The following is a 71169-nucleotide window of genomic DNA, read 5'->3' as shown; positions in this document are numbered from 1 at the left end:
CATGTGGATGAGAAATGCCATCATGCCCTGTGACAAACAGCATGCAATCTAAACGCTTCACTTTGGCTGGAGTGATTCATGGTTACTGAAGGCCTAGAGAGCTTGCGTGTAGTTATAGCAAGTAAACATTGAGTATTCAAGCGTGACATTTAAGTTCTGCTTGTTTGGTAACACAGACTTCAGACTGTGCTTACAACTTTGGCACTACAGAGATGCCATACCTCAGGGACTACTCTGGACACTGAAGTGGTGCGCTGGCCAACTGTTTGAGGAAATGTGAATATGAGCTGACATGTCAGTAGTAAGACGGTGGTAAATGTGTGTTAGCTCAGTTCTGCAAATACAAACTTTACATAACAGCTTTTCAGATATATTTTAAATGTGGGACTGCTATAGGTATCGCTAACGGCAATAAATCCAATTCTGAAATAATCCACAGACCCTACTTTATGTACAAATCCCTACTGTAAAAGTCCATTATAAAATTGCTGAGAGAACACAAAGCTCATTGACTTCAAGCTTTCAGGACAATCCAAAGAGCCATCTTAGTTCCCATCAGTGCTCCTGTCTCACCTGTTTGACCTTTTCCTCAAAATCAGCATCATTGTGGTGCGAGATCATCTGCGCGAGTCGGATCTGCTCAGCAGTGGCCTGCAAAGACAAAACAACCACCATTTAAACCCACAGCAGAAAACGGCAAGCACCACGAAAGGGCTTGGTGCTGGATTGAGATTGACAAGAGAACCGTGACTCTAGGAAGCCGTTAAGTGCTTGACAGCAGGCTGGGAGTATGAGGAGGGGCAGAAGTCTGAATCAAGACAGAAAGCACTTAGGAATGCAAAAAGTGAGGTTCTGGGCAGACAGAGGGAGAATAAATAGAATTGAACTGTACTGGGTGGAAACCTAAGAGGCTGCACTGTATCCATAATGGAACCAGTGCAATAGGAATGACTGGGTATATTTGTTGCCCTTGTCCTAAAATCACTCAGTGGAGCTGCTTTTACAAATAACTAAAACTACTGTGGTCTGTGAATTGCACTTCCAGTTCTCATTACACGTGGATCAGTCATGCAAAAAAAAAAAAAAAAAAAAGATGTGTCGCCAAAACAGGCCAGCTCTAAATCAGCCTGCACACAATGGGTGCATGCTTGCATCTTCCTCCGTGACCTGATATAACTAAGAGTTTTTGGAATCAGCTGAAAAAACGTCTCAGGGATGAAACTCCTCTGAAGCACTGAATGGGAGACCAATTCCCAACATGGAGACACACCCTCACAAGACCCCAACTATGTACAGAGCTCTGCACTCAAAACCCACTGACAGTTTCCTAACAGTCAGACAATAATCTGCCCTCAATACTCATACACATCAAGATCACTTGAGATTCCATCTCCTTACTAAGGAGCTGACTGCCCCCTCCATAGATTAAAACAGGGGTTAGAAAACATAGAAAGAGAGAAGTTATCGGCCTTTATTCCTCAGATCAATTCCTATTTTGAATTACATCATGTTAGAGGGTTACCTGGGGCCTCTGCTTGTGCTGTGATTGGCTCTGTGTCTGGCCTTGTGTCTGCTCCCAGTTGCTCCGGGCTCGGCTTCCACCCACCGAAGTCATCATTTACAGTATATACAAATAACAGTATTTACAAAGGAATAACACCTGCAGAGGGGAAAAAACACACTAAGATTAGAATTCATCTTGGCTATAGTCAGGAATTTGCCTGAATGCTAAAATAGTTCTAAAAATAACATGCACCATAAACAGGTCAGCTTTTTCCCTAAACTAAACGTGCAATGCGCCTGTAGAGGTACCTATTCAATCTAAAAACACCAGTCACCAGTGGCCTTGGCGATGCCATCTTGCATAAACAGCCTATCAAGACTCACATGGCCGACCTACTCACAACTGTACATCATTCGATCATCAAATCTAGACATTATTGCATGGTACTTATAAATATCCAATTGACCTGGTTAGACAATAGCAAAGTCACCGACTTGAAACACCGAAGATATGAAGGAAAACAGAAGCCGAAGTTAAACCAGGTTAAGCTTCACTTCCGCCCACTGCTTGTTGTTAGCGAGCATGTGCTAGCCGCGCGGAGAAACAAGAGCATCCGATCTGCTATTTCCTCACATCAACAAAACCAGATGAAGGGATATGCTGCTTCGTGTTCTCCAATGGCCGTGACTCATACCATGTTTTTTGTCGGGAAATATCTTGACTAGACGGTGCAAAGCACATAGTTACATTCGAAAGGAAGAAATTCGACGCAGCCATCGAATCTCCCTCATTTTTACGCCCCTGGTCAACAAAAAAAGCCCCCATTTGCTATCGAGTCTCAGCAACACGCGGGTTAACCGCGGGAACAACTTGGAAAGATGGACGCTGTGGTGACGGCGTGCTACCTAGCTACAACACATACAACACAAACCTAGTTAATATGGATTAACATGTCAGAGGCAAGTGGCAAGCCTCAAAATCAAATTTTCCGGTGGGCCTCTCTGGCCTTGTAAACTTTCAACACCACGGCCTGAATTTTTTTTTTTTTAAAGCTTTCGAGATTTAACCATCTCGCTAATGGTAGCTAGGCAGGGCTTTCAAAGTGTACGTGAAGACGACGGATAGATAGACTGATATCACAGACATTCATATTTAGGTGGCATTTACGTAACCCCAATCATAGGAATTAACGTAGGCAAACTAAATGGTTAACCGAAGCAGTTTACTAAAGCTCAGTTAAGTTATTAGCTAATACTAAACTAAGCTAACGTTCCCTAGCTGCATTTAGAACAGGATGTTATATGACTTCATTAAGAAGCTTCATTTACTCGCTTAGCTTTTGCAGCTATACCATTTTAGTTAACAGAATTAGTCTGGGCTCTACTATACATTAACGTTAGCTTGTTAAACAATGCGATATAACGATAGAGTCTTTTGAACACTCATCTTAACGGATCAGGACATTTAACAAACTAGATCACTAGATATCTTACCTAGCCAAGATTGACGTGACAGTGTCCAGTTAGACTAACTACTGCTAGCTAACTCTTAAAAAGTTAGCACAGGCTAGTGTTAACAATGATAGCGAACTTAACGTCATCTTAACACATCAGCCGTTTAGTTAGCCAGCCATCTAAATCATTGCAAAAGGTAAGGTTTGTAGCTTCAATTACAGATAGAAATGTAAAAGTAGATTGAGTTGAGTGACAGCCCAGGGACTGCATAAATCAATATAACGTTACCTACATTTAGGTTGCCACCGTATTATGTAATGCTACATTTTGAGATCCCTGTGCTACCTTGCTCGCTAGCGCATAGACATAGTATACATAGTATACTAGTCTATGCGCTAGCGTGCTATGATGCTAGTTAGCCAGCTACCATTGGGAGTCTGCGTTCGTCGTCGCATCAGCCTCATGGCCGAGATAGCTTGGCATACTCAAATAAATCTAACGTTAGCTAGCGGGCTAGTTAGCTTGCACTCCCACGCTAGTCCCTTTGAAGTTGTCCACTAGTCTCAATTTATCAGTGCTTTTACTTAAAAAAACCGAAGCTAAAGTGATTCAGTATCCACAGGCATGATTAAAATAACGTTAGCTTTCAACCCGTGAGAAGTTTCGCCAGTCGACATTCTGCGGCACAAGATCAGAATGTACCCATCCCTGTGACCGTAACACTCCGTACACTAACACACTTGATTTCGAGGCTTCATCGAGGCCCCTAGGCCCTAAATAATGAAAATAAATAACAAGTAGCATACTGACCAGAAACCCGGCTGGATGAAATTTCTACTGCCTTTACAACTGACCAAGCGGTCTAAAGATCGACCTCCTAGTCAGATATGCACAAAATCAAAATCCTCTAATCTTTACTTGATACACCTAGCCGATGATAAGGCCGAACCGACTCGCGCAGACAATAAGCGAGACTCAGAATTTACCTGTTTCTCTTCCACACTGACAAGCCAAAGCGCCGCGTCACGTGGTTGCCGGAGCGCACTGCAGCCTTCAGGAAGCAGACCCTGACCACGTGATACCTACCAAACGATCCAAGTGTAAACGATCACATCGATTGACAGGTAGGCGCATCCACAACAGCGGGAGTTACTGATATCTGCTTACTATGGTATCTTACCAGTTTCATGTAAGATATCAGTCTATGATATGTACTTACTATAGACATTGAATTCTGTACACTTAATAACCTACAAATATTCTCTATCATTAGATATAAACCACATGTCCAGAATAATATTCTAATTGAAACCACAACTCTATCATATATATATATTATATTTATATATAGTGGGTTGAGTTATCGTATATCCCCCGTTCGGGTTTTGCCAGCTTTTGGTCATCTTGTGGTCTTAAATTGACCACAAGATGGCAGTAGGCACGTTCGATACCTTCATGAATTGGAAGTGATGGATGTTGATCTATGCGCCATATAAAGCAATGAACTTGAATTTTTATAGACTCTCAGATTTTCAGTGTAATTTGGAAGATGCTTTAGAAACGTGATTGTGCACACATAATATCTGGGACACAATAATCAATTGTCAGCAACAGCCCATCTGTTTTCCAACATATTTTATTTCCTTCAGACTGGAAGAAATGATAACACCACAAGATACATAAAAAGTCAAAAACACCCAAAGAAAATAATCACTGTACAACAGCTTTCACAGTAAATCGTATGGAACTTGCTATCTTTACAGGGCGGCATTTTCTTACAACAATAAATAAGTTCTGTCAATGTCATTTCTACATAAGCTGAAGTCACTATGTATATCTCAGCAGTAAATTCTACTATAACACAGAACATAGAGATAAATAATCTATGTATGACCCAATGTCTCATAGTATGATATTAATATGGTAACAGGACAATGGAAGGAAAAAGGACATTTTTGTTGAAGTCATTTAGTACACTTCAAACTCCCCAAACAGGATATCTTTAGAAAATCCCCCACAGCAATCTCATATTTCACAAAAGGATGTGGTTTCGTTAAGATCTTCTATACTATCCAACCACACCAGAACAGAATTTATGAATAAAACAAGGCAAAGATAGATGAATAATGTTCAGACGATTGTATCTATCTATACATTTATACGGCATCTCATGCAATCCTAAAGCCTATTTTTAAACACTATACATGTGATCCTCTCTTTAGATGTTATTTGGTCACCAGATCAAAATCAGAATAACAGCTTCATAGGGAGCCTCTTCCATTTGACTGTCATGCATAAAGGTCTTTACTATGGGGAAAACCTTTGCCATGAAACTCAGATGCCAGTGTGGAACCTGACCATGGAACTGGAGTCGAATCCTTTGTGAGTTTAGGGTTCATAATGTGGGTTGTGCCGTCATCGTCTCTCCTGCACTCTGGGAGGGTTAGGGTTAACCATTAACATTAACCTCGGAGACATTAACCTCGGAGAGAGCTTCCTGAGCTCAACCACAGGTTTGTTTTGAGAGGCCCGCTCTAAAATAGTTGTGTGTGTGTGTGTGTGTGTCAGCTTATGTGTTGTTATGTGATGGCCTTCATCATGTTTACATTCCAGCCATACAATTAGATGCAACCTCTGTCTGACTCCCCACTTCAGATATCAGGTTGTGAACATTGCAGTCTCTTTTTGTTGATGCATGTATTTGTTTTTCCTGTCGCATGAGATTGGTGAATCTTCACTGCCTTCGAAGTAACACTTTATCTCTTTCCAGTTGCCGTCACAGTTGTGGATCCAACCCTTTATCATATCATATTGTGTTCTCTGATAAGAAACCAGTGGTATAGTGCTGCTACTTTGCGGTAGATTTGCTGATAAGCTATGCTTGATTGGCAGGTCATAAGAGTGCTTCAGTGCCGTTGCTGGGCACTTCAATGCTGATGGAGTCTCTGCTCAGGACTTGATCTCGATGACTTTGATGAAGGGCAGAGACTTGTTTGCAAGTCTGGTAGGCGTGAGAGGTTTGCTGTAAAGAGACAGAGGAGAGGATATATGAGAAACAAATGATGTAGGCTTCTGATGTTTGTCATAACATTTGTGTAAATACCTCACAGGCATGGTCGTGGATCATCATCATCATCATCATCATTATTTATTCAGGGAGAATTGACTGGGCACAGGGTACATAATACAGATGAACAATAAATAAACAAACCATAACAAAACAAAACAGACAAACTAAATAAACAAAACACATTATACAACTCAGAAATTAAGTAGTAAAAAAATAAAATAAAAGTTGTGAGTGTGGATTCATGACTTTTATGTGATCTCTGTTTTCTGAAATTGAGTCACACTCAAAGAAATAAACTGCAAACTGAAATAAAGGGTTACTTGGGGGAAATGTATTTATCTTTCTCTCCCTCTCTCTCTGTTATTTTATTCACATTCACATTTTATTTTGCACTGACAACTGTCTGCCTTGCTCCCTTGCTCTGTGTGGTTGCCAGGCAACAAAATAAAATGGCTGCCCAAGTAAGATGGCTGCCTATGTTTGTAAGTGAACAATTATTTCTCTTTTCAAATTCCCAAAAGGTTACATTTTTGTCTCTCACATCAGTTATTGACACGTATTACATATAAGACCTTCCAAAATACTTTCACTTTTTTCAAAAACAGAGAAAGACATCTTCCCAGTGTATAATCAGGTCACTGACATTGGCAGTAGTTTGTGTTTTTAAACATCATTATAAACGTCATTATAACGCAAATCCTTCAGTTTCTCAATCATTGGTTGAATATATGAAAGTCTTAATGGAAGGCGACAAGAATAAATAGAATATACATAGGCCTATATGCCCCTGTTTAAAGCTGATGGATAGCATACGTCAGTAGCTCAGATCAATGCAAATCTTGATGAGATCTACTGTGTACCATCCTGGCCAAGTAGCGATTTGTTTAACCAGTATTATGTCCTTTCTATTCTAAAATTACGATTGGACAGACACTCTGAGGCAAAATGGTTATCCGTGGGGTAGGGGGTTTATACCCCCCTAGAGATAGCATAGCCCTGCCCTTGACGTCCCTGCTGTGCACACTGTTCTGGTGTTTTCACTGTACCTGTAGACAACCTGTGGACTCTGCGGAGATATTTGCTGGGGCTTCTGGTCGCCCAGCAAGAACTCCATCTGATCATGCATCTCACGGTTCTGTAAGAAAAGCCAAGAAACATGAGGGGGACAAGATTACAATCCGATAAAAACAACATAGTTAAGTACGCACACGCACACGCACACGCACACGCACACGCACACGCACACACACACGCACGCACACACACGGCTGGAGGAAAGCTGTACAGACCTCTGCCTCCAGGAAGGCCACTTTCTCTTCCAGATCTCTGATGTGACGATCTCTCTCCTGGATCACAGTCCTAGAGTTCTGCAGCTGTTAACACAAACACATCACACCAATTATATTACATTCACACACAATTACAGTATTAGGTCCACAAATTACAACTTGTTTCCACAAACAACTAAATCTGTGCAAAAGCTGCACAAAACTGAGACCACATGGAACCATCACAGGCACCTGCAGTGGACAGGCTCTATCGGAAATGTAAAGAATCCCCCAACATGCACACTCCACGATAAGTGGCCACAGGGGAGGAATGAGATGCGGAAGCCACATTTATTAATCATTTATTCATGACTGGTGTTGCTTTACACCACTTATATCTGCCCTGCGTGGCACTCAAACCCCATCACATCCACAACTGCGCTCTCTCCCTTAAACATTATCTCATCCCTCTGTCACACACACACACACTCTCTCTCTCTCTCTCCCCTCTGTCACACACATCTTCCATCTCTTCCATCCTCTCTCTCTCTCTCTCTCTCACACACACACACACACACACACACACACACACACACACACACACACACACACACACACACACACACACACACACACACACACACACACACACACACACACACACACACACACACACACACACACACACACACACACACACACACACACACACACAGACGCTCTAGTTTTTTTATGACATGTATCATACATTTAAACACACAAAGTAAAAATGGCTGATTTAAATGTCTAGTTATACACATATGTCCTGAGGTGTGAGTTTGTGTGTATTTGTTTGTGAGAGAGTATGTATATAATGTCTGTGTGTGTGTCTGTGTCTGTGCATATACACATGTACAGCATCCTGACCTGTTCAATCATGTGTCTGACTTTTCTCTGCTGGCTCTTGAGCATGTCATCCAGCTGATGGACCTTCTCTTTGAGCCCGGCCAGGTCCTTCTCCAGCTGCTCCGACCTACCGGGGGCAACATGTGTCCGTTACCTCGGTAACCACACTCACTCTCTGTGACACACTGCTGTGCATGACCAGCTGCTTTTTAAGGCATTTAAGGTTTTTAAAAGTGATTTATACTACACTGTATATTTGGAATTCGCAACATGAACAGAACACAGTATGCAGTATATCAGGCCTGCATGTAGTGTAATTGGGATATGATCCAGTACATAGAATGAATAAAAGGCTTGAATTTGTATCAGTTCTCCTGTCCTCTAAGAATGGAACCAATGACCTTGGCTTTGCCAATGCTATGCAGTTTAACTACCAAAATGTTCCATTTTGTTACCATGGTAACATCCACTCTTGGTGCACCGCCACTTAAATGAAAAAAAATAATTTGAATGAACGAGTATGTATCCATGGCGACAGGACGCTCACCTCTGCTGCTCCGCTTGACCCCCCTCCTTCTGCTTTCTCAGCTCCTCCAGCTCTGCCTCTCTGGCAGCCATCTTGTCACGCAGGGAGCCATTCTCCGTCTCCATGCATCCCAGCAGCCTCTGCTGCTCTTGCACCTGTTGTCTGCGGGTATTGGCCTCCACCTCGGCCTCCTGCAAACGCTCCGCCTGCTCCTCCACACGCTGGCGACATGCCTCTCCGCTGGCCTGCAGGGGGTGCCATCATACAACATCGGAGTGAGCTCAGTGGAAAGGGGCTGATGTACAGGAATAGTAGCCAGCTGGTGCAGGTGTTTGTGTATGTGAGTGTGAGCAGCTGGAAGTCTTCTACCTAATGTTAAATCGAGGTACTCTATGTAACTCTTATTTTTGTTCATGTTTTTAAATTCTATGACCACTAGATTTGGGCAACTGTTATATACCGGTACCCAAAAATACCACATAGCAGACAGCAGGATCCATTCCATGTTGTTTTCCAGTGGAAATTACAAACAGATCTGGAAAGCACCAGATCACAGAGGTCACTAAACCGGACTAAACCGCAGACCAGGCCTCGGGTAGGATTTCATTGTTGGACAGAGAAACACAAACAGAGAAAAGGAAACTAGGAGACGGAAGATGCCAGAAAAGGACAGCATGAATTAAAGATTAAAGGGGATTCAGGAGACAATTCAAAACAAATGACTGGCATTAACTAAACAAAACAGTGAGAACAACAAGAGAAAGAGAAAGAAACAAACAGAAAGAAAGAGGCTAAGAGAACCACAATAAGAAAAGTGAAAAAAGAAAAGCGAGGGATTTGTGTCTCTGACCTGCATTTTGTCTCTCTCCTCCTGGTGGCGTCTCTCAGCCTTCTGCAGCTGAGCATACAGACGCCGTGTCACCTCCCTTAGCCTCACACACTCATCTTCCTCATCATCTTCCTCCTGAGACACACACACACAGGAAAGGGGCATTACATACAAATAGATTATATTATATATTATATGTATATATATATTATAACATAGTATATATTTTTCAATATGGGAAGATTCTTCCCATAGACATTTCAACCTACTGACGTAGGCAGACAGGTGAAAGACAGAACGCCATGCTCCAAGAGACAAAACAAAAGCAGAGGAAGGAGAGAGAGAGGAATAGAGGAGTAGGGCAGATAGTGAGTGAGCCAGAGAATGTGTCCACGATTGTGTGTGAAGAGAGTGAAGGAGGGTTAGAGAGGGAGAGAGGGTGAGAGAGGGTTAGAGAGTGAGAGAGGGTGAGAGAGGGTTAGATAACACTCTTCCGGCTAAAGAGGTGAGACTTTTCAGTGTGTTTGTGCAGAAGGGTGTTTGCATGTAAAGAGGTAAAACGGTTGTCTATCTCATGCGTTTGGAATGGAGAGGAATGTGTTAAAGCTTCCTCCACTCCCAGAGAGAGCAGAGCAGCCTGAGGTCAGGCAGTTAATGGCTGCAGAGTCTACAGTTACACAAACAGATTAGACGCTGATGGAGCCCGATGAACCTCACCGTTACTCAGCAGAAACGGGATATAATATAATATACTAAGTGCCTGTGTGAACCATGGCAAGAGAGGCTGCCGTTTCACAGTGCATTAAGTGTTTGTGTGTGTGTGTGTGTGTGTGTGTGTTAGTGTGTGTGTGTGTGTGTGTGTGTGTGTGTGTACGTGCGTTCTGCCACGTGTCTGTGTGTAAATCCTTTGAAAAACCAAGTAAATGCTTCCTTTTTCAGCAGGCAACCTGCTCGGATAAGATGTAATCTATGATATTCACAAAATGCAGTTACAGTACTCAGTGGCATGTAGAGGTTTAACTGGTTAAAAGTGAAAGTAACACTTAAGGAACACACCTGGAAAAACTAAAAAGGGCGAACGCTCCGATAGCCCTGTGTATTCCAAGCATCCTGATTCTTTGTTTCAGGTGTGGGAGTAAGTTGACTGACCGAGAGTGAGAACGCAAGAAGTCGACTTACCCTTGTCAGAGGTGGGTCAACATTGCCATTGAGGATCACTGATTGGCTGCTGAGCTCAGTAACTCCGTAGCCATTGGTTGGAAACTGAGGGACAGATCGTCATATAGAGGTTTCAAGATGAAGATGATGAATAAAGCAAGCAATGCTGTTGTGAAGTCTCCAAAACAAGACTGAAGACTGAAGACTGAACTTCTATAATCACCTTATTGTTATTATTGTTGTTATGTCTTGATGCCATTTGCTGCCGAAGGCTCTTCAAACAGTACCGGACCTGATTGGAAAATACCAGGGTGATTAGACAACACATACACATATACATACACCCACACAAACCAGTATACAGTATATGGTTTACACACACACACACAATTCAAAGGTCTGCTTATCCGGTGTTGAACACATACATTATTTGTACAGAGACACAGATACACACAGTATAAATACACACACACACAAAGACTTGGTCTGACCTCTTGTATCTGAGACACCTCGTCTGTTAGCATCTTGACACTTTGCCGATGTTTCTGATCTTTTTGTGACCGCTTCTCCAAGTAGACCTTTAATGCACAGAACAGGTTTTAGAAATACACAGTGTGGTGTATAGACCCAGGCTAGATGACATTCCATTCACAATGGTATTTATACACAATGAAAACAGCCAGGAAGGTACACACACACACACACACACACACAACCACAAAACACATACCCACTTGCACACTCAAAATCACACATGCAATCACACTCTTCAACTCACAACTTCTAATTTAGACACATTGGCACAGAGAACAGAAAGTTACCTTGATGACCTCTGTCTGTTCTTGTGGTGGTGGTGGTAGTGACTCAGGCTTCCGCTGCTGGCTCTCAGAGGATGGCTGTGATAATGGAGGAGAGAGGAGAAGTCCTTGAGAGAGCGCTAGTCTAATTTCATCACAGCCAAAGATAATCTCATTTCAGACGACATCAGCAGAGACCTGCTCCACAGCCACTGCTGCTCTCAGTCGGGCAAACACTCTTATTCTCACATCCAAAAGGAAACTGCTTCCAATGTCACACCATTTCAGTTGCACACAACAATAAAAAAATACACAAGCCTTTTTTTAAAAAAAAGTCTAAAACATATTAATTGTGTTGGGAGTCTAATTGTACACACTTTTGAGTTGGTGTCCTGCAGAGTGATTTTCAGTCGTCCGCACCTCTCCTGAAAGAAGAAAAATGAGAGAGGGATGAGAAAAATATCACGAAGGTGTGGTGACAGGAGGGAGGGATTTAGACAAGTAGAGGGCAGGTGCTGTAGATATTTCGCCTCAGACATACAGTATCAAATGCTCAAGACATTTCCAGTATAGAAAAATGTCAAGTCATCCAGGTCATGTCTCTGACGCAAAGGCCAACTCAAAGCAGGCCTGGCCTAGTGACATTAAACACTTGCTTAGGCAAATATCCAGACTATGCACTCATTCATAACGTTTATTGACACAGCAATTCACCGAATAACCCCCAATTAAGAGCTATCAACACCCATAGCAAGTGACTGTTTGCACACTTTTACTTGCACACAGCGGTAAGTCAAACACACTTATCGTCTCTGCCGTCATGTTTCTACCATACTGATACCAGCCAGTTTCTCCCCAGCAATCTGCAGGGTCAGTACAACTTAACATTAAATGTCCCTGTTGCAACCAACGTGCCTAAGAAATGACTTAATGTATAATCCTGTTCAGTTTGGATGAAAATGCATCAAATTCTAGTACATTATTAAAAAAGACCATGAACCTAACCCCCACCGTCAGTTCCAGTACATCATGTAACAGTATGTACTGACATCAGAAGTATAATGTTCTTATAAATTACTCTAGGGGGAATGAAGGGTCAAGTGTGTAGAGCCTAAGGACATACAGTGGGGAAAATAAGTATTTGAACCCCTGCCGATTTCGCAAGTTTGGCCACTTGCAAAGAAATGTGTGATCTATAATTGTAATAGTAGTGGAGTCGTCCTGTACCCTTGGCAGAGAAACAGCCCCAAAGCATAATATTTCCACCTCCATGCTTGACGGTGGGGATGGTGTTCTTGGGGTCATATTCAGCATTCTTCCCCCTCCAAACGCGGCAAGTCGAGTTGATGCCAAAGAGCTTGATTTTGGTCTCATCTGACCACATTCTGTCTCCCAATCCTCCTTAGAATCATTCAAGTGTTCATTGGCAAACTTCAGACGGCCCTGTACATGTGCTTCCTTGAGCAGGGGGACCTTGCGAGTGCTGCAGTACTTCAAACCATTACGGCGTAGTGTGTTGCCAATGGTTTTCTTGGTGACTGTGGTCCCAGCTGCCTTGAGATCATTCACAAGCTCCCCCTATGTAGTTCTGGGGTTATTCTGCACCTTTCGGATGATCACCGCACGAGGGGATATCTTGCATGGAGCCCCAGACCTATAGTGATTGACAGTTGTTTGGTGTTGCTTCCATTTACGAATAATCACACCAATAGTTGTCTGCTTCTCACCAAGCTGCTTGCCGATGGTTTTGTAACCCATTCCAGCCTTGCGCAGGTCTACAATTGGTCTTGCCCATGGTGGTGAGGTTGAAGGTGTGAAGTATGATTCTTTGGACAGGTTTCTTTTATACAAGTCACTAGTTGAGATCAGGTGTACCTTGTTAGGCCTAATGAGGACTAATCTGTGTGCTTCTTGGGCACATAACTGGTCATTGGGAGCCAGAATTCTTGCTGTTTGCTTGGGGGTTCAAATACTTATTTTCTGCATCAAATACAAATAAAGTCATAAATGTTATAAAATGCAGTTTTCTGGATTTGTTTGTTGATATTCTATTTCTTACTGTTAAAACACACCTACCATTACAATTATAGATCACACATTTCTTTGCAAGTGGCCAAACTTGCGAAATCGGCAGGGGTTCAAATACTTATTTTCCCCACTGTATAAGGTATATAAAATATATAAAGTGAAGCCACTTATAGAAGTGTATGCTTTGTTACGTCATTCTTCACTCTTGCCCAAACTTGGCTATGCAAGCCAATGCCATAGGTGAATTTGCATTTTGGATTATGTAACGTCGTTGTTTCCAAAACAAACATGCCTTTTCAGCCAATGCAAACACCTTCTGAACAGGAAGAGTAATCATTAGACATGCCAAGGTCTGTTCGCATGAGAAGAAAACCTCAAATGGTTGGAGGTGAAAGAGAGAGGAATGGAGGGGGTCGAAAAGCTTTCTTTTCATGAAGAACACTAAAGCTGAGAGCCAAGCTTATGTAACTCTGTTATCGTTGCAGAGTACATACATCCTCATCAGATTTTAATGTATTTGCCTGTGTGTGTTTAGGCAAGAATGTGTACAGCTTTGTTGTCTATCATAACAAACCTCCACCCACGACTGTCAGCACCTGATCTAAATAAAGCACTCGCATCATATATGCTCAAAGAGTAAGTATGCACAATAAGGACAATTGTTCTATATTGTAATGTTTTAAGAAACAGTCTTGCATTCTGTAACACGATAACACCATAACACAACTAGAGGTCACCTCTTTGTCTCACTCTCTAAAAAGCTTTTAACTGGCTCCTTGCAGGTTACTTTCTGCTACGACTATCCCATGGGTCCATTTCAAATTAAGTTCACGCCTACTGAATGTTCCAAAAAGATAATGAGGAAAAAGTATCCTAAAGCAAGTTAGTGCAAAATCATTTGGGTTTCCTGGAAGAAGTATTTTATACAGCAAATGCAATAACACATCAGATAATCTAACTTCTCCTAGGTACTTGATTCCTATTATGTCTTGTCCCTCAGGCTAAGCTTAAGGAGCCTGTAATGCCTTTTGTGTGTGTGTGTGTGTGTGTGTGTGTGTGTCTTCCTTTGCAACAAGTAACTTCTAATCTTATCCATCTTGTTCTTCTGAAAAAACACAACACATGATGAAATTAAGCACAAATCAAAACAAAGAACTGGACAGGATCTTCCTGTTTCCATCAGGATCTGCTCAACACAACAAACACTGTGCACACTGAACAATCACAATCTTTCATCCAAACCTCGGAGCAGCGAGTCTGAACAGAAGCACCTGAAGGAGAGTTCTTGAATAGAAGCCACTACTGAATTGTCCTTTCTGAATTGTCACTTTGACACAGAAGATGTGGAAGACGTCCTTCACTGCATTTCATCTTGGACAGTCTTTATAAAACATGTCTGACTCCTGGCTCCTAGGCAACACTGCCAGGCTTACACTGTATTCATCAAATGGACTTGCATTCGTATGTGTGTGAATGCACATGGTCATAAATACGGTAAGCTGTGCACACGCACACGCACACGCACGCGCACACAGGTATGTATTTGTTTGCCAGGTACTCTTGAGGTGTCAGTTCGTCTTTTGGCACCGATTAATTTTTTTCATTCCAAGTAACTGATCATTTGTCAAACATCATTTGTGACAACTCTAAAACAAACACCCCTTTTCAGCCAATGCAAACACCTTCTTCACAGGAAGAGCAATCATTTAACATGCCAAAGTCTGTTTGCAGGAGAAGAAAGCCTCAAATGGTTGGAGGTGAAAGAGAGAGGAATGGGGGGGTTCAAGCCAAGCTTAAGTAACTCTGTTATCGTTGCAGAGCACATATGTCCTCATCAGATAAAACTCACAATTATGTCCACTCTGCAACAATACATTTAATGTCTCCTCTTCAAAGCTGTAACAGTGTCTGTCCCTGTTTTTTTGGCAGCTTACCATTTGACAGGGGAACCATTTTATACACTATTTTCAATATATGTCCCCCCACACACACCACACACACACACAAACACATCCACGTTGCGTGTGAACAAAATTGTAGCACTGTTTTGACAGAAAGGAGTTACCGCATTCCTGCCATAACTGTTGCGCTTCAGTCTTGAAGTTACTCATTCCACTACAACCGCAACAGTAATATGAACAGCACAAGCAGGCTATGCCTCGAGGCCTGGGGAGAGGCCAGAGTTGGGTCGTCCCCTCAGGCGCACACACACTCATGGCACAGGGCTGCGATCCTCACGTCCATGCAGCATTCAAATGGTCAGCGCTTGCCCAGACCCTCATACCTACATGACGACAGGCCAGAGACGGGGCTAAGGACTAAGAAAGCTATGAGCGCGCTAAAAGGAATCCAGGCCCTGGGTAGGGACTAAGCAGACAGAAAGTGATTTTGATGTCACCACGTCAATATAGATGAAGGTGAAGTGCCAAGGCATGGGTGACCACAATGCGGTGCATACCCGTCCTCCCCAACCGTCACACATCACAACCTCAGGCAATAACTTCACGGTGAGTAAATATTTTAGTGGCCATTTAACTTTTAACAGTTACACATTTAACAAATTATGAGAAAAAAAATTAAACTAAATGACTCATGAATAATGATCTACCATTTTGAAACCTGTCCATGGCATCTACCTAGCTATACAAGATAAAGATGACCTCGTGCCCAGGCATAGCAGTAACACGTCACCTGAACCATGTGTCACTTTCACGTAGACATAGCTAGACATGGAAAAAAAACAGGATAAAGGCTCCATATTGCCTCGTAGCCAGACAGGGAGGTAGGGCGCAGGGATAAGGATAAAGCCCGGGCCATCAAAGGGAAACTCTGAGCTGAAGGAACTGACTCAGACCTCCGCCTGGCATTGTGGGTGGGGTGGGGGCCGGCTGAGGGAGAACAAACACACCCATAGGGAAACACGCCGAAGCACCTGGCAGAGGGAAGAGGGGGTTGTCTGAGCAGGTACTGCAACCACAGCTGTTACCATGGTGAGGTGAGGAGCACTGGGGCACCACCCCGGGTTAGTCGCTGTACAAACTCTCAGGTGAGGGAAGATGAGAGACGAACAGGGAATGATGGCAATTAATGGTGAAATTAAATGTTTACAGCACAGTGGGAAAGGGATGTGTGTGTGTGTGTGTGTGTGTGTGTGTTCACCGTGAGGGATGATTACAGCACAGCGAGAAAGGGCTGTGTGTGAGCTCGCCATGAGGGATGATTCAGGTGAGTCTCAGGACGTCAGTGTCCATGACTCACCTGTGGGGCTTGGGAGAGGCATGCCTTACAAGGGCAGGAGACCAGACCAGACTGTGTGAGGATCAACGCATGGGTCAAGACGCCCTTACATGACAGGAGCGTTATTGGGGGATGAATGTGTTTTCTGTCTGTTTCAGGCTTACATTCGTCTCCGTTATCGCAGACAAAATACCAGACACTTGTGAAAATGTGTCTAATATAGGGGTGCTGTGTGCTCAATAGACACACATGGTCAGTTTGGTGAAAACACACTGAAGAAAAAAATATTTTCATGTGAGCGCTAAATAAAAAGGTAGAACCGCTATACTTTGTGGAAATATACATCAATAGTTTTTATCTTTGTGTGTGTGTGCATGTGCATACTTGTGTGTGTTTATGTGTGTGTGTGTGTGTGTTTATATGTGTGTGTGTTTCTCCTGTCGCTCCCTGTGAGGTGGGAGAATGAGGTCAGTCTCTGGGACTAGGCCAAGTCTTAAAGGACCTGGTTGAGGAATGCAGACTAATGCTTTTCAGATGAGATAAGAGCTGTTGGCTTTCACGTCTGTTCTGAGTAGACATGACACATGCCATCCATTGCCCATTTACCGCACACTTAAACCCCCTTCCAGACATCATTGTTTCCAGCCTATGACCTTTGGTCGAATGTTGTCTCGCATAGGTATGAACACACACACACACACACACACACACACACACACACACACACACACACACACAGACATACAAAAAATGTGTGTGCAAAGGACCCCACTCGCCATAGCTACACCTTGCCTTTAAAGACCCAATCTGTTCCTCAAAACACACAAATGTACACAAACACACCCTCTCAACACCCCCTTGATCCTCTCTCTCACACACTGAACCTGAAGTCATTAAGGCTCATCAGTGCCAGAAATGGATAGTCAAAACGCTGTGCTATTGTGGCTCGAGCAGGATGAGTGAGTTGCGTTCTAACATGCTAATGTGTGTCCCAGCATGAGGGAACGCTGGCGAATGCATAAGCACATTCCTACACTAAACACACTCATTAACAACCCAACCCGCACCATATCTCTCCTCTCCTCTCATTATAGTTCACTTGGTTTGAACATCATGTGCTGATTAACTCCTATATTCTTTTAACTGTAGCTTACAGTGGTTTACATCGTATATCTAGTAAACATACGTATATATATATATAAAAAAACACACATACAGTATATGTATATAATGTAGCTATCCTATATAATGTGCAATGACTGATCCATAAACTAACCTAAATCTAAGAGTGTCTGTGTGTGTGTGTGTGTCCTGTCCCTTCCATCCTTCCATACGTGGGAGAATGAGGTCAGTCTCTGGGACTAGGCCAAGTCTTAAAGGACCTGGTTGAGGAATGCAGACTAATGCTTTTCAAATGAGATAAGAGCTGTTGGCTTTCACGTCTGTTCTGAGTAGACATGACACATGCCATCCATCGCACATTTACCGCATACTTAAACCCCTTCTAGACATCATTGTGCCTAGCCTATGGCTTTAAGTCGAATGTTGTCTCACATAGGTATGAACACACACATACACAGGCACACACACATACACAGGCACACACACACACACACACACACACACACAAAATGGTCCGCAAGCCATCTCTCTCCCCGTAGCCACACCTTGCATTTGAAGACACAATGTTCTGTTCCTTCTCAACACCCATTACACACTCCCCCTTGATCCTCTCTCTCACACACTGAACTTAAAGTCATTAAGGCTAATCAGTGCCAGAAATGGATGTCAAAATGCTGTGCTATTGTGGCTGGAGCAGGATGAGTGAGTTGCGTTCTGACATGCTAATATGTGTCCCAGCATGAGGGAACGCTAGCAAACGCGTAAGCACATTCCTACACTTACTCCATTACTCTCCTCTCCTTTTCATATATATATGTGTGTGTGTATATATATATATATATATATATATAAAATGTAGCTATCCTATATAACATAGCCCTCCTACAAAAGTATTTTGACGCGGGTAAAGAACATACTATAATCTACTACACTATATTCTGCTAACTGACTGTATTTGATTGAAGAGGTTTACATTATGGCCATACATTACGTATATGTTGCCTCATTTTATTGACTCTATCGACAGTGAAGTGCAGTGAACTCTCCTGTCCGTCCCTGACCAAGACGGACATGATCACTTGACTTGGTCCCCGGGCGCCATAAAAGGCTGCCCACTGCTCCTGGCTGCCCTGGAGGAAGGACAGCCCAGGATTGGATAAATGCAAAGGACAAATTTCACTGCGACCTTTTCGGCATGCGTGTGTGTCCTGTGTCACCACCCAAAAAATGCACGTGTGTGATGATAATAAAAACTGACTTTGACTGACTGACTGTCTTTGTGGGATACACTCTTCTGAAGAACTGCTCAATGTCTGATCAATGAACTAATCTAAATCTAAGAGCACAGTGGTTGCTAATTCATTGCTTAGAACAAGGTTCTGTTGTGCCCAATAGCAGATTGCTTTAATTGCTACTGTAAATAACATCTCAGATCATTAAGAATATAATACGTACACATACATTAATCCCAAAACTGTGCATACTGGGAAAAAAACTGTAGAAATTAACAGTGGGGAATGCCACATATGAAGATAGCTTAAGGGCGATTTATCCCAACTTGCCCATCTAACTGCTTTTTATTAATATTAATATCAATATTTATTCAAATTAAAGATTGTATTATTAATAGTGCTGTCAAACGATTAAAATATTTAATCGCGATTAATCGCATTTATGTCATAGTTAACTCAAAATGAATCGCGATTAATCGCAATTTTTTATCTATTCTAAATGTCCCTTCGTTTATTTATTTTTTCCATCTTTTTATTTAAATTGTAATGCCCTTATCAACATGGAAAAGTGGATTGGCTTGCTTTATGCAAATGTTTTATTTTATTGAAAACCAACATTGCCAAACAGGGCGGTACAAAATAAAATTATAAAGTGCACATTTCAGGTAAACAAGGACTCAGCCTATAGTGCAGTTAAACCATGGCTTAATGTTTTTTTTTTAGAAACAATGAACCGTAACAGTTAGGTTACCAATAAAAGGTAAGCCTACTACTTCTTTGCTTTCAGCCAGCTGCCTGTTGACATTTTCAGACAACAGTGAAGCTTGCTTCTTTTGCACAACACAACTTTTAAAAGTAAACTTTCCATTCAGAAGCTTTTTATCATCCATTTCGCCGTATCGCGCTCACCATTCACTCAAACCGTAATGTTAGCCTACTGCACAGTTTGCGAGGCCAAAAAGAATGTAAATCTAAAAAATAAATAAATAAATAAATAAATAATAAAAAATAATAATTAAATCGCGTTAATCTCGCGATAACAAAATTAACGGCGTTAAAATGGGTTTGCGTCAACGCCGTTAATAACGCGTTAAACTGACAGCACTAATTATTAAGTTCTTTTTTTTTAGATACAGGTAGTTAAAACCTCAGTATGGATTGGCATATTTTCTGATATATTTTCTGGGCCTCAATTTTGCTTGTAAACACCACAGCAGAGAGAACTGCATAGATAATGATAGTGAACTCCATTGGAAGAACTGCATAGATAATGATGGTGAACTCCACAGGAAGAACTGCATAGATAATGATAGTAAACTTCCCTGGAAGAACTGCATAGATAATGATAGTGAACTTCCCTGGAAGAGCTGCATAACTGCGGTCACCTTTGATGATAATTCAAAATTCCAATTAACTGATGGTAGAACTGAAGAAGGGAATGTGTTTTGGCAGAATGGCAAAAGGACATGGCATCTGTCATCGCAAATGTTACATAATGCAGTGGGGAAGTTTGTGTGCTGAGGAATGAGGGATATCTCAGGCCTTCTATGGCATGAACTCTTCTTACAAGGGTTCGATATTTCGGAACGAGGCTAGGAAATATTTGTTATGTGTTATGCCTTACTGCTGAGATGATGGATCCTATTCTAATAGGAAACATGTTGCAGATCCAATATATCAAGTGGTTGTGTGTGAGTGTGTGAGACTGAGAATGCAACCCCTACTATGAGATAATAGGCCCTGAGGAGCTGACGTCCACAAAGCACCTCCATACCTCGCCTGTGTCTTCAGGCTCGCTCTCTCAACACAACTGGCCCTTCCGCTGAAGCTATATTACAAACACTCACCGCTGAGTTAAACAACTGACCCTTCCGCTGAAGCTATATTACAAACACTCACCGCTGAGTTAAACAACTGACCCTTCCGCTGAAGCTATATTACAAACACTCACCGCTGAGTTAAACAACTGACCCTTCCGCTGAAGCTATATTACAAGCACTCACCGCTGAGTTAAACAACTGGCCCTTCTGCAGAAGCTAAATTACAAACACACTCCGTTGAGTTAAAGAAATGGGATGGCCGACAAGGACATTATTAGAAGCTGTGACTTCAATTCAGCTTCTCACTCATACTCTGGACCCTAGCAGTCATCCCTGAGCGCAAATAACCCCTGACCACTTCACTGTCCTCTCTTTCATTTAATCGGACACCCCAACGAGCCAGTGACTAAATAGTAAGTGGGAGTAGGTGACTTCTGATCTCACCTACTTCATCCCCATACAATTACATGCATATAACACATTTTAGGACCACAGCATCAAAAGACATTAATTAATTTTAATGTAAATAGTAGGTAGGTATCATAGAGAAAAGGCATATTCGATACTGGCATCTGGAATGCATGTGTCAATCAAATTCTGGCTCTGGCTCGGCTTGATGTAAAGTGATCAATGATGTTTTGCAATCTGATTTAAGTGCACCATAATGATCTTGATAATGAGACAAAAAAATGTTTTGCCACTTTAAAAAAACGAATCTAGACAAGAGGCTTTCTAATGGGGTTTAACCTCCCCTGAAGTAGGACAGAGATCAAATCTGGAAATCCCAGGAGGAACTTGAGATAACCGCCAACTCATTGACACATACTGTAACCAATTACGGAATTATAAAAGATTTTAGAAGGACCAAAAAGTCCTACAACACATACAGCACAAATACATGATATTAATGTATTTATTCATCAAACAATAATGAGCACTTGTTTGTTTTACGGGAACTGTTGATTACATTTATCACAGGCTCACTGACACATTATTACCGTAACCCATAACACGCGGCCATACGAGAACATAACATCTTATTTAGTCAAAAACTAAAACAATCTTACCTGTAGCTCAGAAGAACTTCACACGCTCTTCAGCTGCTCAGCAACAGAGACGAAAAACAAAGCCTCATAAAACTAGACACACACACACACACAATTCCCCTAAACACTTTCTCTCCATCGCTCTCTCTCTCTTTCTGTCTGTCTCTTACACACACACACACACATATAGATATGTCAGCAGGGGACCTACCCGGCTATTCTGTTTAGCTCACTGGTACTGCCTTGCGTTTGTGAGTCAGAGAGGGAGGGGCTGAGTGCGACTTGAGACACCCCAGCACCCACATCCCTCTCATTCTCATTGTCCCCCCCTGCAGGCGACTTGGAGATTGCCTGACAGGACCGTATTTATAGAAAATGGAAGCATGATTCTTGTTCATGTGTTTGAAGAGTGGACATGTGTGCACTAAAAGTTTATATTCACAAAATAAATTGTGAAATTGTTTTCAAATGTCCACCGACCATGACAGCAAGAGTTTATTTTTCAAGTACTAAATACAACTTTGTTGCACTACGCATGAAACTGTAAATTGTCAAATACATGTAAATAAAGAAAATAATGCGAATACATAATTATTTTGGATAAATAATATAATGTGCTATTGAACCATATCTTGCCAAAAAGGCTGCTATCAGCTATTCTTAACAAGTCAACACCCTAGTTCACTGCTATTGTAAGTACAGACTGATGCACAGACTCTTCCCAAAAAAGTATCCAACCGATAGGATCTATTTAAACATGCTTAAAACACTTCAGACTTTGAGCGGTGGGTTTTAGGGTATGGCGATGATTCAAAATCAATGGGAGAGACAGAGAAGAGGAGAAATCATTAGGGGGTCAGTTTCACTCTTTCAACAAAGACCCTCTGTCTGAGAGGGATAGGTAGCCCAAACATGAGACCCAGTCAATCCTCTCTCTGGGTGGCGTGTTGCGCTGAAGGAATTCAAATGTTTTTGTACGGTTGTGGGGCCTTTCTTAATGGCTTTCCCAAGGGTTATTTGGATTTAGTTTGCACAAAAAAATGTGTACTCTTGGCATAGTGGAAAGATTGTTGTGTGAAAGTACTGTGTGGTATCTGTGTCTGTGCTGGGGCAGGCTGTGAGGATGTGTGGTATCTGTACCGGGGCAGGTTGTGAGGATGTGTGGTATCTGTGCCTGTACTGGGGCAGGTTGTGTGGTAGCTGTGTCTGTGCCGGGGCAGGCTGTGTGGTAGCTGTGTCTGTGCAGGGGCAGGCTGTGTTGTATCTGTGTCTGTACTGGGGCAGGCTGTGTGGTATCTGTGTCTGTGCTGGGGCAGGCTGTTTGGTAGCTGTGTCTGTGCTGGGGCAGGCTGTGAGGCTGTGTGGTATCTTTATCTGTACTGTGTCTGTACTGGGGAAGGCTGTGTGATATCTGTGTCTGTGTTGGGTCAGGCTGTGAGGATGTGTGGTAGCTGTGTCTGTACTGGGGCAGGCTGTGAGGCTGTGTGGTATCTTTATCTGTACTGTGTCTGTACTGGGGAAGGCTGTGTGATATCTGTGTCTGTGCTGTGAGGCTGTGTGGTATCTGTGTCTGTGCTGTGAGGCTGTGTGGTATCTGTGTCTGTGCTGTGAGGCTGTGTGGTATCTGTGTTTGTGCTGTGAGGCTGTGTGGTATCTGTGTCTGTGCTGTGAGGCTGTGAGGCTGTGTGGTATCTGTGTCTGTGAGGCTGTGAGGCTGTGTGCTATCTGTGTCTGTGCTGTGAGGCTGTGAGGCTGTGTGGTATCTGTGTCTGTGCTGTGAGGCTGTGTGCTATCTGTGTCTGTGCTGTGAGGCTGTGTGGTATCTGTGTCTGCGTTTCACACTTGAATCCTCCCTTAGCGCTCTTGCATTATTAAACAACAGCATTCACAAAGTGTCAGATTCTGGGATTGTGTTTCACTGAAGTAGACAAAAGGTTGTGAAGGGCTGTGCGTGCATGTATGTGTATGTGCGTGTATGTGTGTGCGTGTGTGCGTGTGTGTGTGTGTGTGTTGAAGCGGGCTCTACACTTGTGTGTGTATACATGATCAGTCTTCCTTTGTGAGCCAGGTCAGCATGTATTGTTTTGGAGCAAAACACCTAAACACATGCCCTGAAAACAGTGGCATCTCTCTCATGCACGCAAGTGCACGCACTCACGCACTCACGCACGCACGCACACACGCTCGCACAAGCACACCCAAACGTATGGGTGAGGTCCCCTAACAGCTTACAGTGGCAAAAAATTGTGATATGGGAAACACTGAAGCATAAATTCCAGAGCTTCCCAAGCCAGATGCTTTGGGGCAGGAATGATGCAAATGTATTCACATGTCTACAGACAAGAATGAGGTTTTAGCGTCTCCTGCAATTACACAGCACAGTTTAGAAACAACAACTTTCACAAGCTACGCATCTGTATTGTTATGGATGTTTGCTGTGCAAGTGTGTGAACTTAACACAGTTTGACTTGTGAGTGTGTGTTGACTTCTGTATTTATGTATACGTACACAAAACACACACACACACACACACACACACACACACACAGGTATAGCCAATCCTTCCACATGGTGCCAATGATTCATATAAATTAGTCCAACCTCACATTCTCATGCCACATTTGCTATCATGCAATTCTCACGCATTTCTCATGCAGTTCAAGACAAATCAATCAATTTGCGTGCATATGTGTGGCCACTCATTCACTTAGTTGAACTCATCTTCTCAAACAATCAATCTGAAAAACATTGGCCAGATGTAAACATTTAATGACTAGAACTATGTAATAAATAAGAACATGACAAGACGGCCAAGGCTTGCCTACAAGAACTTCAAAACTTTTGTCAATTATTTTGATTTGATAACCAACTGGTTACTTTCATCAAGTTTTTCAGCTGTCCCGAAGAATGTAACCCTTAGGACACACTTTTTGGTGTCCATGACTGAAGTTCGACTGCCTAAGAACAGTAGGCTACTTGAATGGCAACTACTAAGCTATCCGCTAAACGTTAGTGTTGCATGTTGCACATAGTTTTACAAGTAAACGCCAATTGTTTTGTTAAGCACATCTAACAAACTGGTCTTCAATGAGTAACATACGTCACATAACACACATCTGTACAATAACAAGTTAATGAAAACATACCACCATTTCGTCCTCCGTCCGAATATCATGAAAAGAGCATTCATTCATCGCAGTTCCGTTCATATTCTGGCGAGAGAGTAGCAGGTATCCTCTTCAAATTCTATAGTATCGTAAAGCCCACACCTGTTGAAGTATTGAAGAAAATATTCCGTATAGAGTTGATCACGCATGTGTCCGAGAAAGTGACACGAAACCCTGTTAGGACTGGTCTTTTCCTCTAGAGGACTAACCCCAGACTGGTTACTGCGTTAGGACCCCATAACATTATGTCCATGTCCACACCTGTGTACGGTAGGGTCAATTATTCATATGACACGCACGCATACCGCAAATAGCACAAGTCAACGGAGGACAACAGAGCGAATATTGCACTTAGTAATCAAGTTAGTTTACTGTATGGACTAAATTTAATTAGGCAACGTAGGCTACTAATACTTTAATAGTGAGATGTAAAGGGAAGGTTCAATGTGTGGTTTCCCCACAAGAGATTAAACTTGACTGTGTGTGTTGTTGTGTGTTATAGTTGTTGTGTATGCATATTGCCACTTCAGCTCCCATGATCCTTCAGGTCATGGGGGAACTATAAAGTGGATGCGCTCCCCTCTTTCGCTCTCTTGTACATGGACTCTGCCTGCACTCCACTCTGAGCTCCTGATGAGCCAGGGCTACCTGTTCGTACTAGTAATAAATATAAGTTACGTTATCAGCCTCTCCAACGCTTCTTTCTTATTTAATGCGTGCCCCCACCCGGACACAACAATAGTAGTTATGTAGCTCACTATTTTAGCTAAGACCTACAAGTGGAGATTTGACCCTAGGATGAGTTAGCACTAGAAATACAGTAAGATGCCACAGGACAAGCAGGCTACAGAAACCAGATGATTCAGTACAAATCTGAACAATCCGCACCATCTGGACACACACACACACACATTGGCAATGGGAAACAATGAACTGACTTTGGTGTGTTCAGGTTATGGACTTTGAGCATTTTAGAAGGACATAAAAGCACCCCAGAATAAAACATTCTTTGAGCAACTGCCACTTCCACTCTCACAGGTGCACAGGTTTATTTAGAGGGCTGACATGTTCATACAATGTTATGCTTGATGAATGATTTTGCGGTTTGCCAGCACAAATGGTTGCAGAAGCTTGGCAATGAACAACGCCTGGCACGTAAAACGGTTGACATCAGTTTTTTCTGGCTTTTTCCAAAGGCTGTGGATCTCTCATTTGACTTTTACTGCTAGCATCAGTGTACCATGCCAAATGCCACTGGCTAAAGCATTTGCACAACAAGACAGCATGACTGACTGACAAAAAAAAAGTCACAGAATGTTCTCCTTATTTCTGACCTCATATTGTGCTGCAGGCAGGGGTGAAATTTGTGTCACGAACAGGAAGTAAAAGACCAGTACAAAAGAATCAACACAATGAGCTGTGGCTGGTAACACAATACAGCTCTCATATCCACCATGTTTAGAGTTATAAAGCTTCCTGATGGGTCTTAAACAAAGGTATGATTTGATTCAAAAGTGCGTCATATTTCTAAGGTAAAGTGTTCCATGGCACACTGCAAACTAAATAGAGGATGACTGTGTCTGCCAAGTTGTTGAACTATGAAAGCGATCAAAACCTTTTCAAAGCATCACACCCCATATTTGTGCGGTACACTTTCAATCTCCAGAGAACTGGAATTGAAATTCGGACTAATCCAGAAAACTTGTGAGGCGGTTCAATCTTAATAACCCAACCCAAGACAAAGAAACTGGATTTATATGCTTGCCCATGCTGTAACCAACGCAGTATCAAAGCCATATTTGGTTTCCTGTAGCCTAGACCTACGCCTATTATATTTGCTTTCAGCTTGTCTGTAGTATCTGAATAGTGAACTCAAAGCTTTTCTCCAAGCTTAGCTTAGATATTTATCTGGCAGTTGAGGCCAGATTCCCACTTACGCAAATTCTCAATGTCCCTTTAGTATAAAAACGAACAAAAAAAAACCTTTAAACCTTCCAGGCCTTCCAAAATTCAGTTGTCCCCATGAGATGTGAATTCCTGACATGGTTTAGATAGAAATTCCCTCTGAATAGTAAAGTCTTCAATCGAACCACCATTTAGTCAAGACTTATTATATAACGACTGAGTCTGGACAAGCAATGTTCTACTGAAACACTACATGAATAAGCCTAAATCTGAGAGCCCAGTTCGTACACAATAATTACCCTCTGTCTTGTTTGCGAAAAACATGTCTTCACAAGCAATATTTTGGAGGTAACATTACAGACCCCCGAGCCAGACTTGCTCCTCGCTAACCATTATTTACAGCTATGCCAGTCCACATGAGCTCACTGGCTCGGATTCCTACGCCAGTACTCCCTGCTGCATTTAGAGGCATTGCGTGTGGTGTTGCTATAGTTCCGCGCCGCGCCCCTCTGCTTTAAATCCCTCTGTAAGGACACCACTGGGAGCCTGGGAGCTCTCCAAACAGAAAATGACCACACAAGTATATGTAAGGGTGTGTGAATGGATGCATGTGAAGTGTGTGTGTGTGTTCATGTTATATTTGTGAATTGATGTGTATGTTGGTCTCTCTCTCTCTCTCTCTCTCTCTCTCTCTCTCTCTCACTCTCTCTCTCTCTCTCTCTCACACTCTCTCTCTCTCTCTCTCTCTCTCTCTCTCTCTCTCTCTCTCTCTCTCTCTCCACACACCGACCAACATACACATCAATTGTAGTCCGTCTGGAACACACACCCACACACACAGAGTACACATGGACATTAAAAATGCACATACACTGACATTAAAAACACACACACATACAGTATATGTGTGTGTGTGTTTTTTTAATGTCAGTGTGTAGTCTGTGTGGGTGTGTGTTCCAGACGGACTGCCATGACGGGTCAGAAGGTCCAAGGCCCACTGAGCTTTAGAGGAACATCACCCAGGAGGGCCAGTGAGAGGAGAAAGGGAAAGGGAGAGGGGCAGTGAGAGGAGAAAGGGAGAGGAGAAAGGGAGATGAGAAAGGGAGAGGGGCAGGGCAAAGAGGGGGCAAAAGGGGGTATACGAGGGGTATACGAGGAGGGAAAGACCTGATGTCGCCAGCAGTTGCACCGATGACAGACGGGATTAGGGAGGACACACACACAAACAGACACACATACACGTACATAACACCTAATTAGCTTGTGGGAGAAGCTTTTGCCAGATAAGTGCAGATACAATAGATGTATGTGTACAGCAGACTACAGACTCTAGAAATGCATTAACCCTCCTATTATGTTTGGGGTCAATTTGACCCTTTTCAATGTTTAACGTCTCTAAATAAATGATTGGCATAGTTTTTTTTGCTTCATATTTAATGACTTTTCCTAATCTAATGGGGAGAACTGGGTAAACACAAAATTAACATGATGATATGTTTTCAATGTCCTGTACACATGCTTTACGCATAGGTGTTGTTTGGGGTCAATTTGACCCCAGGCTGTTTTAATTGTATAAAATATATAAGAAATATAAACTTTTTTTATCACATTGATACTATTCTTGATTACAGAAATAGTTTTCTATTCCATATGTTATAGATAACAACAATATGTACTTAGAAATAATATGAAGCCATAAAACACCAGAAGGATATCTCTTTCCAATTTTAAGTCAATCAGTGAGATTTGATGGTGATCTGCATATTTCTCCATAGTAGCGTAACATGTATTCTGGATGTATAAGGGGGGTGGGTGGGGGTATTGTTTTATTTTTAAGGGCTATTTAGGTAGTCAACAAACAAACCTAAAGTACCTGACACATAAACTTGAGTAAAAAAAAATATTATAATCATTTTTTAGAGGTTTAAATTGCTGGGGTCAAATTGACCCCAAGCATAATAGATGTGGGTAAAATTTGAACATAATAGGAGGGTTAAAGATCAGGCTGCAGTGGCGGTGCGTCAATAGTGGGTGCAAGGGCGCCGCCCCCCTTAAAAGATGAAAATATGGAGTGCTATTTAAAAAATTCACCAGCCGCCACTGTCAGGCTGAGATCATCTCTAGCCTATTTAAGGTGAATGACTCATACTGGACTTTGGGGAGCAGAAGAAGATCCAAGATGGCAGCTGACACAGGAGAAGATCTGGTCTGGATATGGAGTGGATGTGACAGCATCTAGTATCTGGGATTACAAGCAGCCATATTGAATGAGCGCCGTGACAATCATTCTTGTCAAGGTGGTTTGATTATGTCTAGCTGAATGAACTCATGTTTTATGACCTGACGCTTTGCATGTTGACTCTTTATGAGCATTTGTTTGATCTTTATGAGCATTTGATGACTGATGTTTGGTTGCTTCGTGATGAAAGTTTGTTGGAATGAAAACTGAACTGATCTAAAACTAGTCACATTCTTAAAATGATTGTGGTGTAATCATGTTTACTTAGAGACAGTGATCACTCTCAGCATAGTTGTCTGTTTAGATGCAACGTCATCTTTTATGTAATAGCACCTTAGTTACAATAAGCTCTATCTCCAATCATGTTTAGTAGACAAACACACAAACAAACACACACACACACACACACACACACACACACACAGATGTTTACTACAATAATACTGATTCAACGTTATATAACAGCACTTTCACCGCAATAACCTCCACCTCCAGTCACCTCCATGTTGTGCCATGGGTCGTGCTGCCTGCTCAGAGCTGTAGCTGTGTTTTGGCAGCGTTCGCAGCGTCTAGGCTGGCCACCCCTAGGCCCCATGCACACGATAACGATGAAAACAGCGTTTTCGGTGCCTAAAAACAGTGTTTTCTGTGCCTGAAAATGCATACCTTCAAAAACTGGTTCCAGAGAGGAGACTTTTGAAAATGCGTAAAAACAAAATAATGATGTTGTGGTGAATAAAGCTGTTACCACAAGTGTATACAAGTTGGAACTGAGCACAGACATGAAGCTAGCATTGATCTCTAATGGTTTGAAAATGACAGGACTATGGCGTCATTCGGTCGTTTAATTTGCTAAAAAGAAAAGCTTGGAGGGCCTTGTAAGGGGTTGTTGTTGTTCTTGGTATGTTAGATTTTTAATCCTCTGGTTACTTTAACAGTATGACAGTTCTGAAATGAAGACAAGTGAGACGAACTTATTCTGTCTGGGGTCCACCGTCACTAGTTCACATAAACACGAATCACAGGCTAATAAGGTTTGTGTGATATAATGAATGAGTGGTAGTTAGTTATTTGTGCATTCAGTTTTGTGTACCCGACAGACACAGAAAATTAGATTTAGAAAATGAAATTAGATTTAGAATACTTGTTTAATAGTCTATTTTGAGATTTTATATTCCTGTGTGTTAAAATGTTTTGTTTTGACAAACAACGAATAGCTTAGTATCAATATAAAGTTCAACTTCATTTTCAAATGACTGCTTTACAGTACCGGTATTTTCTTTTTACCGATCTATACAACAATTTGGCAGTATTGGATGGCTACTCAGGAAAGGTAGGTGTGCCGTCTTCGGTAAGCTCTACGCTGACAGCCAGCTAAACTCTTCCTACAAATCACGACTCTGAAGATGTACGTAGTCCACAGGTTTAATGATAATAGATAGGAAGTGTAAAACTGAAATTTACAAAAGACATAGACAAATCAATTCTAGCATAAACATATAGTCATTGCATACAGTTACGATAGGTTAAATAAACATATATTGTATCTCACAAAATTCACAACAAAGGATAAAACATACCAACGATGCCTTGTTAAGGTCCAGATGTATGCAGGTTAGCTGTAGATAACACGAACATTAAATAATACGCTTGAATTGGCTGAACTGATTAGTTCGTTTGTCTTATTTATAGTTATATAAGGGTCACGCGAATTGACAGTTAAGGCTTAGTTCGTACAATGACAACTTGAAATGAAAACACTTATTGAAGCGCACGAACCACAACGGAAACACAATAGAATGTTAAACATTGTGACAAAACATCTTTTCTTTGCACCTCCCAACCAGACACACCGTAACAAAACACTCCCCGCCTGACGTGGATACACGTCACCCCAAAATCCATGCACAGTCCGTTTACCCTGCCTCTGGAGGCAGAGGGAGCACTACTTCAGTGCCCGGCCCAACAAAGAGGCTAGTCCCATCTGGTTTAACGATCTTCACCTCTACCTGGCACACTTTACTGTCCTTGCCAGGGATGGCCTGTGTTATCAGTCCAAGAGGCCATACATTCCTGCGTGCTTGGCTGATCTTAAGGAGAACAACACTTCCTGGCTGAATGTTTGGCTGGCTGGACTGCCACTTGTTGCGCGCCTGTAGTGTTGGGAGGAACCGCTTCCTCCAGCGGTCCCAAAAGGTGTTTGACAGGTGCTGAACCCGTTGCCACTGGGACCTGCAGAGGCTGGCAACTCCGAACCCACCGCCAGGAGCTGGAAGAATGCCCGACCCCTGCGTGAGAAGAGCTGCTGGGGTGCGCACGAGCGGGTCATCAGGGTCCGTTGTCACTGGAACAAGTGGCCTGGCATTGATGATCACCGCTGCCTCTGCCATGAAAGTCACCAGCACCTTAATGGAGGGAGCCACCTGGTCGTCATCCTTGATCTGCCTGAACACCGTGCATCCAAGGTGGTCGGCTTCACAGGTGGGCTGGTCCGCAGGACACGCTGGGGGCTCACCAGTGGCTTGGACGCTGTTAAAGTTCTCGTTCTCATGGAACCCGTCGGGGCATGGCGCAAATAAGGTAGAGCGTTTCAGCTCTGTGGTGTTCGTGTGAAACGTGCTGATTGTCAGTGGTTTGTGGTCATTGCCTAGGCACACATTTCCAACAATGACCCACCCCAAGTCCAACTTCTGTGCAAAGGGCAGGTTGTGAGAGCCATTCACCTGTTTGCGGACTTTATGCACTCTGATAATGTCCCGTCCTAAGAGAAGCATGATTGGGGCTTGGGGGTCGATGTCTGGGATGCGGTGTGCCAATGACCTTAGATGAGCATGATGGAGAGCCACTTCGGGGGTTGGAATTTCCTCTCTGTTGTTCGGGATGTCATTACATTCTATGAGACTTGGTAATGGTATGCGAACAGTTCCATCAAAGGATTCTACTTCATAAGCATTGGCTCTTCTGCCTGCTGATTGCTTCACTCCAGCACATGTTCTCAGTGTGTATGGAGCGCTTGGACTTTGGTCGTTGAACACGTCGAAGAACTGTGAGCGAGCCAGTGACCTGTTGCTCTGTTCGTCCAGGATCACATACAATTTCACTGCTTTTTCTCTATGGCCAGTCGGATACACTTTGACGAGGCATATCTTTGAGCACGAGCGGTCTGTGAGCTCGCCACCGCAGACTTTAGTGCATTTGTTGTTGACATGAGACTGTGGTGAAGCTCCCTCCTGCTCCCCGCCGTGCTCAGAAGCATGGCCGACCTCTTGTTTCCAGGGTGCAGGTCCAGGGTGAAGTGCTGTGTTGTGTCTGTCGCTCTTACATTCAGAACACTGTACGTTGATCTTGCAGTACTTTGCTATGTGGGACGATGAAGAGCAGCATTTAAAGCACACATTGTTATCTTTTAGCAGTGTTTTGCGCTCTTCAATGGTCTTCTCTCTAAATGCCCGACACTTACGCAGAGGGTGTGGCAGGTTGTGCAGTAGACACAGTTTATCACCGTTGTTTGTAGGTGGCTCACCCATGTCAGATGTGGCTCTGGGGGATACCTCTGTCTTGTGAACGGAGACCTCTCGCTGTCTGTTTGGCTTCCATGCTGTTTTCTCTGTCCAGGGAGCCGTGTCTGTGCTGGCAATGAAGTTGAAGCTGGGATCGTTCATAATGCATGCCTGCTGGCAGACAAAATCCACAAAGAAGGCAAAGGGAGGATAATTCACCTGTTGCTGACGCTTGTAGGCTGCGCCTACTGTCGCCCACCTCTCTTGAAGGCGAGATGGGAGTTTCTGTACGATTGGGTTGACGCCCCTCGCCGTGTCAAGGAAAGCGAGGCCGGGCAGGTCTCCTTCACCCTTAGCTGCCTGCAGTTCCATTAATAGATCGCCCAGCTTCGTCAGCATAGATCCATCTCGGCTTGTTACTTTTGGGAAGCTGTCAATGCGTTTGAACAGAGCATTTTCTATTACTTCTGCTGAGCCGTACGTTTGTTCGAGCCTGTTCCATGTCATGGCCAGTCCTGCTTCTGGGTGGTGTATGTGGATTGCTCTTATCTGTTCAATGTGTTCTGCTGACTCCTTGCCCAGCCACTTAAACAGAAGATCCATCTCCTCACTCGGTGTCAGATTAAGGCCACTGATGGCATTCAGAAAGGAGCGTTTCCATGCTCTGTAGTTTTGTGGCTTGTCGTTAAAATGAAGTAGGCCTGTAGCCACAAGTTCACGGCGGGCTAAATATCTTACAAAGTAATTTACATGTGAATAGCCATTATCAGAGCTCGGTGGTATGGCATAACATGCAGGAGAAGGACTGTTGCAACTATGTGGCCTGGAATGGCGTGCAGGATCAACATGCTCACCGCTGAACCCGACGCGAGGCGGATCAGCATCTTCACACATCCTGGCTAGTGGCCCATGGATATACTCTTCTGTGTGGATGAGAGGCTGCTGTGAGGGGAGAGGATGTGGAGTAGTGTTGTTCTGATGCAGATACGACTCAGCTTTGATGTGTTCAGCCACATATCGCTTTGTGCGTTCTGAAGCCACCAATGGGACAGAGTCCATGTTTAGCCCACACCTGTCTCCCTCACTATTCTCATCAGTAGCAGCCTCAAGTGCATCCGCTTCAGCAATGGCTGCAGCTGCCTCTCTTTTATGCCTAAGCAATTCCAACTTCAATTTCAATTTAGCCTCTTCTTCAAAGTAGAGCAGACGTGCCTTTGCTGCTTCGGCTCTTGCTCTAGCTTTGACTGCCGCAGACCTTATGGATGATGCGCTGGATCTCACTGAGCACTGAGCTTCCGAGCGTGTATTTAAAGATTTGCGTCCACTGGTTGCCCTTGGCGACGACATGGCGTTAGCTGTTAGCTTGCGTTGCGTTATCTTGCCTGTTGAAAGCTCGTTGTTTTACTGTGCCGTCTTCGGTAAGCTCTACGCTGACAGCCAGCTAAACTCTTCCTACAAATCACGACTCTGAAGATGTACGTAGTCCACAGGTTTAATGATAATAGATAGGAAGTGTAAAACTGAAATTTACAAAAGACATAGACAAATCAATTCTAGCATAAACATATAGTCATTGCATACAGTTACGATAGGTTAAATAAACATATATTGTATCTCACAAAATTCACAACAAAGGATAAAACATACCAACGATGCCTTGTTAAGGTCCAGATGTATGCAGGTTAGCTGTAGATAACACGAACATTAAATAATACGCTTGAATTGGCTGAACTGATTAGTTCGTTTGTCTTATTTATAGTTATATAAGGGTCACGCGAATTGACAGTTAAGGCTTAGTTCGTACAATGACAACTTGAAATGAAAACACTTATTGAAGCGCACGAACCACAACGGAAACACAATAGAATGTTAAACATTGTGACAAAACATCTTTTCTTTGCACCTCCCAACCAGACACACCGTAACAAAACAGTAGGTATGATGTTGGTCAGCATATGCTTTTCTGATAGGCTCTCAGACTGGTTAAATGATTTGTTTGTGTTGTTAGGTCCTGCACCTGAATGCTGCAAATGATAACAAATCAAGCACTGCTCTCAGTTCTGTCCTGGAATCTGTGTAGCGCTTTGGTTTGCCATTGAGGTATGCTTCCTAATTTTGCAAAAAGCTGGTATCCCTTTTTAACATTTTCCATGAATTTACACTGCAGCACAGATCACCACTTCAAAAATGACAACTGAGGTGAAACATCTCTCTTAGACAATGCCAACTACACATTGCTAGTGTCATACTATTTATGGCAGGACTGCTGGGTTGAATTTAACAGGTTGTGTGTTATGTCTCCTCACTGATCACTTAATTCATAAGACTAAACATAGAGTTTTAACCTGACTCCTACCTCTCACCACATATGCTTGTGTGCACCTCTAGAACATCGAGGGGAAATGGTGCTTGGCAAGTCAGTCTGGAAATACGAGGTCAGATATGAGGAAACATTAGTAGGGTGTGTGATCAATTCTATCAATTCTACTCATTTAAAAAGAATCAATGGTATTACATGAGCAACCACTCAAAATTGTGGTTTAGAGATACAAGAAAATACTTACTGGCATTTTGCCTTATTCAGATCCATTTTCTTCTCCAGCATCCACAATTACTGTGCTTTTGCGGTCACTGGTACAGGAGATGACGTGAACAGCCAGAAGTTGTAATGGCATTTGTTTACTGCAAGAAGCCTTGGGCATTCACTCAGATTCTTAGGAATTGGCTGGCAATGGAGTTGTATCAATTTCAAGTTGAAGTGGCACTGTGCTGCCTGTTGCTGCTGCTGCTTGCTGTTTGCACAAGCGCTCGAGAATAGCCCTCTGATTCTGAAGCAGTTAGGGCCTCTGTCCACTCCCACCTACAGTATATTCATATTAACCAACCTTTTAAAAACACCATGTTAGGAAGGAGAAGCTTCAATTATTTGAAACAAACTGTGAATTGAGTTAGGCCTACTTTATGTTGAAGTCTGTAGAAATTGCAGGCAATACTGACCTAGATAGAAGGCCTGCTGAAAGCCGCTAGGATGTATGTATTGTTGTTTAAACATGATCCTGTAGGCAACGCAATCATTGATTAGTTTCGTTAAAGTTGATGATAATTCAAAGATATGAAGATCTTTTCTTGGTTAGATTTCCGTTCATATACCGCTACATCTTATTTTAAATTGTAGGTTGACGGATACAAAATAAATAAAAAAACAACAGGTGAAAAAAAAAACAGGACATTTTCACCTTGGGCCATACCTAACGCATTCTGGAATCTTTGCCTTTAGGCTTCAAATGGACAGGTCACGCCTTTTCACCATAAACATAAGACCCATCTTAAAAAAAAAAAAAAAAAAAAAAGACCTCTGCTCTTTCCTTGCTCAGGCGTCCTCCGTCCTCCCTCTTTGTCTCCTCTGGCAGCAATTAGAGAAATGAGACATCATTAATGACGTTGCACTTCGAATGATTACCAGGGCACGAGCTGTAGGACCGAGGACCGAGAACAGAGGACGCACGGAAATAAAAGTATGGGTACATGGGAGGGATGACTGAGGTGAGCTGGTTGGACTGGTTGAGAATTTGCTTACCTGGAAGAATGCAGATCTGCGGAGGTTCTGACGCTGCAAAAAAACAAAACAAAAACAAAAAGGAAACTAGAAACTGTGTGGGAACAAAGAGAGTTTAGACGTGGCTGAGGGAACATGCTGAGGGAACATGCTGAGCCTAAAAACATCGTCCTCAGCACGTGGAGCACACCAACTGAAGCTGGCAAAAGTCACTTCTGCTTTGTTCCTCTGTACTTCCCTGCAAGTATCTCTACAGATCTGCTAGTTGGAGCTTGTGTGTGCAAAACTAAAATGTTATTCTTTTGTTCAGAATTGAACTGATATCCTTCAAGGCAAGTCTGTATACTGCCAGGAATACAGATAAACATGTCCATCATCTTTAATGTTGGTACTGAAACAAAAATCCCAGTCTCACATCTGAAGAACACAAGGAGACAAATGCCAAGATGACTTGTGCAAAATTTTATTCTGAGATATCAAAAAGTAGCTTAACTGCTGAAAAGATAGATTTACAATTTCCTTCAAAACATCACATTTGCACATCATTTTTCTCCAAAGAATCACAATCTCAGAAACGGAAGCCACAGTACAAATTACTAAGTAGTAAGAGAAACACTTTCACATCATTTAAGACTTATGAGAAATCTGATCTGGTGATGCAGGTGCCAAGCAAAACAGCATTCTTAAGACTCTAATTCCCTGCAGACCCAGGCCTGAACCTCCTGCAACCACACAGTCAGAGGAAGCTGGCTGAGACTTCACACACACTTTGGGATGTTTTTCGCCACTCAGTATAGTCTTCTGAGTGAGAATGCCCTCCAACTCACGAGAACGTAAAAAACAATCAGAACGAGTAGAAAAGTAGTCAAATCTAAATGTGTGCGTTTGGTAAAAGCATGTTCATTAATCTCATAGTTTAAAGCCCCAAGTTATTAAATTACAAACAGAAACAAATATGTTGAGAGCTTTTTTGTGTATGCTTTCAAATCACATAAGGTAAAAAAACCTTTACAGCAGTGAGTACAGAAACAAACAAACTCCCACACACTTTGGGTATCGAGGACATCAGGTACATTTGCTAGAGTAGTCTGTTCAAAATGTCTGACCGACCAAATCCATACAGCAACCTAAAGGTACAGGAACCCCAAGACAAGAAAGGGCTAAGGATCACTTCAGATACAAGATTAAGACAGTGCAGCCCAAAAATACACGGGCACAATTAAAACCTTCACTTCTTATGGACCAACACTGTACATCACATGACATTCCTCTCTGAAAATCAAACCGTGTATCTCAAATATACACACCGAGTGTTGCAACCCAACATCATCCAAGCTTTAAGGACTTTGAGTCTGAAAGTGTAATTGTGGCATACAGTGCTCCCTCCAGAGGCCGAGCACCAAATTACACAGAGCTGCTATTCCGTGCCCCTACTTTAGAGTTTAACCCGTCTCATAAATCTCTATAATCAATCGGTACAGAACGAGACCAAATCCCAGGCAGCGCTGTACCAAAATGTATACTCTTTACAGCTACAGGTTCTCCCTGTTGTACAGTCCAGTTCATACGTGCGGTCAATGCACACATACAATTCACTAAATAGTTATCCTTCACTTTGAAAAGTACATTTCATTTGTTAAATAGTTATGTAAATAGTCTGCTGTTTAGCTTAAGCATTTCCAGTATAAATAGTGTGCTACATGTACCAACCTGTAATAAAGAGACTTATTGTCAATGCAGAAAAACAGAGATGTCTTTCAGTTATAAGTGTATAAAAGGGAGTTCCCTTTCCCTACCCAAAGCAAATAAGCCAAATTTAACAGGCAAATGAGCTGCTCGATTACAGGTGTCACTTTTCAACAGACGTCACAGTTCACATTCAGCCGTAAGCAAACATACTAGCCATCAGAACCACCAGTCATTGTCTGTCTCTGATGAAGTGCGACTCTAAAATGGCGTCCACAGAAAGCTGGCTTCCCAAGAACTCAGGTGTTTTTTTGTTTTTTGCATTGAAATATGCAACTAATTACAGAGTAAAGAGGAAGAAAGGTAACGACATCAAAAAAGAAACATGACAAAGTACTGTTCCCATGTTCGGGCTCAAGTGCATCATGCCAGCGGCAGTGTTTCTAATGACTCACAGTGACTACAACATGACCGCACCTGTTTAAAGCTGGCGGGTAGGTCATGCAATATAATCAGAATACATTCGGAATAATAGTGAAACATTCAATATGACGTAGTCTACATGCTGGATCCGCTTTGTCCAAATAGTGGAGAAAAGGCAAAAGTCAGTAATCTGTTTCAGCAGATCCAATGGAATATGAAACACTGTAGACAACAGGGGGAGTCTGTCTGCTGAAGATCTTCTTGACCTCTTAAAGCTTGAACTGTCAAAGACTTGAGTGAAGCTGCGGTATTGCTGCTTTGTCCACTCAAAGGGCATCATGGGGAAAAGAGTCTACTGGGTAAAGGTCAGAGGTCACTTGAGCTGTGATGAGATGAAGAGCACTTAGCTTCACTTCCAGGTCCTCTGTCCATCCTTTTCATTTGGACTCTCACCTTTGAACTACACACGTTTATTTTTCCTCTTTTCCATCAGCCCATCATTATTCCCTCTCTCCTTCTGTCCTCAGTCTCAGGCTTTGACTAAAAACCCTTTTTGTACACTAAGCTTCTTTATCCAAACCCCTGGAGTAGATCAGGTGTTAGACTGGACTGTTTCCCTCTAGCAGTTGGTGGTCTGAAGCTGCGTCTCCGTGAGGATGGAGGTGATGCCGTTGTCGTAGTAACCGTCCTCCTCGTCCGAGCTGAGATTGCCGGTGCCTAAAGTCGGCCGTCGTGACTGCTGCACTTTCCTCCTGAGGTGGGGAAGTGACAGAGAGACAGACAGAATGACAGAGAAAGATAAAAACGTGAGAAAGCGAAAAAGAAAGAGATAGAGTGAGGGTGTGGGCGTGGGGAATTGACATCAGTCCTAATAATCTAATAAAACCATTGATATGAAAGACCATGGTCCATTTAGTTTGACGCAGTAGAGGTTTGCATTTAAAGCCTAACACTAACAGCACACATACCGCTGTCCTCAGATCATTCACTCCACAAGCTCCAACATAAGTAGGATTTTTAAACTGACATTGCGGCTCCCTTGGGGCCATGGTGGCTTTGTGTTCGGAGGGGGGGGGGGGGGGGGTGGGGGGGTACGTTTGTAACCCCGACTCCAAGCACACTCCAATGGCCTCCAGCACATTCCACAGTCTTAACACAGGGAGTGGCAGATCACAGTAACTGACAGAGCCATGCTGCTCTCAGTGGCTCAGCAGCTCCACCTGCTGGTAACACTCTGCCTAATAGTGTTCAAACAAATACCAAAGTGAAAGGACTGAGGTGTTCCTAAATGGATGTAGGTAAGATGTACACAGAATATCCATGTATGTGTGTGTGTGTGTGTGTGTGTGTGTGTGTATGGCTAACGTGTGTGAGGATGTGTGTTTGTACATGAGTGATATGTATGGATGTAACAATTGTATGTGTGCATACTATATGGACGAAAGTATTTTTGCCACACCTGTTAAATATTGAATTCAGGCGTTTCAATCAGACCCGTTGCCACAGGTGTATTAAATCAGGCACCTAGCCATGCAGTCTCAATTTGCAAAATGGGTCGTTCTGAAAAGCTCAGTGACTTCAAGAGTGGTACTGTGATAGGATGCCACCTTTGCAATAAGACGGTTCATGAAATTTCAGGCGGTGTAATGGTCAGGTGTCCGAATACTTTTGTCCATATAGTGTATATATATGTGTGTGTATGTGTATGATCAAGGGTGTATGCATGCGTTTCAGTTCATGCATGTGAGCGCACCTCAGTGTGCAAATATGGTGTATGAGCTATTTGCATGTGTGTGTGCGGGTGTGTTTGTAGTGTGTGAGCTGTATGCCTATAGCTTGTGCGTGAGTGTGCGCGTCTGTTTTGGAGTTTGCTGCATACTTGAGTTCTCCCTCCAGGGCGGAGACTTTGGCCTGCAGCACCTCCTGCAGCTCCTGCTGCTCCTCCAGCTCCCTGAGGGACTTCCTGCGCACCCCCTCCAGCCGCTCCACCTCCCCCTCGCTCTCATCCACCTGCCGCTTCAGAGACTTCACACGCAACAGCAGCTACACACACAGAAATGCACACATACATACACAGACACGCACACACACACACACAAAGGCATAAATACAACACATGTCCACTTATGTCCACTAATAATACTGCCTCTGCGCACACACACACACACACACACACACACACATTATTTGGTATTCACCTCTCCCCCACCCCCCTACTTCTTCAAAGCCTCAGCAGTGGCAACACACACAACTCCAGATGTAATACATCAATGTAGCAACATTTCTCATGCGCATAATACACACACTAACTCCCCCTTCACTCTACCTCAAACAGCTGCCACTTCAAAGCTTTAACGCACAGCAAGAGCTTCACACGAGCACTTACAACCACACATACGTACACTTATTGATATGTGTGTGTGTGTGTGTGTGCGCCTGTGTGATGCTCACCTTGTCTCTTTACCTGGCGTGCTCGTGTTTCTCCTGATACACAGTATGAGTGTTTGTATACTGTGTGTGTGTGTGTGTGTGTGTGTGTGTGTGTGTGTGTGTGTGTGTGTGTGTGTGTACGATCCTTACCTGGTCTCTCTGTTCTGCGTGTTGGTGCCGCTCCGTATCCAGAGTGGCGTTCACCTCCTTCAGCTTCCTCTCCATCCTTCTCTGGGATGCCTGGATGTTGCCCTTCTCCCTGACCAGAGAGACAGACACACACACACACACACACACACACACACTTTATTACACAATCAAATACAAATACCTATGCTACATACTATGATTTACACAGACATAAAATGCTAGCTAATGTCAGTTTATGTAATTCTTAGATGGTCTATTTCTGGCAGGCATACTAGTACTTTTGTATGTTTGGGAAAGCTGATGTGAATGAATGGATTATATTCACATCTGCTTTGTCTAATGAATAAAGCAAAAAGAGTTGGAAGCATAGTGTGTGTGTGTGTGTGTGTTGTGCGGGAGTATTCAGCATTTTAGCTGTGTTCGTCAGGAATACAGAGTAAAGGAAAATGTGTGTGTGTGCGCCCGCACGTGCATGTACACACACACACACACACACACACACACACACACACACACACACACACACACACACACACACACACACACACACACACACACACACACACACACACACACACACACACACACACCTCTCCTCACTGCGAAGCCGCTCCTCCATCTCCAGCACTTTTGCCTCCAATAGTGTGACTCCAGCAGAGGGGCGACTCTGACCCTCCATGTCTGCCACACGAGACTTCAGCTCCTTCACCTGAGCGAGAAAGAGAGAAAATGGGGGAGAGAGAGGGAGAGATTGAGAGAGTGAATTACAGAGGGAGCAAAAAAAAAAAAAAAAGAGAGGATGGGTGGGGGTGTCATAAGAAAGAATGATGATGAAACGATTTATCACAAAAGCAGAAAGAAAAAAGAAAGAGCCATTCCCCGACACGGTGTATTTACACGCAGATGTGCACCGCTCTGGGTGTGTGTGAGTGGGGCAGGGCAGCTAATGACAGAGTGGAGTGGGCTGAGTGTGGTAGAAGGCCTGTGTGATTGCATGTGAGACTAAAGCAATCAGGCATGGTGAGGTGTGGAGTGTGTGTGTGTGTGTGTGTGTGTGTGTGTGTGTGGAGGGTGGAGGGTGGAGGGGGGCAGCAGTACCTGTCTCTCTATAGCACTCTTATCCATCTCCAGATCATGTCTGGCTGAGCGCTCCTGCATCAGGTCAGAGCGCAGCTGATCAACCTGAGAGAGGAAGGGAGAAAGAGAGAAAGGGAGAGAGAGAGAGAGAGAGAGAGCGAGAGAGAGAGAGAGAGAGAGAGAGAGAGAGAGAGAGAGAGAAGGAGAGAGAGGAGGGGGGGCAAATTACAGGGGAAAAGAGAATGGGTGGACGTGTAAAGTGGGATATCAAGATTACATGAAGCAAAACAGCGAAAGGTAAACATGTTATTAAGAGAAGAAGAAACACGGGCAGGGGTAAGGTGAGAGGGGGAACGAGTAAAGAGTGTTTACTCACTGCACTGCAAGAGTGTGTGTGGTAATGCCAGTAGTACCTGTTCTCTGCTTCGTGCGACGCGATCATTCAGGAGCTCGGTGCCAGTCTTTTCCTCATCCAGCTCAATTTCCAGACTCTTTATTTTATCCTGCAAAACACACACACACACAAACATCAGAGACATTATAGAACACACACTCAGACATGATAGAGAATCAGCTCTCTGCCTTCTCATGAACTACACCAAGGAGACCAGAGACTTTAACTCAGAACCACTCTGCTAGCAACAGGTTTCATGTTTGGAAAGGTTTTATGTAAAGGGCTCTACCAAGACACGTTCCTGGACAGAAGGCCAGAACGGAACAGAACAGAAACGGATTCTGAACCAGGACACAAAGCAATTTGCATATTTGTGTGGTTTCTGCCTCCTTTGTGTGTGTGTGTGTGTGTGTGTGTGTGTGTGTGTGTGTGTGTGTGTGTGTGTGTGTGTGTGTGTGTGTGTGTCTGACCTCCAGGCTGCGGATCCCTCGGCCGCGGTCGCTGTGGGAGCTCCTCTCGGCCTCCAGCTCGCTCTCCAGGTGTTTGAGGCGGCCGGTCATCAGGTCCCTGTCCAGCTGCACGCTGTCCCTCTCCTCAGTGCAGCTCAGCAGCTCCCGCTTCAGACGAGACACCTGAGAGAGAGAGAGAGAGAAACAGACAGCAAGACAGACAGACAGACAGACAGACAGACAGACAGCAAGAGAGAGAGACAAGCAGAGAGAGGGAGGGAGGGAGAGAGAGAAACAGAGTGAGAACATAAGGGATAGAAAGAGAGTATATCCTTACCTTCTGCCTCTGGCTGTACCCTTTCTGCCCTGGCCCGTCCGTCCGTCCGTCCGTCCGTCCGTCCGTCCGTCCGTCCGTCCGTCCGTCCGTCTGTCTGTCTCTCCTTCGCACTCAACTCACTTTCATTCATTTCAACTTTATACATGCGTGCCCCTCTCTCTCTCTCTCTCTCTCACCTCTTCCTGTAGGTTCTTGTTGGAGGCCTGCGCTCTCTGCATCTCGGTGAGTCTCTCCTTGCTGAGGCGCTGGGCGTCCTGTAGGTCTCTCCTGGAGCGGTCCCTGAACTCATCCAGCTGAGACTGCAGGGTCTGCACCGACTGACGCGAGTCCCCCATCATCAGCTCCATCTGGGGGGAGAGAGAGAGAGAGAGAGAGAAGGTTAGGGTTTGACTCTTGAAATGCCATATAAAAATAGATATGTCCAAAGCATTTTGTAGAAGCACAAACCTTTAAAAAAAACTATCAAAAATAAAATACAACACCAGCTGCACCAACTGAAATGAAGGTGGGGAAAGAGTAGAGGAGAGAAAAATACAGACAGAACGGGAGAGACAACAAATGGAAAAAAACAATGAAATGAATAAATGAAAAATAATAAAAGCATGATAAACATAACAAACTGGGCATATTGCTGAGAGAATAGAACACATTGTAGTCCCTCCCTCACACACACACGACACACACACACACACAGACCTCTTTGTTAATCTTCTCCAGGGCCCGGTCCAGCAGTCTCTTCTGTTCCTCCAGATCAGTCTTGCCCCTGCGCAGCGCCTCCCTCTCCCTCTCCCGCTCCTCCAGGCGCCGGCTGAGCTCGTCGCGCTCCTGCCCCAGCCGCGAGGCTCCTCTCCGGGCCTCCTCCAGCTGGGTCTTCAGGGAGCGGTTGTCCTCCTCCAGGGCCTGCTCCACCTCTGAGCTGCCCGCCGTGCTGGACTGGAGACGCGTCTGACAGAGAAGGGAACACAGGGAGAAGGGCTGGGATGAGTATATGTGTTACAGCCATCATCCTAGCCTAGTGCTAAAGCCACTGTCTATGGGATTGTCCATGTAAGTGTGTGTGTGTGTGTGTGTGTGTGTGTGTGTGTGAAATGTAGCAGAACCATTTAGGTCTATGTGTTTGAATGCATGTGAGAGAATCCAAAAGAATGAGGAATTGAAAAGTGTGAATTCCTCTGTGCACCATGAAGTATTTGACCTGTACCTGTGTAGAAGTGTGCATGTGTACCACAGCAAATAACAGAGTGAATGGATGAGAGAGAGTGTGTGTGTGTGTGTGTGTGTGTGTGTGTGTGTGTGTGTGTGTGTGTGTGTGTGTCTTACCATGCGGGCCAGTCTCTCTCGCAGGCGTGTGTTGGCCTCCTGCAGCTCCAGGTTCGATCCTTGGTCTTGAGAGGAGGTGACTGACGCCTGAGATGAAAAATGAGAGGAGCGGAAGATGGGCTGAATGAGCAGGTGAATGAATGGATGAACGAGTGAATGAATGAATGAATGAGCAAGAAAGATGAACAAAGAAAATATCACATACGTTAAAAGTTACCAGTGGCTCAAGCTACTTAAATGAAGAGTATGTCTAGCCTAACCACACACCAGCTTTTTAAAAATAAGCCGGCATAACTACGGAACATATGTGGCAATTCAGTTTTTACATGCTTGGTCTTCTCGAGCGCCCTCTCCAGCTCCTCCAGGTTCTTCTGTGATTGCTCTTTCCAGTTGTCAATCTCGGTTTTCAGTTTCTCCTCTCGCTCCTCACTGGACGCCCTGGCCGTCTGAAGCTCCTCCTTCTTCCTCAGTAACTCCGCCTTCTGTTGGTCCAGCTCTACTTCAACGCGCTTCAGGTCGTCACGGCAACCCTGTAGCTCCTGCATTTAAATGCAGTAACCATGACAGCAAAGAAATTACAACAAAATCTCTGTTCGAGTGTGTTCTCAAAGTGTGTGTAGAAATACAAGCATTAATGCACTGCATGTCCCTCTCCTTAGCTGACATGTGTGGGCATTACCTGCAGCAGTGAGTCCTTCTCCTCAGATCCAGACATCTGTTTCAGTTTGTCTTCCATCTCCTTCCTCTCCGCCTGCACCTTAAGCAGTCTGTGTTGGCGAGGGGAGACAAAATGGACAGGCTTCACAATCACACACAAAAAACACACACACTGCTTAAATGTACACACAAATCAAGATGGAACACACTGATCACGTATACGCACTAATCACTCAGTGAAGATTATTCAGAGGCAATCATACCTCCTGGGATCACATTTTCAGTTGCTACCTCGTAATCATACCTTATCACACAGTCATCACGAAGACAGTTAACACACATGCCCAAACACACACAAACCAGGACGCACAGTGTGCCTATCCACAAATCGAAACACACACACACACATATACACATTCATACTACATAATACACAGATATCCACAAATACATTTAACTACAAACAAAACTACTAAGAAAACAATATCATCTAATAAAGTCATTGCTGATTATATTTGAGTGTGATTGGCTGACTGGCTGTGATTGGGTTAGTTGTTGTAAGTTTTTCAGATTGTCACGACTGGATTGGTGGGTTAGTGGACTGCTAGGGGCCTCACGTTCTAGGTGCTCTGCGCTGAACCTCTCTGACCAATACAAACCCACGGGTGGACAGAGTCACAGAGTCAGTGGCATGCAAAAAGGAAGACAGAAAAAAATTCATTTAAAAAAATTTAAATTTGAATTAAATAAATAAAACACCAGGTAGAAGGCGTGTCTGCCTGAGGTGGGTGAGCTACAACAAACACAGAAACCAGGTTACCCAAGAAGCATGTGATAACACGACACAAAGATATGAAATATTTACATTGCGTGCTTCAAGAAGGTTACATAAGAGTTTGGAACATGACTCTACAACAGCTGCCAGATAACTCAAAAACCAGTTTAATGTTTAACATAACCCTATATGGAATGGCTTGGCTAGGCCCTTAACACGAAGCTGGGAATATGGACAGAAGCTATAGCTATGGCTATAAAGATTTGCAAACAATGTAAACTGTAAGCCATCTGGTTATCAATGGTAGTATTTATCCTTCCACACTATACCAGGAGTGGTAGGGGATTACAGGGAACCCTGGCGCTACGCGTCTGTCAGGTGCATACTGTCTGAAGTACTGTATTTCCTCAGGACTGGGTAGTAGATCCCACTGCAGTTACACAGGGTCTGTGGTCAGCTTCTGATAAGATACTGCATGGGACTGTAAGGTGGCTGTAGGTGTGGTGCCCTGATGTTAGACTTGGCTAAACCTGTGGAGGCTACTGGGAGGGTGTGTTGACATTGTGCAATGACATTATCATGAGGCTTGAAGGTGTGGTAAGGTGACTTTCGTGTGGTGGGTGAGGTTGTAATGACATTGTGAAGAATGACATTTTGGTGAGTAAGGTTGTGGTGAATGAGGTTGTGTTGCTGTTGTGGTGCTGTCATAGAAAAGTTGTGTTGATGTTGTGGTAAGGTTGTGGTGATGTTGTGGTAAGGTTGTGGTGATGTTGTGGTCAGGTACTCACTCCTGTGAGGTGGAGTGCAGCTGCGTCTTCCAGTGCTGCTCCTTCTCCATGCTGCCCTCCAGCTCCTCCTCAAGAGCCAGAACTGAGTTGTTCACCCGCTCCCTCTCCTCCTCAATATCCTGCTGGGACTGAGGGAGAGGGAGAGAGGGAGGGAGAGAGGGAGAAAGTTTGAGAGATAAAGGAAAGAGAGCAAGAGAGATGAAGACAGAGAGTAGAAGAAGAGTTAAAGGAAAATAAAAAGGTTCTTATGGGTGTAAGGAGTGTGAACATGTGTGTGTCTGTGACATATTTCAAGTCTGGCACAAGTGTATCTCTTTTTTGTGTATTTGTTTGTGTGTTGCACGTGGACATTGGCATTTTGTGCATGTGCCAACAGGTGCGGGAGCGTGTGTGTGTGTGTGTGTGTGTGTGTACCTGTGACACATTCTCCATGCTCTGTCGGAACATCTCCAGGTCCTGGCCGTACTGTTCCTTCAGGGCCTCCATCTCCTGGTCGTGGGAGGCCACCTCATCCTTTAGCGCCCCCTTGAGAGCCGTGAGCTCGCGCTCGCGTTGCCGTAGCGACTCCTCCAGGCGATGTCGTTGCAGGGCCGCCTCTGCCAGGTCAGCCTTCGCCGTCACCAACTCCTACAGGGGGGGACAGGGGGACTGATTACCATTCAACTACACACAGGACAAGAGGATAAACTCCTACTGCTAATGCAGGGTTATGCGCATGTGTGGGTGTGTGTGTGTGTGTGTGTGTGTGTGTACTGTCGGAAGCTCCTTATGTGTGTGTGTGTGTGTGTGTGTGGGGGGGGGGGGGGGGGGGTATGTGTGGTGTGTGTGTGTGTGTTCTGTCTGAGAAATTTCTGTGTGGTGTGTGTGTGTGTCTTGCGTATGTGTGTGTGTGTCTCTGTGGGGTGTGTGTGTGTGTGTGTGTGTGTGTACCGTCTGAAGTGTCTCTGTGTGCGTGTATTTGTGGTGTGTGTGTGTTTTTGTCTGAAGCGTGTCTGTGTGGTGTGTGTGTGTGTGTGTGTGTGTACGGTCTGAAGCGTGTCTGTGTGGTGTGTGTGTACCGTCTGAAGTGTGTCTGTGTGGGGTGTGTGTGTGTGTGTGTGTGTGTGTGTACTGTCTGAAGTGTGTCTGTGTGTGTGTGTGTGTACCGTCTGAAGTGTGTCTGTGTGGGGTGTGTGTGTGTTGTGTGTGTGTGTGTGTACTGTCTGAAGCATCTCTGTGTGCTGTGTGTGTGTATTTGTGGTGTGTGTGTGTGTGTGTGTGTGTGTACCGTCTGAAGTGTGTCTGTGTGGTGTGTGTGTGTGTGTGTACCGTCTGAAGTGTGTGTGTGTGTGTGTGTACCGTCTGAAGTGTGTCTGTGTGTGTGTGTGTGTGTGTGTGTACCGTCTGAAGTGTGTGTGTGTGTGTGTGTGTGTGTGTGTGTGTACCGTCTGAAGTGTGTGTGTGTGTGTGTGTACCGTCTGAAGTGTGTGTGTGTGTGTGTGTACCGTCTGAAGTGTGTGTGTGTGTGTGTGTGTGTACCGTCTGAAGTGTGTGTGTGTGTGTGTGTGTGTGTGTGTGTGTGTGTGTGTGTACGGTCTGAAGCGTGTCTGTGTGGTGTGTGTTTACCGTCTGAAGTGTGTCTGTGTGGGGTGTGTGTGTGTGTGTGTGTGTGTGTGTGTGTGTGTGTGTACTGTCTGAAGTGTGTCTGTGTGTGTGTGTGTGTGTACCGTCTGAAGTGTGTCTGTGTGGGGTGTGTGTGTGTTGTGTGTGTGTGTGTGTACCGTCTGAAGCATCTCTGTGTGCTGTGTGTGTGTATTTGTGGTGTGTGTGTGTGTGTGTGTGTGTACCGTCTGAAGTGTGTCTGTGTGGTGTGTGTGTGTGTGTGTGTGTGTACCGTCTGAAGTGTGTGTGTGTGTTGTGTGTGTGTGTGTGTGTGTGTGTGTACCGTCTGAAGTGTGTGTGTGTGTGTGTGTGTGTGTGTGTGTGTGTGTGTGTGTACCGTCTGAAGTGTGTCTGTGTCGGGTGTGTTTTCTGAGACGCCCCTCAGCTCCTCCTGCAGATGGGCAAGCTGATCCTCCTGGTGCTGCAGCCGAGCCTCCGCCCCTTCATGGTCCCTCCTCATCTCAAACAATCTGGGCACAGGAGAAGGAGGAAGTCAGACTGACAATAACATGCACTTTTTATTGGCATAGTGCACTTTTTATATAACCAAACTGCAACCAAAACCAAGGTAAAAAAGGCACACAAAGACACTGTGAGAAATTGATACAACCTTGGCTGATAGCAAAGACGAAGTTTGATTAGACAGTTGTAATCATAACAACCACTTATGCCAAATGGTGCTTAAGATTGCTTCAACTTCAAGGACTCGTCCTTTTTCCACGCACACAATGCCACGTGCAGTTGCAATTAGCAAATGTCCTTACTGGTTATTGGCCCGCTGAAGGTCTTTTTGGCTTTGCTCTAGTTGCTGCTTGAGTCGCTGATTCTCCACTTCAACATCCACTGCTGAATTCTGAAGCATCGAACAACACACATACAGACATAGATAAACACACACACTATGTTTAATTTCAGTATCCAACCTTTGGGCAACAAACAGTTGCTACTGTAAGACACAATTTAAAAGTCATACATTACTTCTCTTAATATTGCCTGAGGCGTATTAGCAAAGACAACACAAAACCATACCCCCCAGTCTTCTGACCTATATCTCCACAGGTAACAGACATTCCTTTTGACATGCGCTCTCACACACACACACACACACACACACACACACACACACACACACACACACACACACACACACACACACACACACACACACAGGAGGCTGACCCGATCACCTGTCACCAGGGAAGATTATATCTGCTAGCCTACTTCATAACACATAACAAATAGTACATCAAAAATGAAGAAGAAAAAAAAAACAGCTGCCTATTTTAGGAGTGTGAGAAAAATGTGGAGAGACTGAACAGACAGGAATAGAGAAGGTATGTGTATGTGTACATGTGTGTGTTTCTGTGTTTATGCAGGTGTACCTGTGTGTGTGTATGTGTGTGGTTGTGTGTTTCAACACAAGGAGACAGCAGCCACCTGTCTTGTCTTCCTCAGGTAACCCAAAGCTCTCGGGTTTCAACTCAAACTGATACCCTACACTGGTGCCCCCACCAAACTGCTGTTACCACAGCCACACAGATACCCCCCTCCCCGCCATATCCACCCACTCCTCAGAGTCAACCAGACCAATTAACCGCCGTGACCCCCAACAGAGGGAACTGCACCAGGCACAATGCGCGGTATTAATGTGATATGTGATCGGTGGAAGCTAGTGTTAATACAACTAATTAATTCAGTTAATACAAACCCACCTCATTCCTTTGCCCCTCAACATCTTACTTCTCTCTCGTTCCCTCAACACATACTTCTCGTAGTACGCTGTGCACATCAAAATGGCTGACGGGCACCCTAAACAAACCTTTGCCGAGAACTGGTTTAATCTGATAGTCTTACATTTGGACCTATCAAGTGTTTACATGATCTTATTACACAGCCTGTGGGACTGGTAGAGACATCTCAAAAGCCTCCATTTTACAGACAGCTGCTGTAGGTAGTTTGAAGGTGTAGTAAACACAAAAAGAGCTCTAAATCAAACCGACTTTGCTTCCTTGCCAAATGAAAGCTCTCTGAATAGATTTTGACCTTGACGAGACTGTGGCTCCTGTCCGCTTTATTTGCTTAATTAAGTCATACAGCGAGATTGTCATTCACTAAATGCCTTCGAATCAGCCTGCTCAAGGCTTCACTCTAACCTAATGCACTACTGGAGGAGGCACAGCTACCTGATGTGGAGGCCTCAGCTCAGTCCCAACCCACAGGCACTCTCCCTGCACTCTTCTACCAGTAGCTAAGCAACAGACCACAGTACATTTCCATTGAGTCACTAAGCTAATGCTTTCGCACACGGCAATTTACAGCACAGCTTAAGTGCGCAATTCATCAGTACACTCCAAGACATGCAGGATTCTATAGTGGCTTCTTCTTTGAGGCCTATATCTATGTAGACCATATGGATTTTGTTCCCTACACACAGAACCTTTAATCAGAGGGTCCTAAGAAGAACCTATACAGCTTCTAAGAAGGTTCTCCAAGATGTAATTTCCACCAATGCAAACTAGGTGCTAGTTCTGAGCTGGTGCTGATGGTTCGTAGTCTAAGAACCGATTTGCTTTCCCACGGGTAAGAGAGCCGCCGTAGAGTCATGTCATCACGTCATACGTCTGTACTCGTCTCTGCTTTGCCAGCAACGTTGGCGCCAAACACAAGAACAACGGCGGACTATTAGGCATAGTTGCTGATGTCTCACATCAATGTAACGAACGCTGAATGTAACATTGATGTTATGAACGCAACATTACCAGTTTTCCTGGCCAAGGTTTGGTTCTTTGGCTGTCGAAACGTGAAGAACTGGTTTGAGATTAGTCACCCTTGAATTCCCTTGATGGAAAAGGGGTATAAGAAGAACTAATACAGTTCCTTCTAGCCTATGCTAACCTATACAGGTTCTTCTATGGACACAAGTCAAAGAACCAGGGAGGGATGTAAATAGCTCTATTCTATGGACACCCCCATGCACGCCCAGGCCCCTGAACCCAGGGCCTCTGTAGTGCCGTGTTGAACCAGCTGGACTCCTGTGGAGGAGGCGTCTCCTTTCCTCTCGCCTGATGCCCCTGTGCAGATGTGGCCCTGAGCGGAGCGGATCTGTAGCCTGGAAACGCTCCTTAAGAGGTGCTCAGCTTTAGCTGCATAATAAGTGCTAATTAAGGCAGACTGGCTCAAGCCTGAGCCACTCAAGAGCTCACAGAAACATTAACAAACATGACAAGGCCTCATGTGTGACGCCAGGGGACTTTGGAACACACACACACACACACACACACACACGCACACGCACACATACAGAGGGTGGAGGGAGAGAGAATGAAGAATAGAGAGAGGAAAAGGAAGAGGAAGAGGAAAATGTATGACCGTGTTTGAGACAAAGAAAGAGACAGAGAGAGAGAGAAAGAGAGAAGGAGAGAGGCAAACCCCTCCTCCTAAGCATTTGGTTTCCAGTTGTCTCTCCATTATTAATGGAGCACAATGACTGCTCTCCTAAACACTCCATCTAATCAGCTGTGCACCTCGCAGCCGCGGTTACCCAGATACCACACGGAAAACTCACAGCTGCCGGGGGCTGACAAGATGTCAACAAATATATGCAGAACAACTTCAACCCACCTTTTCTTTCTCTTCTACACAGCGTGACAGTCTCTCTTTCAGACACACACACACACACACACACACACACACACACACACACACACACACACACACACACACACACACACACACACACACACACACACACACACACACACACACACACACACACACACACACACACACACACACACACACACACACACACACACACACACACACTTTCCTCTTCCTGTTTCCCCATTCACATTAAGCAAATGCCCCAGAGAGATGCAAAACACGAGGCTCTCCAGCCCTGCAGTCCTGGATCAGGCTGCTTTGACTGGCCTCTGTGGCCCACCTAGAGCCCAGTGGGGGAAGGGGAGAGGTGGGCTTACCTTGGGCCCGCTCAGCCTCTCCTGGATCAGGGACGCTTTGTGCCTCAGGGACGCCTCACTCTCCGTGGAGCTGATGCACAGGACAGGAAATAATTAAACAACAGATGTTAGAAAAAGTATTTAGAGTGTGTAGGAATGGTGGAATCACTCACTCTTTAATTAATCCAGACTAATTCATCCTAACTAGTCAATAGAGGAGATTAATAAATAAGTGTTCTAATCAGATCTTTAGTCTTAAATCTTAGATTTAATCTGGCCTCTTAAACATCAAAAAGAGCTTACAACATGTACTATACAGACCATTATGTGATATCTGAAGTCTCCACAAAGACACATTGTAATGCAACTACAGCTTGAGCTCTTTTTAGGTCATACATTCTGTTTGTGTGATAAAGGTCATGGTCAGGTTAGGGGATGTTTTAGTGCACTGAACGCACCCGTCCTTAAGGATGTTGAGGATGGCCTGTTTGGGGTCTGACTCTTCCCCATTGGTCAGCTCCAGACTCTGACTTCTGTTCCGTAAAAGGTCAGGGGTCATCTGACAGAACAGACAAGTTGTGAGAGCACTCCCACACAAGATGCTACAAAATCAGCAATAAAGTGAACTGATGCATATATTACCCTAAAACATGCAAGAAGTTGAACTACAGTAAAGGCCTTGTAGGCATATTATGAGTGCAGTATTAGTGCAGAGTAACATATGGTGATATATGCAGATAGCATCTCCACTCACTGGCTTTTTTGGAAGCACTGGTGGTTTCCGTGGAGGCTGGGTGAAGGGTACCGGTTTGGGGGCGGGGGCAGGGGCAGAGACAGCTGTTGCCTTGGCAACTGTGGCAGGCTTGCGGCCCAGGCTGTTGTAGGGTGGGTTGGAGGCAAGAGAGGAAGAGGAAGAGGAGGATGCAAGAGAGGGGGCGTAGGGGTTAAAGGTCGGGGATGGGGACTTCCGGGGACTACTGTCTTCTCTTTGGTCGTTCCGAGTGTCCAGGCTGCGCGAACGCCGCCTCTCGTCGAAACGGAGACGTGTCCTAGCACCCGCCCGACCCCGGGTCGGAGTCTGGCTGGTGGGGGTGGAGGCGGGGTCGGTACCGGGCCTGTTAAACTTGCTGATGAGTTTGTTGATGGGGGCCAACGATTTGGTGTCAATGGCCTGCGCTGGTACTTCCTCAAAGGCAACAGGGGGAGGCGGGTCCGGGAAGGAATCCCGGTCCTCTCGTCCAATCCCCTTCAGCCCCACCTTCTTCAACCCGCCCTCAGTCAGCCCCTCGAGGCTCCTACACTCCACCCCATTGGTTACTGGCGGTGGTGCCGACGCAGGGGAGCGCAGCCGCTCCGTCGCCAGCTCCTTAGCCTCCGCCTGCCCCCCCGCCTGCCCGTCCCCAGGGGGTCTCCTGGACGGGCTCCTGAACCCCCCGTTGGGCTCCTCCTCTGGGGAGGTGGGCGTGGCGGTGAGGGAGCGGGGGTCCGAGGAGGGCCTGGGACTGGAGAGGCTGGGCAGGCTGGGCAGCGGGGAGCTGCGGCCGGACGACGACCCCCCCGGCGCGGGGCTCAGGGCCTGGGGGTGGCTCTTCAGCTGCACCCCGTACGAGTCGCCCTTCTCGCCGTCTTTCAGCACCACATAGGGCTGGCCGGAGATGCCCTGCACACGCACCGCCACGCCGTACCTCGACGAGGGAGGGGTCCCTGCTCCGCCACCGCCGGTGGCCCTGCCACCAGCAGTGGCCCTGCCGCGCTCGCCGTAGCCCCCACCCGTGTCGTCCAGGTCTTTGATGAAGCGGATCTGCACTCCGTAGTCGTGGGGGGCCTTCCTGTCTGCGCTGAGGGAGCTCATGGCTACTTCCTGTATGTGTGACACATGAAGCAGGAGAGAAATTCAAATGAGTTTGTGTTTGAGTATCAATACACAGTCATACTGAAACAAGCCTCAGGGTATAAGCCTACAGAACACTAGCTAGAGGGGGAAAGGTTGGAGATTTGGATGGATATAAGAAATGTCCATACCCGTCAAGCCTCACGTTTTATTCATTTCAACATTTCTCATGGGTCATGGGTACATGACACTGAATCTCACAGATCTCACTAAATCTTACAGATGTTCACACTCAACGGCACAGAATAATAATCACAACAAGCCCAATAGACTGCTATGCAGTGCGAGAGAGAGACGGCAGTGTTCACACTGTGTGGGTCACTACGTCTGTGTAGTAGTTATATTAGTCAACACTGTTTCAGTACTCAGCGGGCATGCAACTTTATCACTGAACAACTTCTTATCTCTATGAGCCGAGCATAGGTGTTTATGAATTGCTACTTGTTGTTTTCTTTTGTAGTGTGCGTGTGGGTGGCTCCTGGATTTCAGTCACTGACCTCACAGATTAGGTAATCAGTCATGGTAACTCGACATATATGAATATCAAGTGATGAATCCCTCTCTCTTTCTCGCTGATATAAAATAAAGATCTTTAAAAAATCCTACACATCAACAACGTACACCTTACATATTACTATGCTTAGCTATGGCTTGTGGAAGCAGGAACCGTTTTGACTTCAAAGACTTTATCTAAATGAGTTTATTATTTCATAATCTCTTAATCGCCATAATATGATTTCATAACCATAATTAAGTTATTGTTTTATTGTTACTTTATTGTTCATTATCTACTCCAGTTGGAATCCACTTGCTGCTCACGGGCTATATAAATAACTAAACACACACACAGTGAGGCTATATTCACGGGCTATATAAACAACTAAATACACAATAGCCAAGAGTCTTGTTCTGAAAATCTTTTCCATGCTTTCCCTTCTACCGTTGCACCCACACCCACATATGCCTCTCGCCACACACACACACACACACACACACACACACACACACACACACACACACACACACACACACACACACACACACACACACACACACACACACACACACACACACACACACACACACACACACACACACACACACACACACACACACACACACACAGAGTGTTTTGCATATGTCCTTCACTGCTGGCTGACCAGTGATCCTTTATGACTCACTCTGCCTTCCATTTCTGTCTCTTTATTGCTCTCCCTTGGTCTCGCTGCATCTCTTTACTTCCACAGCTATCTCTGTTTGTTACGATGTTTGTTCTCCAATTTGAAGTTTTTCTTCAAACTACCCACATTGTCAACATGCCCCTCCACCCCCCAATCAACTCTGCTGTGGAAAATATGCTCTTTGTCTTAATTAGCTGCTTACAATTAGCTGCAATTCTTTTGATCTGAAACCAGTAGATATAATAAAATAAAAAATAGCACTGTGTAGGCCCATCAGACATTTAACAGAGATAGACGCATAAGACCTCAATCATTGCAAGGTCATCACTATCAACTTAAGTAAGCTAAAGATGTCTGCCGCCTGTATTCCTTGTGTTTATCTGGGTTGTCCAAGCGTGTCTTCCGGAGAAATGTCTGGACCTGAGCACAGCTTTGAAGCCTCTGTTCGTGTTTAGGCACACCCTGATGCTGAGGTAGATCACAAGTCACGATAACATTCTTCTACGTGTTTGTGAACTTCTCCAGCAGACCTGCGTTGAACCGGTCTGATCCGTCCAATGCATTCAATGCAGTTTACGAGGGAAAGCCTCCTAAGCCTTCAGGCGGTCCCTTTGGATTTGCGTTAGTCAAACATGCATCTCGACTTCTGGAAAACTGGCCCTGGGATTGGCAGTGTTATTAAAACGAGTTATGGAACTCGTGTCTTGTCTGCAATTTCCCTGAAGACGGGAGAGAAATAATCTCCGGCAAAGGGGAAATCAAGTGCCCCGTTTAAACGGCATGATATGCAGGTCCAAGTCTATACATTCCAAAACCTATACAAGCCAGACTGACCTGTTTCCCCAGGCTACCAAAAACAAATGTTTCATAAATGACAAGTGACTGTGTGTGTGAGTGTGTGTGTGTGTGTGTGTGCCAACAACTGAGCTAGTGTGTCAACAGGTGTGGCTGCTATTGTGTGATGCACTGTACAACACGGGCTTCTGGCCATTCTGCATTGTTCCCTTCAACCTTCATTCAATGCCAAGTTTCACTGACTCTCTCTATCCCTCTCTCTCTCTCTCTCTCTCTCTCTTTCTTTCTTTCTTTCTCTCAACACCCCTCTCATTCTCCTCATTATACTGTCATTCACACTAATGTTTCATTACTACTGAGGAATAAACAGTGGACTGTAGGAGACTTACTGTGACATGATATGACTACAGTGGAACATTTATCAAATAATGTGGAAAATTGAAAGAATGCACACCTGAGCTCTCCCCATCTCACCTCACTGACCTCTTGTTTTACCTCTCTCTTTCCCAATGCCCCTCTCTCCATCTCTCTCTCTCCACCTCTCTTTCTTTCCCTCTCTGCATTCCTGCGCTGGGAGCCCATGGTTTCGGGTCTGCAAGGTCAGTCATCCGTGTGAAGGGCTGTTTGCTCAGCTGCGTTGGACGCTAATCAATAACTCACCCGGCTGATGAATCAATACCCCCGTGATGGGGCTGGGGGCAGGTGGGGTGGGGCTGGGGGCAGGTGGGGTAGGACGGGGCTGTGAGGCCGAGAGGCCGAGAGGATAAATGGGTGGGTGGGTTGTTGGGGTGGGGGGTGTTAGGGGGAAGTAGGAGTGGGTGGACGGGTTACACTGTAACAGCCAGTGCCTTGGCCCAGTGGTGAGCAGCTATTAGCCCCTCAAAGTCTGCCTTTGTCTACGCCAACATTCCCAGCATTCCATGCATGCTCCTATAGCGTACCGAGGCTTCACGTGGGGTGGCGCGGGGCCCAGGAGTGGATTAGGGAAGACGGGCGGGACGTGTCTGGAATGGGGACCATAGGGCTAGGGGGGGGCTCTTAAGCAGGGGACTGGGCCGAGGACCTACAGGCGGAAAAGATATACGGAAAGGAGAGGCAGAAGACATGAAAGACACAAAATGATGGGAGAGGGAGAGGAACAGAGAGAGGGAAGGAGAGAGAGCAAGAGAGAAAGGGGGAGAACATTGAGGGACACAAAAAGAAGAGAGAGGATGGAGTATGAGACCAATGAAGGAGAGACATATGAGAGAGAGACAGGAGAGATACATGAGAGAGAGACAGGAGAGACACAGAGGTCAATGTTAAAACCCGATGGGAATAGATAAGGGAAAACAGATGAGCGAGAAACAGGGTGACAGTGGCAGCAGTGTCATTTAATGAATTAAATGAATCGATTGAAATGTATTAATCTATTGAAAAGGGAAAATAGAGGACAGCTACCAAGTGGGAGAGATGTGGCACAGAGTTCCTAAGGCATTAGCACAAATTGTTGGAGACATACTCATGTCTCTAAAATGACTAACTCTAACATTAACTCAAAATGACTAACCCTTACCCCATTCGAACAGTGAAAGATGGCATAGGTTAATCTCTGAAGATTTCTCATTCTAGACTTAGTAGAGGAACAAAAAGCCACATTTAACAAGATTCTCTCCACCAGGAAACCTCATAGGTGTATGAAAGAGAGACACAGATGTATGAAATACTCAAGAGTAGCCTCTAGAGGAAAGCAGATCGCTAAATTAGAGCTACACCTCAAAATGTCCTTATTTCAATGAACGCCTGTTTAGTAAACATAGAAAGCATGCCTGTGTTACTGGACAGTGTCCTTTAAATACTGAATACTGAGGTCTCCAATCCAATACAGTCTAATGGCAGAGGGCACTGGGACATGGCAAGGCTGGCTGGGATCAAGTAGAGATAACCGAATGACAAAGACATAGGATTACTGGTCATCATCCTTCATCTAAGCTTTCAATGATCAGGCATTTGTCTTACAATGAAAATCTTGTGAGAGAATACCTCAAGCCAAAAGGAGGCTATAGAGTGTGCTATATCCTTGTGGGAAGGTTAAGTTATACGTTAACAATGGCAAAATTCCCCATTTCTAGATGTTTTTCATTCATTTCTGTATTTAAACAGAACAACTGCAGCAAACTGCAGACTCATGTCGGCTTGCCGAACCCTTTCCTGCACTGCAACCTCATGAAACTGGTCTGACTGAGAGAATCTGCGCTGTTTACAAAACACAAAGTGGCATAATCCCCAGCTCCACACACAGCCACTTTGTCATTACAAGGAGGAATGTCACCCTACTGAAGCATCCACTCCCTCTCTCACACACACACACTCTTTCGTCACTTTCGCTCTCCCTCTCTCACTCACTCTTTCATCTCTCTCCACTCATTTTCACTTCTGTCCGTCTCCATTTCCAGGCCCCCCTGTATGACTCCTTGTTGAAGTGGTCAGGGCATATGGAGTATGACACAGCAGCATCCTCATGTACAGAGGGCCAATGAGGAAGCTGTGGTCCCATATACAGGCCTACAGTGTCTTCTAGACACTGATTTTAGCATAACTGTGGTGTTGTTCTTTTTGTAACCTCGGCACCATTGTAAATGAGGGTCTTTTCCCTCAGGCTATTCCCGAGGCTAAAATAAGGAGTTGATATGCACAGTCGTTCCTTCCATCTGAGTGGGCTACCTCACTCTGAAATTGTTTGTAAACAAACCTGGAATGGCCATCAAGTAGAGTGTATTTAGCTCAAAATAACACTGAAAGGGCAGAAGCACCCATGTGGTTGTTGATAGCTACAGAGTAATGAATGGGCAGCCTTATCACCGTCACCTGGTCTCATTAGCGCGCAGCCTGCTACGTTAAAGCATTAGCAACAACTCACTGGAGAACGTAATGCATGGATAAACAACTACACATGGACTGCCACCTGACTAAGGAGATTTACTGGTCGCTAATAGTCCCTACAGAACACTGGAAACAAAACAAAAAAAATCTCACAGTAGCTCAGAGAAAATACATGGGCTAAATCAGGCCTCACATAGCACACCTGACTAGATGGGCAGAGACAGAAAACTACAGCGAATGTAGTATATTTTTCATTCAAATTAAGAAATATTATATTTACTTGTTAAGACATTCCATTTCTATCTGGTTCAACTAATATCTATATGGCTTAAGAGGGGCTAATCCTGATTTCAAGGTTGTCCATGTCAGCTCAGTTTATCTGAGAAGTCAAGGGCCCACAATGGCAAAAGAGAGTATTACAACTCAAATCAACAGACTATCCTTGATGACGCTTCCATCATCTGGACGAGGTCAGGTTGACCTCAGGGAGGAGACAAAAGATATGTTTTGTCTTCCTGAAAAAGCTCAGCTGACTCAGTTGAACAATTCCTGTAACTGAGGAGATCAGCTGCCCAGCCATGGAAATCTCCAGCAGCAAAGAACAGCGAGTGAAGGTGGCCCTTGAGGCAAAGTGGCGACTGTCCTATTGTGTCAGTAGGCCTAGATGACAAAAGCATTTGCACGGGTGCTTGTTAAGTGGCAGGTGCTTATTTCCACACTTACAGCCTGGACCTGAATACACCTGACCTCCAAAAAGGGCAACGGATGAGAGGGGCTACTTTTTATGGCTGATAATGGAGAGTGATGGCTGAACCACATCCAAGTTTTTTCTCAGCCGCAGGAAAGGAATATGAAGGTCTATCTTGAAGAATTCAGGTTAACTTGCCAACCTTCCCTCAGCCTCTCGAGACTAGGTTGCGTCACACCTACCCATCCGGTCGGTCAGTATCGGTCTAAGCGAAACTGCAGTAGTTTGCATGAGCGCTCCGGTCAGCACAGAAACAGAGGCAGAGGCAGAGGCAATAGGCTGCGTTACAAAGCGAATGATAACAAAGCCATGGGATTATCTTTCTAATGCCACTTAGAGAGCAAGTACACGGGGCAATAAATGTTCCCTAAAAGTCCCTCATTTGAAACTCAGGCGGAATATAGCCTCTGCTTTCACCGTTTTAACATCTCTTCGTATTCCACAAGGCATTCTTTAATCTCCCATGCATATCCATTGTACCGCGGCACTGTCGCATCATTTGCAGAGCTGTTGTTTCAATGGGCTCGTACTCACTTGTTTCACGGAACATCTAGCTAAACGAGCTGCAAACAATTACCTTTAAGCTACATATGTTCGTTCTAAAAGAAATACCACTGCGTTGGCAAAGGACATATTAAGGAATAATTTGTAGATTTAGCTAACAGTCCAAACTCCCATCAGGAAACGCTGGTCCTCGACAAGACAGTACCGGAGAAACTACAAAGCAACAGGTGCTTTCCCCTGGTCGCCGCAGTCATAATACTCCCTTCAGTTAGAAAAATACAGACAATTACATTACAGAAGTCCCTCTCAATAAATAATTACTTCTAGAAGCCTAATGAACATGCCGGGGTAGTCAAATAGACACAAAGCAAACAAGTTTTTAAGTAAGCATTGCTGTTTCAAGCACGTTAACGTTAACTTACCTGTGAAATACGACTCAATTCCGAGTGCAAAGTCGCTAATTCGGGTTCTTCTAAAGTTCTTCTTTATACCGCCGTGGTTGCGAGAATATACTGCCAATACGTACGAATTTAGAAGTATAGTTAGTTGTACCAAAATTGACAGCAGGGAAAAATCCCTATGGACAACCTGTTGCCTTTGCGTCAGATAACCATCAGCCCGCCCCACTGGCTTAGTGATTGGTCAAAACATGTTTGTAGGCTGCGCGAGCAACTCCCTGTATAGCTGATTATTGGATGGATGTTGACGTCAATCTAATACGAATATTGCCTCTTGGGAAAAGACACGCTTCAAAATTAAATCAAGAAATTGCATGATAGTGTTGCAGTTGGTAGTATGCCAAAAATACTACACCTTTCTATTGTGACCTGTGATGGATGATTGAACGTATTCATCTGTCACAGCCTCGGGATACTAACATTCTAATCTTTTCCCTACTGCTACTTCAAATACTACTAGCCTACTACGACCAATACTAGTATTATTAGCCTGTTAGAGCTCGTTTAGTTCCCGCCCAACCATTCTGGTACATAGGCTACAACTGTAGTCGTCTACCTTATACCGAACATGACCTAAGACACAAATGACTATTCCTTAGTAATAGTGTAATACAATTATAGTTTTTTCCACCTGACGGTAAATTGACGATGACGTGATCTGCATAGCTCTCCTATGACCAGAGCAAGTTTGGTGGGATTTCACAGCACGTCGTTTCATTCAAAATTTTCCACTGCAAAATATGGAAATATTCTACTCTTGACAAGTAGGTCATATGTCAAAGATTGCAAAAGGACAGATATCAAGTGCTATGGCCGGTGATGGCTGATTATTCACATTCACAGCTCTGGCGCGATGAGAAAAGTATTTCACAACTCAGACTAAACTGATATCATGCTACGGTCATTATCTCTAGTTGTGTTCCATTAGAGGGAAATCTTAGCATTGAAATGATCATGCCTGCCAGTCAAACTTAATAAACTCAAATAACATTTAATATATCCATTCATTTGAATTCTCTATTTATTGTGCCAGGCAATTGGAATGTACAGCTGACTTGTCCATGGACAAAAATATTTTTATTTCATTTTTTAGACATGGCTGGCTGACAATGCCAAGGCCACCTGGTGTATTACCCAGAAGTCCCAAATACTGATAAAAATGCACGACTTCACAATATTCAGATTTCTTTGAAGAAAAGTCAGCTTAAAAGACATGTAGTTAGGATTAAGTTTTTTAGCAAAATAACTTTGCATTTCTTGTTTTAAAACTACCACCTGGTAATATTCCATATTTAATATACACTTTAAAAGGCAACACATAAAAAGGACAAAGTCATACAAAACCAAAATTCGCTTTACTTCTGAGCACATTACAGTACCATCCCTCTTCCCACCCCGCATGTAACTGCACCTCCACTCCACCAGAGGTCGCCAGAGCACATAGAACAGCACAGATATCAGTACCAAAAAAGGACAGCTAAGAGAAAGGCAACTTGGACAGAAATGTTAAAAAAAATAACGTATATAAAAAAAAAATTACAAACATCTTGCGCCATGACAGTAAGATGAGTTTGGAGAATTCTTTTTTTTTTTTTTTCATCCAGTTATTTGGTCTACTTCAAGGCCCTGCCCATAGCAAAGGCCCAAAATGAAAACAAAACAAAAAACAAACAAACACAAGTTACTGCATTGGTTCACATGCAAGCCAAGGACTATACACATATGACATGATATGACTGATCTCACTACGTGCTACACCGTCCCCCATCGTTACTCTGCCAGCTCAGATCCTCCTGTTGCCAGAGAAAACATGGCTGAAGGTGGAGCCTTTAAAAAAACAAAACAAAACAAAAAACAACCAAAAAAAATTCAAAACAAAAACAATCCATTGTGACTGCAGGAGTCTTGAAACGTTTGCCTTTGCAAATCAAAGTTTAATTCATGTGTTCCTTAGTGGACGGAGGGAAGTCTGTAGGTGTGTGTGAGTTAATGGTTGAGTATCTACAGGTAGGTTGCTTCTATATGCTGTTTCACAGGAGGCTCGCAAGGCAGGCTACTGCTGGGAGAGAAACTGGTGAGAGGCTGGAACCTTGGTGGAGAGAGGAGTGAGAGAAGAGGAAGAATTACAGTGTGACACAGCCTTGCCTGATGCGGGTCTGGGCTGGGCTGGGCTGGGCTGGTGAGTCCCTAGAGTGTGTGAGGTAGCGAGTTGATGTCAGTGCTTCACCGGAGCACACAACAGCTTCGGTGTGCTTCAATTTGTACAATTTGCAGTGGATGCGTTTGGACTCGCCAATGAAAAGGTCAAAGATTTTTTTTTTAAGAGAGACACTCAAAGTGCTTACTTACAGAATGAGCTGAGAGCAAAAAATGACATTAGTGAGTCAGGCTTAGGGCGTTCCAAAAAAAAGGCCAAAGACAGAAAACCGCTGCTGCAAGTCCATTTCCTCTCCTCTCCATTCACCCACCCCAACCAGCTGGCACAAGCCTCCATCTCGCCTTCAACTCCTCAACCCCCAGCCCCACCACACACACACACACACACACACACACACACACACACACACACACACACACACACACACACATCTCTCTCAGCCTTCATTGGCTGCTACCAACTGGCCCATCCCTTGTCGAACGTACACAGCCTGGATCTCCTTGCTCTTGAGACAGAAGTCGCAGGCCCAGATTGCAGCGTCCTCACGGTTCAGGAGCCCATAGGCCGGCTCCGTCAGGCCCGTGCAGTCTCGGTGGAACCAGCGCTTGCACGACGCCTCACACAGGATGGCTTCCTGGTCGTCGTGCACCTCGGACTGGCAGAAGCCACAGGGACACACCGATGGCCCGCCCATTTTCGGGGGGCCTCCACCAGGGCCAGAAGAGGGGGGCGCAGGACCAAGCGGCAGGGGGGACTGGGTGGTGGGGGTCGGGGTGGAATTGGACGGGGGGTTGGGGTTATTGCCCGGCGTGGAGGCGCCACCGTTGTTGGGCAAGTTGTTAGGAGTAGAGTTGGTCGGCTGGTTGGGCATGGGGGCGGATCCCGGACCACTGTTCTGCTGATTGTATGGGGTGGAGCCAGGAGCAGAGTTGGGCGGCGTGGTCTGCGGTGGCTGCTGAGAAGAGTTGTTGGAGGACGGGCCACCGGTGGAGTTGGGTGGAGGATGCTGATTAGAGGGCGGTTGCTGGGGGCCATTCAGGGGTCCAGTGGGAGAAGAGTTGGGGTTCGGAGGGGGCGGGACGGAAGACGGCTGGCCAGGGGTGTTCGGGTTCTGCTGCTGGACGTCTGGGTGACCGGGGAAGCCTCCTCCAGGCTGGGGAGGACCAGAGGACGGGGAGGGGCCGGGGGTGTTGCTGTTGTTCGGGGGGCCAGAGGGGTTGAGGTTTGGCGGCTGCTGCTGGGGGGGGGTTGGTTGGGGGCCACCGGGGCCAAAGTTCTTCCCCTCATCATTGCCTGGAGGACTGGGTCCAGGGTAGGGGCCATCATGGTTGGGTGGGAACTGTCCTTGTGGGGGTAACCCCGGATGCCCCCCAACCATATTTCCTCCTCCAGGGCCCCCCATACCACCCATCATGTTCATCCCACCTGGCATGCCCCCCATGGGGTTCATGGGCCCGTGGGGTGGCCCTCTGGGACCCCCTCCACCTGGTAAGGGGGGGCTGTTGAAAGGGTGCTGGCCATGCTGAGGCTGCTGCTGAGGCATCCCAAAGCGAGGATGTGGGGGTCCACCGCCCCCTGGACCTCCCATCCCACCGGGGGACAGCATGGGATTGAATCCAGGACCAGGATGCATTGGTGGGCTGAAGTTGGGGGGCATGTTGAACTGCGACGGACCTCCAGGCGGAAAACCGCCACCCCCGCCTCCTCCACCACCCGGAAACCCTGGCATCCCCCCAAAACCTAGCTGGTGGTGAGGTCCAGCATTGGGTGGAGGGGGGCCGAATGGCGGCCTGCGACCTGGTGGACCTCCTCCTGGCCCACCTGGGCCGCCCATGAAGCCCATGGGACCCGCCATTCGCCCGCCACCCATATAGGGTCCACCCCCGCCACTCGCCCCCGGACTGGACATGAAAGGAGCGCCACCAGGACGGGAAGGGGCCCCAAAGTCGTCATCGAACGGATTGGAAGCCACCAGGTGGTCTACCATGGGGGTGGGCGGGGGCGCGAACTCGGAGAGGTGCGAAACGGCTGGCCCCTGCTGGATAAAAAAAACGCAACAAAACAGAAAAGCAACAACATCAACACAAGCTATGAATTGCATTCACAGTTTACAGAATAATGTTGGGAGGTTTTCAAGTGACAAAATAAAATGCAGAATGCGATCCTCTTTGCTCTACAGTGCAAACTAACTCAATTTAATTTTGATTCAGTCTGACACCTTTTTGCAATCTCTCAATCCCCTCCCTGATTTACCTGTGCATTGGATTTTTTTCTCTTTTTCTCCGGGCTCTTCAGCATCTGTGAACCTTCAGACAGGAGAACAGAAAGGATTGGAAATTAGTGCACGTAGATTATGAGGCAGGCATCTTTCCCCCATCGACATTGATCAAATGTGCACATCTTGTATGGAAACTTCCTTCATCTGTTTCACCGGGGATAGAAAGACCATGAAGGGACAAACCAAGTGTTGCTGAAACCCACTGACCATCACCATACCATGCCAACATGCCATCAAACACTCCACTTGGTGATCTGTGTCTAAGTCCTGCACCTACCCAACCCATTTCGTTTACACTATTGAATGTTCTTGTGTAATTAATGAAACAGCTGTATGCAACTAAATAAAATCAGGTTTGTCTAAATCTTCGATGAGTTAAGGGCTCTTCGTTTCCATAGCCACAAGGCTATGCCCGAACTGCTCGACCAAATAAAATAATGGTGCCATGCAAAACATACACGTTGTTGCTTGGCACCACAGGTAAGCTCAGTTGGACCAGATGAGTTTATAGAACAAAACTGGCAACGTTAATTTGCACATCTAGTCTATCCTCAGCTTAATTGCATTGCAAATATTTTGTAAGGACGAGACACCTGGACGGATGGGTGACAAGCAGGCACAGAACGGAGAGCGGACACATCACAGGCAGGTAGACAACGCAGACAGGTAACGCTAGCGTGACATGAACCCAGAGACAGTTCCCTTGAAAACAGACAACCGGACAGTCAGTAGCGAGTGGACAGGGAGATGAAAATCTGCAGCAAGAATGGAGATTCTGCAAGGACACGGAGATGGACTGACGGACGTGTGCCTACCTTTGCCTCGTTTTCCTTGAGTTTGTCCCGCCAGTAGTCTCCCCGATTCGGCAGCCATTAATATGACTGACGGTGCGGTGCCATGTCACCGTTCATATAGAGAAAAAGTGTAAAATTGTCGAGCACGTCTTTAATGGATCCAAGCACTACTCCGGTGATCTTAACAAAGAACCAGAGGATTAGCTTACGTTACCAGCTCCAAGCTACTCCATGAATCCAGTTAACATGGCAGCTACATAACGTTAGCTATTCCCCATTATATCTGTCACGGGAACTATTTGTCCACCTACGCTAACAACCAGGAAAAAGAACTCCGAAACAAGACGTCAGACAACGCAATGGGCAGAAAAAGAAAGCAACGGGTAGAATGATTCTGGGTGAAATCGACTGCCAAATAGCTAGTTAGTTAGTAAGGCGCTGAACACTCCCCCCTTCTTAGAAAATATGATCACTTACAGATGTCTGTAAGCTAGCTAGCTGGCTAACATGCAAGCTGGTTGGACCATGTAGCCTACTCTCGTAAACTCAGGTTGCTAGACATCCATCTATGACCAAAATAGAATCACATTCATTGAAAACAAGAATGCAGTGTAAAGGAGGCATGTAGTAACAGAGTCGGAATATTCCCAATCTTCGTTTACAGATGATACGACGGAGAAATTACCAGTTTCTTATTCAATGATGTTTTCCAGCTAGGTAGCTAGCTAGCTAGTAATTTAGCACAGGATAGCTGACCAGTTAGCTAGCTAGCTAGCTGTCTTACATTGCTAGCAATCATCTTACTATGTTGTTCTATTAGGTGTCCGCTACGAAGAACCTTCCCCGTGTTTTACTGCATACATATCACTCTTGTGCCCAGTAATTAATATCAAATAAACTTACAATTATATTTTATCCCCAAACACGAAATTGGCCATGTTAATTACGGCCTACGGACGCCGCTGGACAAAGACGGACAGACAGGAGAGACGCTCATCCGGGATTATTACAATCATTGAAATACATGGGGTGGGTGTTTAAACGGTTTAGTTTGAGATTACCCCTATTATAAGTAATTCGGTTTTTTTTATTTTTGATAATAACAGGTCACATGTAAATTAATTTGTATTTACATGAGAAATACCTAAATATCAACATTAATGCGTTTCACTCAAGTACGTCGACTGAGTCCCCCCCCCTCGGGAGTTCACAAAGTGGACTAGTTCAGACCAGACCACTTTTAAACATTTTCGTAGGGGTGTACAGATGGTCCTTATAACTGACGAGCAGCTGAGGTTGTTTAACGGAAATTACAGTACTTAACTGGCTTTATTGATTAATTATATGATACAAATAAAAAAGTCTTCTGAGTGGTTTTAAGCTAACGCTAATATAGGGACATGTCTTGGTATCTTACCTGAGGCGTCCACTTGAATTGTATTCTGGGATACGTAGGCTAATACAAACTCATAGTCACCACTGGGTAGAAGGAAAACGGCTAGTCAGTCCTAGGCTACGTGGACGTTCAGACACAGTAAGAAAATACATTACAGTTTGTAAGGAATCCATCAGACACCAGCAATCAGCAGGCTACCTATCATCAAACAAACGACCTAAGGGGTCCTGATGTACCGTAAATCCTCAAATAGTGGCCGGGACTTTTATTTACTTAGGCTGCACAGCGCACCGGCTTGTATTTGGGGCAGGCTTGTATTAGGGGCAGGCCTTTATTTCTTACGGCTCTTCAGAATGTTCAAAAAAGTTCCGTTGATTTGAATGGGGCACCCCAACGTTAGCAGGTCTGTCATTTCTTGATATTCACCACCTCGAAAAGTGAATGACCACTGTCATTGGCAACGGGTTTTGTGTTTCTAATTTACATCTTTCATATCATTCCGCAAGAAGTCCGTCATTTAACGTATTGGAAAGTCATTGTAACTTGATGTCAGCAAGTAATGGGTTGCTACGCAACACCTGGGACGTTAAAGTTCTTTTAGCCTGAAGAACATTTTTTTCTTAGCGGAAATCACGAAACGGCAACAAAATCATTTAAAAGAGGTATTTTGGAGGAATGTCTTCTATCGTTTAGGCAAGTAACTGTATAATAACAAAGTCGCCTTGTAGGCTGAAACATTTATTTTTTTATTGCAAACAGCCATGAAATTAGCCAACAACATTAAACATGAGGAGAACATGTATTTATGAAATGCATTCAATTAAATTGTGATGTCTGCTTTGTGCTGGACTGATGCTGGTAGGCTACAGGTACCTTTTTTTTTTACCCCCGGCTTGTATTCATGTAAGTAGACGATGGGTTGACTCAAAAACGATCCGCATACGGATGTAATTCTAGAATGTTGATTGGTTAAGATGAGTTACCAGGCAGGAACGGAAAACACCATTTATTTGATTGGCTAATACCAGGACCTCTACTTTTCCCGCTGAGCTGCAACGTCGTTTGCCTGACATTTAATGTGGTGTCACGTTTAACGTTGCTTTTCAACATTAATAGCAACTGAATTACACGTGTGTTAGGTTTAATCTGTAGCATTAAATAACATAAACTGAGAGTGATTGATAAAGGATATATGTTACACATCACAAACACACATAATCGATGGGTTTTTTTGTGTGAAAGTTATTTAATTGGTTAGCTAAAATTACAGTATCTTACATAGGCTGACATGGCTACGATAGCTAACTAGATAGCTACTGTACTGTGTTTGGTTAGCTCAAGCTAGCACTCTTACAAACACACATACATACACAATCGATAGTTTTTTGTAAAAAATAGTTCATTGGCTAGCTTAAATGACAGTAATGTATGCAAGCTGACTAAGTTTGGAAGACTTGAAAACTTCAAGACCTGAAGACAAAAGATCCTTTTTGAAGACAAAAGCCTCTGTTGAAGTTACCTAAACTTCATCAGCAGATTACACATCCCCATCCAGCTAAGGTAAGTTGATTTACTTGCATTACAAATAACCTCAGGTAATGTTACAAGTCGCCAACAGCGAGCCTTCCCTTTAGTAGTGCTATATGCTTAGTTACCATGCTATTAAATAGAGGACCTTCACTTTTAATTTCGTGACATTTTTCTTACAAGTAATGTTAGCCCACAGTAGCATAGCCTGCTGTCAAACGCTTCTGGTCAGTGCGCATTTGGCACGAATCAGTCACGTTAAATGCAGCGATCAGGGATTTAAATCTCCCGGTGCTATTGCAATAGTTTCGATGTTTTTGCTCTTTTTCACGATGTGTTAATGACATTGTACATTGTAGCATAGCCTGCTGTCAAACAGTTGTGGGCAGTGACTGAGGTAAAATAAAGCGCTAGGTTGCGCTGCGCGCCAAAACTTTATGGATGACATTTAGCACGTTAAATGCAGCGATCAGGGATTTAAATCTCATGTTTTTATGTACATGTACATTTACAGACTTTCTATGTGTTCATCAAACTAATGCTGTCATGTTCTCTCTCCCTCTTCTCGTTTGTGGACAGTGTGCTACGTTGTGTTTTGTGTGTTTGTGAAGTGTAAGTGACATATTGTGTTATATTTAGACATCCTTGAGAGATGGAGAGTTTTGCACGTCTGGACGCTATATTTTATTACCTTGCAAATGGTTCCCACCAACTAGGAAGTAGTAGGATACAGATGTCTTCTGTCGGTAGAGCAGCAAAGCAGTATGTGTTAGATATGGGTATGTTGTACTATGTTAATTCAGGTAAGAGACGTCTGGTTGTACGTACCCCTGAGGAGAGGGACAGGGTACTGTATGAGTGCCATGACAGTGCAGCCACTGGAGAGCACCCTGGTGTACAGAAGACTGCACAGAAGGCAGTGCAGCATTTTTATTGGCTGACTTTGAAAAAGGATGTAGAGGATTGGGTTGGTTCCTGTGAGCCATGTCAGAGGCATGACAGAATTAAGACTGTAGCACCTACGCTACACCCTATTAAGGTCCAGGGTCCCGGGCAGGTCATGGGAGTTGATTTAATTGGGCCGCTCAAAACGACATCCAAGGGTTACATCCATATCATAAGTTTTACTGATTTGTTCTCCAAGTGGGTCATGGCTAGGCCTCTGAGAGGCAAGAACGGTCCAGGGGTAGGACTTATGGTGACACAAACTGTTTTGGCACAGGGTGGTGTCAAAAAGATTATCACTGATATGGGAAGAGAGTTTGTTAATGACTGTAACAAAGCTCTTTTTAAAACCTTTGGGATAGAGCATGCTGTAACTTCAGCCTACCACCCGCAGAGCAATGGGCAAGATGAGCGCTCAAACCAGAACATTAAGCGCCATCTTGCAAAGTACTGTAATGAGGAGCAGAATGACTGGGACGTCTATCTGCAACACGCTGTTTATTCGATAAACACCTCGAAGCAGCGTTCCACAAAGGTGAGCCCATATTTTGCAATTTATCGGGTTCATCACGGCAGCAGCGCCGATCCAAAGGTAGATGACTTTGAGATCGCGAACAGTGAAGAGACGCTGCAGAGGAACGTTGGGCTGGACCGTTTAAGGTGGAGTCCATGACAGCCAAAAGAGTGTCCAGATTGGTTGACAGGTTGAATGTTCGCCATTTGAAGCCATATGTTCGTCGAACAGACACGCCCAAAGATGTCGGCATCGCTTCTGATGTCCAGGAATTGAGTGTATTGTGCGACATCTCGATGGAAGCTGTAGGTGCTGAATGTAGGTATTTCTTCATTTATACATCTCCACATATGTACTGTCATGTCAAGTTCAATGTAGAGTGTTGAATGTGTTTTATGTTCCTTTTTCCTAAAAGGTGCAGATGTTGATCACACATTGGAAGTTGTCGTGCCACGTTTCGCGACTTAGACAGTCTGGCAGGCCCAGAGTTCAACTGGCTGACCGATGATGTAAGTAAAACTTAGAAATACATTTTTATTTTACTTTTTTCCTATCATGTTGTCATCAAATTTCTTTTTCTTTCTTGTAGATTGTGAATACGTGCGTTGCAGTGATTGCTGCAGATCACAAACAACGTTCCACTGTAAGTAGTTTCTATTTTCTCTCTAGTCTGACAACTTACCAGTATC

General features: G+C 44.5%; 4 protein-coding genes across 28 annotated transcripts in view; all 4 read right to left on the bottom strand.

The window, feature by feature from the left end:
• The window catches only part of ubap2l (ubiquitin associated protein 2-like), a 26075-nt gene extending 22033 nt beyond the window's left edge, over positions 1 to 4042 (bottom strand). For 14 of the 15 annotated variants that reach the window (XM_031585847.2, XM_031585850.2, XM_012828939.3 and 11 more), the window contains exons 1-3: positions 3769 to 3938; positions 1523 to 1660; positions 574 to 651 (exon numbers count right to left, since the gene is read on the bottom strand). In XM_031585847.2, coding sequence (XP_031441707.1) covers positions 574 to 651; positions 1523 to 1618 — 174 coding nt within the window. In that variant the 5' untranslated portion in view covers positions 1619 to 1660; positions 3769 to 3938. The other variant, XM_031585848.2, reaches the window with a different exon arrangement.
• A 534-nt stretch (positions 4043 to 4576) lies between these two features.
• tuft1b (tuftelin 1b) lies at positions 4577 to 25438 on the bottom strand. Of its 3 annotated transcripts, XM_031585872.2 has the most exons (13): positions 22188 to 22208; positions 21998 to 22030; positions 11869 to 11916; positions 11516 to 11590; positions 11186 to 11272; positions 10918 to 10986; positions 10716 to 10799; positions 9558 to 9671; positions 8729 to 8952; positions 8203 to 8308; positions 7318 to 7401; positions 7075 to 7163; positions 4577 to 5980 (listed from the first exon to the last, which is right to left on the bottom strand). In XM_031585872.2, exons 5-13 carry the CDS (start codon positions 11216 to 11218, stop codon positions 5908 to 5910), a joined length of 876 nt encoding a protein of 291 aa, XP_031441732.1. In that variant the 5' UTR covers positions 11219 to 11272; positions 11516 to 11590; positions 11869 to 11916; positions 21998 to 22030; positions 22188 to 22208; the 3' UTR covers positions 4577 to 5907. The 3 variants fall into 3 exon arrangements, with proteins under 3 accessions (XP_031441732.1, XP_031441729.1, XP_031441731.1); XM_031585869.2 differs by lacking the exons at positions 21998 to 22030; positions 22188 to 22208 and adding an exon at positions 25123 to 25438; XM_031585871.2 differs by lacking the exon at positions 22188 to 22208 and having other exon boundaries at positions 21998 to 22146.
• Positions 25439 to 36782: 11344 nt separating this feature from the next.
• Positions 36783 to 61205, bottom strand: cgnb (cingulin b). Of its 2 annotated transcripts, XM_031585859.2 has the most exons (21): positions 60833 to 61205; positions 53184 to 54290; positions 52888 to 52988; positions 52451 to 52520; positions 49235 to 49323; positions 48808 to 48940; positions 47244 to 47456; positions 46830 to 46957; positions 45884 to 45910; positions 45289 to 45376; positions 44936 to 45148; positions 44610 to 44696; positions 43986 to 44234; positions 43466 to 43636; positions 42974 to 43135; positions 42523 to 42612; positions 42131 to 42214; positions 41623 to 41741; positions 41033 to 41141; positions 40332 to 40495; positions 36783 to 39204 (listed from the first exon to the last, which is right to left on the bottom strand). In XM_031585859.2, exons 2-21 carry the CDS (start codon positions 54279 to 54281, stop codon positions 39072 to 39074), a joined length of 3528 nt encoding a protein of 1175 aa, XP_031441719.1. In that variant the 5' UTR covers positions 54282 to 54290; positions 60833 to 61205; the 3' UTR covers positions 36783 to 39071. The 2 variants fall into 2 exon arrangements, with proteins under 2 accessions (XP_031441719.1, XP_012684354.2); XM_012828900.3 differs by lacking the exon at positions 45884 to 45910 and having other exon boundaries at positions 60833 to 61204.
• A 999-nt stretch (positions 61206 to 62204) lies between these two features.
• On the bottom strand, positions 62205 to 67796 carry pygo2 (pygopus homolog 2 (Drosophila)). Of its 8 annotated transcripts, none has more exons than XM_031585861.2 (4): positions 67516 to 67796; positions 66120 to 66278; positions 65280 to 65332; positions 62205 to 65064 (listed from the first exon to the last, which is right to left on the bottom strand). In XM_031585861.2, exons 2-4 carry the CDS (start codon positions 66175 to 66177, stop codon positions 63463 to 63465), a joined length of 1713 nt encoding a protein of 570 aa, XP_031441721.1. In that variant the 5' UTR covers positions 66178 to 66278; positions 67516 to 67796; the 3' UTR covers positions 62205 to 63462. The 8 variants fall into 8 exon arrangements, with proteins under 8 accessions (XP_031441721.1, XP_012684409.1, XP_031441724.1 ...); XM_012828955.3 differs by lacking the exon at positions 67516 to 67796 and adding an exon at positions 67002 to 67325; XM_031585864.2 differs by lacking the exon at positions 66120 to 66278.
• Positions 67797 to 71169: the final 3373 nt, after the last annotated feature.

Source organism: Clupea harengus, chromosome 19 (assembly GCF_900700415.2).
Source record: "Clupea harengus chromosome 19, Ch_v2.0.2, whole genome shotgun sequence".
Taxonomy (NCBI): domain Eukaryota; kingdom Metazoa; phylum Chordata; class Actinopteri; order Clupeiformes; family Clupeidae; genus Clupea; species Clupea harengus.
The sequence above is the reverse complement of the archived record's forward strand: the minus strand, read 5'-3'. Positions and strand labels throughout refer to the sequence as shown.

What these genes read in the sequence shown, in the direction of transcription:
- tuft1b (XM_031585869.2), bottom strand. Translation starts at nt 25,185, where the DNA reads ATGAACGGAACTGCGATGAATGAATGCTCTTTTCATGATATTCGGACG. An exon ending in GGACGGAGGACGAAATGGTG is followed by an intron (nt 11,917 to 25,122) that starts GTATGTTTTCAT and finishes TTCTTCTTTCAG; the next exon opens with GAGAGGTGCGGACGACTGAA. An exon ending in GGTCAAGCGGAGCAGCAGAG is followed by an intron (nt 8,309 to 8,728) that starts GTGAGCGTCCTG and finishes TGCCCCCGGTAG; the next exon opens with GTCGGAGCAGCTGGAGAAGG.
- cgnb (XM_031585859.2), bottom strand. Translation starts at nt 54,281, where the DNA reads ATGAGCTCCCTCAGCGCAGACAGGAAGGCCCCCCACGACTACGGAGTG. An exon ending in CTTCAGCGGGCCAATAACCA is followed by an intron (nt 48,941 to 49,234) that starts GTAAGGACATTT and finishes TCCTGTGCCCAG; the next exon opens with ATTGTTTGAGATGAGGAGGG. An exon ending in ACAAGAACCTACAGGAAGAG is followed by an intron (nt 43,136 to 43,465) that starts GTGAGAGAGAGA and finishes TCTCTCTCTCAG; the next exon opens with GTGTCTCGTCTGAAGCGGGA.
- pygo2 (XM_031585861.2), bottom strand. Translation starts at nt 66,177, where the DNA reads ATGGCTGCCGAATCGGGGAGACTACTGGCGGGACAAACTCAAGGAAAA. An exon ending in TCAAGGAAAACGAGGCAAAG is followed by an intron (nt 65,333 to 66,119) that starts GTAGGCACACGT and finishes TCCTGTCTGAAG; the next exon opens with GTTCACAGATGCTGAAGAGC. An exon ending in GAAAAAAATCCAATGCACAG is followed by an intron (nt 65,065 to 65,279) that starts GTAAATCAGGGA and finishes TTTTTTATCCAG; the next exon opens with CAGGGGCCAGCCGTTTCGCA.